Below are 63,337 nucleotides of genomic sequence, written 5' to 3'. Positions count from 1 at the left end.
CCTCTGACTCTTACCTACTCCTGTTCTCCCCTAAAGAAGTCTCTACCCTCTTCCCAGTTCAATCTAGACTACACACCAGCTCCCATCACAAGGGGTTGGGGCTACCCTCTAATCCTGCTGACCCCCCACCCCATGCTATACTCATGCACTGTACTTGTTTTTAAGACCAGTCGACTTTCGTGGAAGCTGGCTAAAGCTGGCTACAAATAAGTGTGGTTTAATCAGGGTGTTATTCAGCATGTTGCTGAGGACCAAGATTAGTAATTGAGATGCAGGGATTCCATGGGGAAAGCGTTAATGAACCTCCACAAGCAAGGGACTGCCTAGATTCTCTCTTTGTTCTGAGGCCAATCACTTTACCTGTACACCAAGGAGAAAAACGAGGGCAATTCTGCTTTATTTCCTAAAATCTGGATGTAAAACCAACTGCTATTTTGTTCCCTGGGAACAATGATATTGCAAAAAATGACGAGGACCTTTAATTCAGTGGCTAGGATCCTTGCTGTGTCCGTCTTCATTCTGTGTACCACTACAGGGCAGAGAACAGTAAACACCTTTACAGGCAAGTAGCAAAACACTTTACTGATACCTGCGTAGTTTCACATTTAAAATTTTAATTTGGACGCAGCACTGAACATTGCTCTTCAAAAATCTACTTTTACCTCGGGGACCATTTATTTTCAGGACAACTCTTGCGATCTCTCCTAGCTCATTGGTGATTATGGATTTAAAATTCTTAGGAGTGCTTGGTGTCTTTTGGATATAGGATTCTGGGTGGCAAGTGAAGCAGCTTTTTATCATGAAGCACCTTAAAAAAGATGCGAACCAGGGTCATTATGCTATGTAAACTATAGACCAGAGAAACTGCCTCTGCAGAATTATCTGAGAATTTGTGGATGTGGAGGTTTTTCAGTTCCGTTTCTAGCTCTGGAATCCTGTGATCCCGTTCTCGATTGGGGCAGTGGTGAGGTTAGCTTAGTAAGCAAGACTGGCTAGATCAGTTGCGGAGAGGCTTTCAACAAGAGATGTGAGGAATGGGAGTGAAGGATGTGCCTGCAACTGTGTGTGCTGACCTTTGTTTTTAAAACAGTTGGTTGATGGGTCAGAACCATGAAAGGACCCAGAATACGGTCCTCATGGGATCACCATGCTGTTCAGCCTAATCATGGGTAGAAACAATAAGACTGTAGCTCTTCTGTTACCACTGTATGTTTAATGCTGTACTGTTTTAATATTCGGTTGGAAGCCGCCCAGAGTGGCTGGGGAAACCCAGCCAGATGGGCGGGGTATAAATAATAAATTATATTATTATTATTATTATTATTATTATTATTATTATTATTATTATGTATTCAGATCAATATTTAAACATTGGTTTAATTTCTTAATGACCCTTATCCTCTAGGCTGGGCTATGATATCTGAATAATTAGAAATATTTGCTGTTCTAAAAGTGTATCCTTAAAAGTTGAAAGCTTTTGCAGACAGCTGCATTCTGAATGAATTAAAACCAGTAAAATAAAAAAATAATTGTCCAGTAGCACCTTAGAGACCAACTACGTTTGTTCTGGGTAGAAGCTTTCGTGTGCATGCACACTTCTTCAGATAGCTTAAAAACTTAGTTAGTCTCTAAGGTGCTATTGGACAATTTTTAATTTATGTATTTATTTGTTTCGACTGCGTCAGACCGACACAGCTACCTACCTGAATTTAAAACCAGTTGTTTCATTACAGTGGTAACCACTATGAATCTTATAAGATTGTAGCCTGTGGGGTGGTGGTGGTTGTGTAATCAGTATCATTGGCTCAGAATGTCAAGATATTGAGAAAGAAAACAGAAGCTACACACTTCTCCCTCTCCCACCCATGCTGCTGTTCTATAAGGCTATTGAATGAGACTGTGCCCTGAGCTGCTATTCGCTGCAGGAGGCCTGGCTTATCTCATTATTCTTAACTTGTCCCAACATTAAAAAGTGACGGGGACTTTGAATCCTTAGCTAGTGTGCATAACTTTATTCCCAGACATTTTGCAGTAGCCTTCCAAATATTGAATTTTGCAGAAACATATTCAACACCGGAATGACAAAGGAGAAAAAGAAAAACAGGCGGGTAGGAAAAAAGAAGGGTAAAAATGTGTTGGCATCACCCCAAAGGGGTGCACTTCTTTCGCATGCCACATTTCCACTGGTTACCTGCCACAGTATATATATATCATGTGCTATTTAACCAATTATGTATACCATGTGTAATTTACTTTACCTGCTGTGTTCACACATTGTTAGCAGTTTTAGTCTACTGAATGCAGGTATATTTTTTTTTTACCCAAGAACAATATTGCAAGACTGTAAGACATTTGATTCACATAACCTTTGTCACAGTCTCCAATGGATGTAGTAAATCAATATTTCCAAGAATCATGATATATTCCTATTATAAATAATCTGTGTTACAAAGTTGCAGGTTTTTTGGTATTGCTAGTTGACAGGATGGCAGTTTAATTTTCAGAAATATGTTGGACTGAAGAAGTACTGCCAAGGTGATAATCAGTCCATAATAATAAACCTAGTATTCACCTTCTTACGGTCATACTGGAAATTTCAGCTTGTAGCTGGTTAAAAGAATCCATCCAACAAAACACATTTTAATTAGTTTAATGGCAGTCTAATCCTTGTGTTTGGAAGCTAGGGAGCAGTAAATGCTAATTTGTAAACATTTTCTAAATTGTCCCTAGCAACCCTACACAGGGGAATTGTCCTTCTCTGAGTACTGAACTCTATGCTCTGAACTCTAGGCTGTAGGACGGGTGGGATAGATTTTGAATAAATACAACAACAACAACAACAACAACAACAACAGCACTACAACATAGCAATACATAATAATATAGGATTTTAGCAAATGTATAGGATTGCTCATCAGACTTGGATTTCCTCCCAATCTTCCTGATTGATGCACTGGCGGAGGAAGAGGAGTGCGGGGGGAGTGCACCGCCCCGGCAGCGTGATCCTGGTGGGGTGCCATCGCAGTTGCCCCCCGCCTGTGCTGGGCGCCATGCCCCCACAGGCGGCGTGCCACACCCCCAGGACGCACGCCATGCCCCTGCAGTTAGTGCACCACGCCCCCGGGGCATGCACCAGCCCCGCCCCGCTTGCTCTCTGCCCCCCGGTGCCACAGCATGAAGCTCCGCCACTGGATTGATGTACACATAGTTGCAAAGAGATCCCGTTTTGCTATAGACTTGGCAATACAACAACAACAACAACAACAACAACAACAACAACAACAACAACAACAACAACATATTTATACCCCACCCATCTGGCTGGGTTTCCCCAGCTACTCTGGGCAGCTCCCAACAGAATATTAATAATAGTAATAAAAAAGCGACAAAACATCAAACATTAAAAACTTCCCTAAGTTTCCCTGCTTAGCATTAGACCCAGCATACCACTTCATTCAAGGAAAGCAAGTTGAAAGAAAATTTACTCTTCCTTCAAAAATGTGAAATAGAACTAAATAAAGCTTTTAAAATGTTCAAAGTTACTTCTGTCTTTACATTAATTCTGGCACTTGTTGTTTATCAGCCTGGCTGTCTTTCTTCTGGATCCCCTGATTACTAAAATCTTTTGAATTTTTTATTAGAGGGTATGGAAAAATAGATTAGACCTAGACATACTCATTCTTACAGTAAATCAACTGAAATTCATTGGCTCTACTTTAAGCATGATGGGAAATCTGGATCCAACTTAATCTGTTTGAACACACACACACACAAACAAAAACCAAAAATGTGGCTGGTCACCTGCAGTTGTTCCCAAGTACATTGATAGGTGAGTGCTTTTGAAAAATCACCTACTGTGTTACTAATTCCTATATCACTCTGTCTTTCTCTCTCTCTAGAGAAAGGTCTCTCCTTGCTCAGCTACCATTTATGCAATTATACTATAGACAAAAATGTGAACAAAATGGTTGCCTATCGAAAGTCGTATGAAAAGGAAACACTATGCGGAGGGTGGATTCCGTGGAGGACTTGCTCCAAAACCTATTACAACGAAGAATATCACCCTGTCACAGTCCCAGAGAGTATGAATCTGACAGATTGTTGCAATGGGTATGAGCAAGTTGGTCTCTACTGTGCCTTATGTAAGTATTCAATGAAAAATGAAAAATTAGAAGAACTGCAAAAGTACAACACTAGAATACCTGCAGATGCAGCTTTGAGCCAAGTCACTCCAACCTGGGTATGTGGGCTTTCAACACAGTGGGACATGAGACAAGTTAGCTTTGTACACACCTAACCTATACCAGAGGGACGCGGGTGGTGCTGTGGGTTAAACCACTGAGCCTACCGGTAGGGCTTGCCGAACAGAAGGTCGGCGGTTCGAATCCCTGTGACGGGGTGACGAGGTCCCTGCTCCTGCCAACCTAGCAGTTCGAAAGCACTTCAAAGTGCAAGTAGATAAATAACGTAGGGAAGGTAAATGGCGTTTCCGTGTGCTGCTCTGGTTCGACAGAAGAGGCTTAGTCATGCTGGCCACATGGCCCGGAAGCTGTACGCCGGCTCCCTCGGCCAGTAAAGCGAGATGAGCGCCGCAACCACAGAGTTGTCTGCGACTGGACCTAATGGTCAGGGGTCCCTTTACCTTTACCTTTAACCGATACCAGAACTGTGACTCTTGCATATAGGCTCTCTTTATGCCACAGTGTGTCAGACACAGTAATCATTACAGTTTATATGTGTTATGAGGGAGGGTGTTGGGACCCAACGCTTGCTCTTGGGTGAACTATCAGTGCATAGGTAATCTTCATGCTCAGGCTGTGTATGAACAAGTCTCAACAAAACCTGTGGGTTTCAGCTATTTTAAGGGGGAAGTGTTCACAGGTCAGATCAATTATTAAATTATCACTGCTCTGGTAGCAGAGGTTCAAATAGATTTGTATAAAACAGCACGCCATTTGTATCTAAACTCTGTTTTGAGTTGAAAAGGCTTAGTAAAGATAACCTGCTTTCAGATTAGGCTGCGGACATTTTGTTGTTACCTGCATGATGATCATATCCAAAATATGTGTTGCATTTTATATGTCTCGCATAATATTCACTCACTTATGTTATTACTGAGTTCATATTAACTCGAAGGTCTTTTTGAAAAGTATCATCATCATTAATGGTTTTTATTTAGTTTTAAATGGGGTGGCTTTTTTTTTTGGTACTTAACAAAAATGCACATCTAAGCAGCAACACAAAGCAGAACATATTCTGTAGGAACAAAATTTCCATTAGCCTGAACAAGGAAGTGCTATCTCTGCCCTTCCATCAAAATAATCTATCAAGGAAAAGGATGTAGAATATTTCACATGAAAGATTAGCACATCCCTGCCTTAGCATCTATGAAGGCAAAATAAATTAAGAGAATTATTCTGAGACCTGCCTCTAAAATAGTACAGTAATGAGTAAATGCCCAAGCAGGGCCGGCCCTACAGCAAGGCTGGGTGGCGCAGGGCCGCCAGACAGCCACGCTGGGAAACAGGGCGGGGGGCGCTGGAGGGATCTTCGCACCACGGTGCCAGGGCGCCAGATATGCTTAAGACGGCCCTGTGCCCAAGCTCAGTTTAGAACAGCGTTTCTCAACCGCTGTTCCGCTGCACACTAGTGTGCCGCGAGACTCTGGCTGGTGTGCCGCGACGTGCGGTGACGAGAAGGGCGATTTGCATTGTCACGTGCCTTACCAACACTGACCCGCCAGAAAGCAATATTTCTCCTCCTCTTTCCCAAAGCTCAGTGCAAACGAGCCTGGCGGCCGCCAATACACACCACTGACCCGCCAGAAAGCAATATTTGGCAAGTGTTTCTTACAGTCATAATTATAATATAGGGCGGCACAGAGTTAAATTTTTTAACTTTTTTAATGGTGGTGTGCCTCGTGATTTTTTTCACGGAACAAGTGTGCCGTGGCCCAAAAAAGGTTGAGAAACACTGGTTTAGAATGGTCTTGGTGATTCCTAGTTTTCTTGAAAAATGATCTGGGGGGAAAAAAGATGGAGGAAGGAGAGAAGCGTTCTGGGAAAAATTCCTTTATTTTGCAGGAGTCTCATCTCCATTTGTAACACTGGTACAGGCACTCTTGTGGTTCTGCAAACATATATGTGTATTGTGATATTGCTCCCTGGGAACGGAAGTTTCCAGCACTTGTGATGGTGGACAGCTGCTTGAAAATTGAACTGCTTCCCCCTCAAACAATTGCTTGGGAACATGAAAATGTTGTGGACAATAAAGCAGTGTCTTGTTTGGTAGAAACAAATTGATCCAAATAAAGAAAATGTTTATCAAATAAATGGAAGCTTAGTTAGGTGGTCTGGTCACATAGTTTACAGCAGTTGGCCAGTGAGATTAGGGGCTTGACAATAGAAAAGGTGTTTTGTGAATCTGCCTACTGTTATTGTTAATGTCATTTCATAGTAAGCAAAAGAGCTGCAGTCATATGCAGCAATAACTATTGCACAGCAGCTGGGCTTTTGTGGTCCATTGAATGCTGACTGTACGTGTGTAAAATCTTTTCTAGCTGGAGAAGAGCATCTGAGAGAAATGCTGGGTGAGTTATAAAATAGCTCAGCATTACAAGCTTAACAAAATTATATTCTGAGTCACAGAATTGTAGGGTTGGAAAGGACCCCAAGGGTCATCTAGTCCAACCCCCAAATCAGAGAATTAAGAACTTCAGTGACATGAGCTTCTACTCTAAATGTGGGCAGGCACCTAGACAGAAGTTGCCCTAGGGTCCTGGTGGAGCAGAGGCTCTTCTTGTAGTTAGGTTAAAGCAGCTTTCTAAATTCTGAATTTCATACTCATTAGGGCTGTCCCATTAAGCTTCAGCAGCGCGTGTTTCATTGTCTCCTTCAGACCTTTCTTTCTAGACCTCAGAGCCTCAGTCACAGCTTCTGTGAATGGTAATGCACTGTCTAGACATGGTCTTAAATAAATGATGAAAAGAGGAAGTTGAGATGAATTAACAGCATGTCACTAAACTACGGTTAATGTTTTCTCTTATGTTAGAACCCAGACAAAGCTAGTTTGACTAAGTGATTGGAGCTCAGAGTTCTGTGGGGCTCTCCGGTGAGAAATTTCCCTTGATACATTTTCTCTAATCCCACTGGAAACCATAATTTACTTCTGCTTGGATGGCAGACTAAGGACCAAGTCACACTTTATGTAGCAGATAAATGTCCTGTTTGTCCACTCTGAGCTTCCACACACACACTCAGAATAGGGAACATATGCTTTGCTTAAACTGTAAGCTTGTAGGCAAGGCTGTGTTATCTTTTATCTGTGTACAGTGTCTCATTCTCATGGGCTATTGGTACATAAATACAGTACTATACTACTGCTACAAATCCTGCTAAATTAATTAACACATAGGGAGAGTGAACGCTCACAAGGAAGCTGTGGATTTCTGGTGCATATCCACGGCATAGACATGGTTCTCCTCGACATGGATCACCTATAACAATATTATAGGTGATTTTCAGGAGACCAGCAGTGGACACACAACAAATACATCAGCCTCAAAAAAATATGGACCAGCAAGTGGCGACTCTCTCTCTCTCTTTGGGTGGTTTATATAGGAAATCTGATCTGATCAGATATTTATGAATATTCACTATCTTTCTTCATCAAAAAAAAAACATTAAACCTGATGGTCTAAAGTTTTCAAGGCAGTTTACAGATTTAAAATAGTTCTAAAAATAAATAATAAAGCACAATAAATATTACAAGCGCTTTGTCATTCCATTCTCCTTGTATTAGTTATGACGGAGCTTTCATGCATGTATACCGTACACATTTTTGCCACCCTTGTGAGTAAATCAGAAAGGCTTCTACTCACCGGAGGAACATGTCAACTGATTTCCACCTTTTAAGCAGTTGCTTGACAGATGGCTCGCTCTGGGAGTTGCTCGTATAACAATTATAGCTTAATAGACTCTGACAGAGACATGTTGGATGGGTGTCTTTGTGTTTGGCTGATGTAAAAATGAAGACCTTGACATTTCAGATTAATGCTTTCTATGGCTCTGAGCCAGAATTGGTACACAACCCGGTTACTTGCACCAATTTTTCAGGGTACTTTTGTGGCTGTGACTTGTTAAATGTTTGTGCCATCATTTGCAGATTACATAGGCCGGATCTACAGGCATCTTTATTTAGCTCTGACAACTGCTGTTTCCTCTCAGCCATACCATACATTTACAGCACATGACATCGCTCAGAGGTGGTTTTAGGGTGGTGTGACTGGTGTGTTCGCACTGGGCACCCCACTGCAGGGGGCATCAAAACAATGCTTTAGAGCGGTGTGAGGAAGCGGGGGTGCCGAATTTTAGCGTTTCACAGGGTGCTGCTGAAATTTGAGAGCCCAAAGTCCACCACTGCTTCCCCCAAAGAATCATGGGAAGTGTAGTTAAGGGTACCAATAATTGTACACCCCTAAGCGGTAAACTGGGACGCGGGTGGAGCTGTGGGTTAAACTACAGAGCCTAGGGCTTGCCGGTCAGAAGGTCAGTGGTTTGAATCCCCATGACAGGGTGAGCTCCCGTTGCTCGGTCCCTGCTCCTGCCAACCTAGCAGTTCGAAAGCATGTCAAGTGCAAGGAAGGTAAGGTAAACGACGGGAAGGTAAACGGCATTTCTGTGCGCTGCTCTGGTTCGCCAGAAGCAGCTTTGTCATGCTGGCCACATTACCAGGAAGCTGTACACCGGCTCCCTCGGCCAGTAAAGTGAGATGAGTGCTGCAACCCCAGAGTCGTCCGCGACTGGACCTAATGGTCAGGGGTCCCTTTACCTTTAAGGGGTAAACTACATTTCCTAGGATTCTTTGGGAGAAAGCTATGTGTGTTAAATGTGCTGTAAATGTATGATGTTGTTCTCAAAGGAGCAGCTGTCTAAGCTGTATCCAGTGTTGTTATGAGAAAGATGTGTGCTGAATAGAATAGTTTTAATGAAAACAAATGCTGGCTAAGATCCAAAGCACTCAGTGAGTTTCTTGTTTATTAGTCCTCCTCCCCAGTCTCCAAAGAAAGACATTCAATAGCATCTTGAGGTATGGCATGTTGGGGTAAGCAGTGCATGTGTACGTGTGGTGGGAAGAGAGGGATGAAAAAATCCTGCTAAGCCATACTCAAGCTCTTGGACATGCCAGTAGATGCAATTTTTGTTGTTAAATGTCTTGTTCTGTAGCCCTAAACAGTTCCGGTGAATTTGCCTCAAGACCTGGTGCCTGTCCAACAAAGGAAGCGGAAGCGTTAAATATTTCATGCACATTGGATTTGGATTGTCCAGAACATAAAAAATGCTGCAAGACATCAAAAGGCACTGGCTGTTTTGATCCTGTATCAGAAGGTACAGTACTGACCAACATTTGCCGCCTTCTGACAGGTCTGTGATCAGAAATGTTGTGGTGAGGGCCTTAGAGTGCAGACAGTGGAGGATGCTACTAACTAGAGCATCAGTGCAGGGCAGTCAGAGCCCAGATGTAGGTAGACTAATATCCTTAACATTATTCAATTGTATTTGATATTAATAATAGGCATTGTAATTTTATGCAAGGCTAGTGCTTGTCTGTCATCCCAGTGCCTTTGCATACATTGGTCAGAACACTGGAAAGGGAAAACAGGCGTTCTTCTTAGGAAACAGTTAGGCAGGTTGTTAACCTTTATACTTGCACAATGAAATTTCTAGAAGGGACCTGAAATATTCATGTGTCTGTGGCCTTTCCCTCCAGCAAAAACAGCCCTTTATCTACTGAAGGTTGCAGTTTTATGTAAACACTTACCTGGGTCTTCTGAGTACTCATGCATGGGATAGTTTTGTATGGTGGTGGAAGGAAAAGACCAGATCATTTTGTCTGTCCTAATTAATTTAACAGGGAAACGAATTTGCCTTAACTGGGTGAGTAAAAGATTATGCTTCTCAGATAGCCTTCCTTCTAGCTTTTTATCTTTTAGAAGAGTGTCACTGAACCAAACACTTGAAAGGCTGAAAAGCCGATAGAACAATTGTATGCATATCTACTTAGAAATCCCATTCATTCCGCGACTTTGAAGTCCCATTCAAGTCAATGGGACATTTCCATAGGGCATAGAATTCCAGCCTGAATGTATGTTTAGGTGGAACTTTGAAAAGCCCATAAAAAAATTTAAAACAGGTTTATAGAATCTAAAACAAATACAGTATATGATTGCTCAGGAGATATACTTTTGATAATCATTTCATAGTTGAGACTAAGAAATCAGAAGGATGACTGGTTTTGATGTTACAGGTAGGTAGCCGTGTTGGTCTGAGTCGAAGCAAAATAAAAAAATTCCTTCAGTAGCACCTTAAAGACCAACTAAGTTTATATTTTGGTATGAGCTTTCGTGTGCATGCACACGAAAGCTCATACCAAAATATAAACTTAGTTGGTCTTTAAGGTGCTACTGAAGGAATTTTTTTGGTTTTGATGTATCACTGATTTGCTGAGCAGATTAAATAGGGCTGTTGTAAATGAAAAGTCCACTGTGATAACTGAAAACCTTTCCATTAATATAATGTTAATGCTCCATATAAATGGTTTCCTCTCTTCAATTCCAGAGCGAACAGTGCCAAGATACTGGTATGACGTGTCAGTCCTGGTGAAAATGGATTTCGATGAGTTAAGAAGAGTGGATCCAAAACTTCTGAATCATTCACGGCTTCTGCACTCTATGGTATGAATAAATACAGTAGTCTTCATTCTACTACATACACTTCTGTTGTATTACAACAGAACCTAAATAGGTTCTATGACTACCACCTACTGGAGAAGGCACAAATCATCAGAAAAGACACCTGTACTTCCTCCTTAACACACATGCACTCCTCACATTAAAAGGCATAGGCTCCTATAAGTACATGCATGCAATCTTCTTTTCATTCTACTCAAGATACACCTGAAGAGGCACATAAGGCTTCCCCTTAAATATGTAAGCTTGCAAATACCCATATTCTCTCTCTCCGACCTCTCGCTCTCAACGCACAGAGCCAGACTTTTAATCTGCATGAATCTTGATCAAAAGCAGGGTTTGCTTGTGAGTATTTTCACAACCAACTATGTGGGACGCGGGTGGCACTGTGGGTTAAACCACAGAGCCTAGGGCTTGCCGATCAGAAGGTCGGCGGTTCGAATCCCCAGGACGGGGTGAGCTCCCATTGCTCGGTCCCTGCTCCTGCCAACATAGCAGTTCGAAAGCACGTCAAAGTGCAAGTAGATAAATAGGCGGGAAGGTAAACGGCGTTTCTGTGTGCTGCTCTGGTTCAACAGAAGCGGCTTTGTCATGCTGGCCACATGACCTGGAAGCTGTACGCCGGCTCCCTCAGCCAATAACGTGAGATGAGTGCCGCAACCCCAGAGTCGGTCACGACTGGACCTAATGGTCAGGGGTCCCTTTACCTTTATGCAGCAAAGGCTTGGTGTGCAGAATGTAATTAGCAAAAACTTGGCATGCCAAAGGCAGAACTATTACGTGTTATGTTATAAATCTGGCTTCTAAGATCCCAGAGTTTCAGTAGCAGGTTCCAATTAACCCCTTACATGTTGAAAGCATAAATAAGAAAGTTGCAGGACCATGCCAGCTAGCTGCCAGAGCACTTGACAGCCATGCTACCACTGGCCACATTCATTGAAAAAAGTGGCTCTAGGCGCACACTGTGATGCCCATGCAAGGGTGATTTGGAGGTCAAGCTCATGGCCTTTATTTATTGACTAATTTTGATTGTACTATTTCCTCCATGCGTGTTTAACCCGAAAGGATTAATTGCATGACTTAAGTTTCACACAATTATGTAATATATAAAAAGAGTTTCTTCCTTTTACAGATTACTGGCGCGCTATGGCCCTTGGATGTCTCAGTGTATCATATTCATACCACACAGGCAGAACCTTATACAGAGACATTGGTTTCTCGGGTTCTGATTGGACTGCAAGAGCTGGTTCCATTGGCAAACGTTTCTTCTTTGTTGAAGGACATTGTGATGCGAGTGTATGAAGTTATCGACATAGTTGTCCAAGGTTGTAACCTTCTAAATATACCTGCCATTTGCATAGTTTTGATGAAAGAGTTACATAAAGCTTTATGAACTTAACTTACAAAGGAGAAATAGGACCCAGTGTAAGGTACTTTGTAAACATGAGAAACTGGGGTCCTTAGGCTGAAGAGGAAATTGTGTGGATCCCATGTATAATTTGCAATGTGTGACTGACATTGACAAACCTCTCTTTCGCATTGTGAGACTTTCCAGAAGCCCTTTTTGTTTTGGCTTCCAGCTGCACAAAATACTCTCGAGATTCAGCTCAAGGATTTATATCAACTGCTAAGTAGTCTCAAAGTTAGCTCAGATTTATATAGCAATTTTGGGATTTGGCCTAGCATGTTATTTTATCTGTGGGGTTGTTGTTGTTGTGTGTGTCAAAACCAATAAGTTTGTAAAGCCTCTCTTTTAAATTTAATTCCAGCAAAAGGAAATAAATGTTCTTAAGCAGAATTCAATGTCTGCTGCAGACAAGAAATTCGTATTAACCCAGGAGTTCTCATAAGCATACTTCTGCGAATGAATACAAATGGATACACATTTTAAGCAATCTATCAAAGTATAAAGTGGTAGGAAATTTTGGTCAAATAAAATGTGCTTTGTTTTTCAATTTGCATTCTTCCCTTCTGGCTAGAGCAAGTCCTTGAGAAGTTTTACAATAAAATCTATTTAAAACCAATTAAAAGCCACATAGACTATAAAATGATAACGAGTGGCATAGAATAAAAAGAACATTAAACAAGCAGACCATTTTATTGCACCAAAAACCTGAGGCAGGGTGGGGGAATCCTTTAAAAAAAAAAGTTGTGAAAGAAGAGCTTCACTTAGAACCACAGAAGATGGTACTGAGGCTGGCTAACCCTGATATAACTGACCACACTTTCCCAGCTATCAATCATCTGAAATTAGGAGCAGGCTAGGTGACACATTTCCCTTTGTTCACAATGGTTTGAATTTAAGCTATGTAGAGACAAAGGAACAGGGGTTTGCAGGCACCACTGATCAGTTTGCCTCTGTAAACCCCTCTTCCTTTGCTCAGGCACTTAGAAATCAAATTGTGTGGCAAGCACATGGGTTTGTAGCTATGACTTCACCAACCCAACACAAAATATCACACATAAGGGGGTGGGGAAAGCAGCCTTGTAGGCCTCGTGGATATAAGCCATACAACATCTGAAATGAAGGCATATAGAAGAAGGCAGGGGCTGATTCCATTATTATTAAAAATGCAAGATACTGTGTCTTCTAAAAACAAAAACTGCTGCTACAGTCTTCTTTGTCCTTCCACTTCTCACAATATACAGGTGGTGGTGGTGGGTGATTTTTTTAAATAAAAAAATCTAAAGTCTGCATCAGCTTTAAAAAACAAATATAACAAGGCAGAGCTACCACTGAAAAGGTCCTGCTCTTCATATTCATAGCTGCCAAGTTTTCACTTTTCTCGCGAGGAAGCCTATTCAGCATAAGGGAAAATCCCTGTAAAAAAGGGATAACTTGGCAGCTATGTTCATATTCATCAGCCTTGCTTTCAAAGATTGGGGCATTTAATCAGGACTGTCCTGAGTACATGAGCTTACGGAAGGGTACATAAAGACAAGATTAAACCAAGTCAAGCTACATACATATGTTACATAGCTGCCCCCTGCACCTGAACATTCTTTGAAGTAAAATGAACAGCATTATAACTTCCCATCTATAGACTAAATGTTTAACTGAAAATAGCTAAATGTTAAACAAAGGCAGGTGTAAATGGACAAATGCAAAAGCACACATTATTTCCAGCAGAGACATTGATCAGGGATAATGGGTGCCTTAGTTCAACACCACCACATTGGCTATTCCTGATACATGCAGATACTGATTTGAGTCTTCCCTTGCTCATACTTACATAGCCGAAACTACCAACAACACACAGGAGAGGGCCTGGATGAAAAGAAAAACACCACAATTTTTGTTGCAGGTTCCATTTGTTCAATGAATAGTTAAAGTGAGCACTTCTGAAGAGGGGAGTTCTGGGAATTGCTTTGTAAGTCTGTCTGCTTTATTATTATTTTAGATGCCACAGACAGTGGTCCAGATTCACTCAATGTTCTATTTAAAACAAGAAATTATTCTGTTTCGGCTACAAATTCAACAACTGCATCACAAGAACTCAGCAGACCAGTGGATTCGAAATGCTGTAAGTTACATTTCCTTTTTAAAACTATTAAATTTTGCATCCACTTTGTCTAAGGGAAATAGTGCAAGGCCACCCTTTGGCTCATTTTTTCTCAGAGGCAGTATGGAGTGGAGCACCACACAAACAAAAATAAGTCCTAAATGAACATAGAAGGCTATTTTATTTCTCTCCTGAAGACTGCCTGAGTTCTGATATCTACAGCGACATCTGGTGGCTTGTATGAAGAAATCGGCCATCCATTCCATTACAGATTTCTTTTTTCACAGACTTGTTTAATTCCTTTTTCACTGTGAAGAAAACTAATTTAATGTGCATGTGCATTACACGTTTTCTCATCACATGGCTGCTCAATACAGCTGAATGTGCAAACTGTAGAATGTGTTTTAATAGGTAGGAGAGGTGATATTTAATGCAATTTATCCCACCCACTCATGTGGGCTGAACAGAGTTTAAAGTCCCATACTTAACAGCAGAATGGAAGTATACAGAAATAGGCTGTGAACAGGGCCAGATTTAGATGAAGAGAGGCCCTAGGCTACTCCATTTGTGAGGCCCCTCCCCATCGCCCACCCTCACAACTAGAAGAAAATGGAAGAGTGAAGTACTAAAGATTTTGTCTTTTCTACATAGTTGGTTTTTGCCTGGAGAATTTCAATGGCTTGCATAATTGCTTATTCTGCTGTAGATTTAGCCACTTCTTTAAGCTAATTGAATCAAGAAACTTACATTTGCATGAATGAATAAACATGACGCTGTTGAATATTTAACTCCTGTCAAGACATGGCATGTGGTTTCCACAGTCCTGCATACCACTACTATTTATGTAACAGAACTCCTGTGAATTTGCCTTTTAATACAGCGCTGAATCATGTTTCAATTGCAGAATTCAGAATGCATTTATTAAAGAAGTCCCTCTCAAAATAATATAATATAAATATTCAACATTTTATATTGCTTTAACTTCTTAAGAAATGTAGATGTATTCATCTTGTGACAATCCATGTTGGCCCAAGACATTTTGGTGCCTGAAGTGGCTCACAGATTTTGCCTCCCCCACACTAGGGTTGACACTTTAGAAAAGTCTTGTTGCTCCAAATATACACCAATTTGTCTGAAGCAAATCATTTCACCCTGCTGCATGGCAGGACTGTCATTGGTAGCCAAATACTTTGGATGTGAGAAATAGCATGGTGTTCAGCTTAATGACTTTTTTTTTACTACACAGGAATGCTGCCACACTTGCCACAGTCAATCTTGTATTAATTTTTGTAAAAATAAAATAAAAATGACATGCAGTTTCTCGATCTCATTATAGTGATTTCTTTTACAGATGTTGTAATGCATTTCTTCACATTCTCTTATTCCCTGAGTAGTCCAGAGATTAAGATCAGCTTTATAAGATCTCATACCTTTGGAGGAAAGGGCCCTGGACACCTCTTGTGGTTTGCAGCATCTGTCTATTTAAAAATACATATAAGTTGGGCAGATAACAAGCTCCTAGTATATTTTAGTCAGAAACCAAAATCATGAATTGTGAGCCCCCTATTTCCCTTTTCATCACTGTGCCCCTAACAATCTGGAGGGTCAGCTATTCCTCTGACCATTCAACCCTTGGGGCCAAAAGTAAACAGTCCCCAAAGTCCTTCATATACATGGAAGCAATCCTGGATCATTAGGGGCATGGGGTACACTTTATATTGACTACCGGTATGTACTTTGCTGACTTCAGCTGAGTTTGAACATTTCTATTGAAGTGGATGAAGCATTTTTTATCTCAAAGAAATGCACGTAAGGTTCTATACTGAGGCAATAAGGTATGAATTCATGTATAGCAGTGATAATGGTATAGCTCAGAGTTTTGCTGGTAACTGTATTTTCCACACTTAAAGAACTATAGACAAGTGGACAATGAAGGAAGAAAAAAAGAGAAAATAATAGATGTATGGCAGATGTTTTCTGTTTGTTTAATTCTGTAGTGCAGAGGCTTTCAACCTTTTTGGGTCCACGGCTCATTTGACCAACTGCATTCTTTTTGTGGCACCTCTGTGGGGCTCAGGAGCCCAGTTTTGTCACCCCTTGCCTGCAGAGCTGGCAGCCCCATATCTTTTCTCGAACACCCTCCCTTCTGGAGTGTGTCCTCAGTCTCCCTTCCTCTCTCCTTGGGAGTCCTCTGGGCAGTTGCAGCTGCTGCCCTGGTCTCTGAGCTGCTCCCCCCCTGCCCCAAAGAGAGGTGCTTCCTCACACTGCCCCACAGGGGCCTGGGACTTGTCTGTCCATTCCCAACAGCAAGGGCTGGTGGACTGGCTGGCTGGGCTCCCTCCCTTGCTTACTCCAAGGCCACCAGCTCCTGGCAACCAGCACCCACTGGCCAGCCCCAGAGGCACCATTCGTCTGGGGATCTTGTAGCCAGGGCTGCTGCAACAAACAGCTGTGCAAGCCTTTGGGAGGCAAAGATGCGAGAGGGCAGCAGAGGGAAGGAAAGAGGGACAGAGGCCAGTATTGCCTACGGCACCCATGAACATCATTCAAGGCACCCCAGGGTGCCAAGACACACTGGTTGAAAACCACTACTGTGGTGCGTAGCATTTTAGTTTTTATTTTGTGTGCTTATTTTACAGTAAGCTAATCAGTCTTTGAGATTGTGCATGCCGCAAATGCAACTGAATGAATTAACAAATGATTAAAGTAGGATTAGGATTATAAATGGTCAATCTACCATTTTAATTTAATGTCAGGAGGCAATTTTATATAAATGCACAGTGAATATGTATTCCTATTATTACTCAAGGGCTGCAATTGTATGCATATTTGCCTTTGAATAAAGCTCATGGACTATAACAGGGGTTTCTTCTTTGAATAAGATTACATAGTAAACATGCAACTGTGGTAACTCTCTCATAATTGCTATTGCAGATGCTCTAGCTATTAGAAACCACAAGATCTTCAGTGTTACTAGCAGCAGTTTTGAAGTGGCTTGGAGTGTGAATTCGACACGGAACCATTCGTTCAATATAGAAATATACAAAGGCAAAGAACTTGTGCAACAAATGGAAACCCATGATACCAAACTAGATGTGTTCAATCTGGAAGCAGGCATAATGTACACAGTGAACATCAGTGCTGAAGATTGTGGCAAAAAGATTGTCTCAAGCAGAAAAGTAAAGACAGGTAACAACCATTTCAGAATTTGGTTTTCCTAGTATAAATCTGGACTGTCCAAGATATGTATTGTGTTCATATTTCAGGTCAGACCTTCAGCTGCATTTCATCATCTCTACTCAGCCCACTTGAATGAGTCAATGCAGATTTATAGCTAATCTTCATTGCCTAGATTAATTACTGTCACATCATAATTAGTAGTTCAGTCATACAGTTTTGAAATGTGTTTTGATTGATCTGTCTGTTCTGTCTGTTCTCAAATGAATATCACACCCCACCACCCATATTACTCACTTAATATTTTGTCTTTCAGATGCCTTAGTATTTGGTTTAACAATAAGGATCTTGAATTATAACTTCACGGATCAGCTCTTCAACACTAGCAGTATCGAATATCAGGCATTTTCTAGCATTTTGATGATTGAGGTAATATTAAAAAATATATACTCCTTAAAAAATCCAAAAAACCGGGATATTTTATTCACAATAAGTACTATATTTTATAGCAGATGGTCCTAGCAAAAGATATAGGATAATAACTGCACCAAGAACAACTTCCATTTTAAGTGTTAAGCTGATAATGCTACCATATCCTTTCACCAATGCAACAAATCCCCTTTCATAACATGCATAAATTCCAACATGGTTTCTCAAGGGGTTAGCTGTTTCCCCACCAACACCATTCTTGTAAAGTAGTGACAAATAATCATTAGGGAAGAGGCACATTATGAGTTGGATCACTTTGGATACGATAGGTATAGGGCATTAATTTATATGCTATCCCAACTAAACTGCTACATCTTTTTTACCATTGTGGAGCAAGTGAATGACAACTGTGTAGAACCATCTGAGTTAATGGAAGTTTCAGGTAGCCTACTAAATCACCACTTTTTTGTGGGTGCACCATGGAACAAAGGTTTTTCTACAAATTTTGAATACAGACTGTGATAAAGATAGTGTTGTGGAAAACAAAATTCAGTGTATACACTTTTACATTAAACTAGCAACAGTTCTCTTATTTCTTTTCAGATCAGAAAGTCACTTCCTTCAAATATTTCTGCATTATACCAGATGGGAAAGCTGAAAGTGCAAATAGTCTCTCTTAAAGCTGGTAGCATTGTTGTGAGACTTAAAATCAAGGTAGAAGACCCATTGTTTCCAAAAGACTTGTCTGCATTTGAGCCAATGATTTCATCACTGTTCAACAGTTCTGCATTCCTTGTTGACCAAAATAGCTCTCGACTAGAAGGTAGGCTATCCAATTTAATGTCAAACTTGCATAGCTGCTCAGTTATAGTACAGAGGAAACTAGTATTAGGTCTGTAGATCTCCCAGGCCTTGGATAAATTACTGTATTATTTCTCATTCTAGTCCCATTTAACCTAACCAAAGTTGCTTTGCTTATTGAATTTTGGTTTTTGAATTACAGACTGGAATGAATGTGCATCCCGGGCAGAGAATGATTGTTGCACGTATGCAGAATGTATCAATACATTGGGCTCATATATGTGCAGATGCAAGACAACCACAGATGCCAATCCATCCCGACCTGGGAGAAACTGTGAGGGTAAGATTCAGACTTATCCTTCTGTGGAGGCTTTTTCCCCTTCCAATGGATTGAAAAGGATTCTACTTTGTCCCCCTTCGTGCATTCGTTTACACGAAGGGGTTTGGACCAATTAAAGGAATGGCATGGCCATGCAGGTGGATCCACCCCCAGCATTTCAACTGCTCACCCAGATCTACCTTCACACATGGAGGGAAGGCCTGCAGGAGGAGCCACTCATACTTGTTTAGGCTACTCCATGCAAGGAGGTGCCTCGTGTGAATGGGGAAGGGCTGTAGTTCAATGGTCGGGCAACTGCTTTGCATGCAGAGGGTCTCAGGTTCAATCCTTGGAGAGAGAACCTTGTCTAGACTCTGGGGAGCCACTGCCAGTCACTGTAGCAAGTACTGAGCCATATGGATTGCTGTTCTGACTCAGTGTTAGTCAGCAGCTGCCTTTGTTCCTCTGTACTGTCAGGATGCCAGGAGATGGGCAAGTGCAATGTCAGAGGTGAGTCCAGTAAAATGGAGGCCCTTCTCATGGAATAAGATATAAGGGAGACAAGTGTTTCATATTTATTATTAATTGATTTATACTAGTTCGGCAGTGGAATTTGCTAACAAGGAGTGTGGTGGAGTCTCCTTCTTTGGAGATCTTTAAGCAGAGGCTTGACAGGCATATGTCAAGAATGTTTTGATGGTGTTTCCTGCTTGGCAGGGGGTTGGACTGGATGGCCCTTGTGGTCTCTTCCAACTCTATGATTCTGTGATTCTAAGCCGTTTCATGTATAGTTGTTTACCAAGGAAATGCCACTCATATTGTACACTTCAGTTTGTGTCAAATGCGTAAATGTTGCATTCCAGGTGATATTGTGGATCCGGTTACAGAAATGGTGCCTGCATTTGAAGCAAATGTTACAGAAGGACTGTCTGGGACAGGTTCCACTCCTCTGGCATTGTCTGAAGTAACTGCAGTGACTTCATTCACATCTAATTCCACTGAGACAATAATATTGCCCTCAAATGGGACCCAAGAGTCAAGCACTCTTCCATCAGACAAAACCCTGTTAGCATCTCAGAGAACGACCACTTCAGGGTATGTGAGGAACAATTACAGCCAGAGTACTTCAGAAACTCCTGCTCCAGTAACAAAAAAGTGGGACAATGTAACTACCACAGTGTATGTCAGGAATAATAATACCCTGAGTACTTCAGAAACTCCTACTCCAGTAACAAAAAAGTGGGACAATGTAACTTCACCAAATGAAAACTTAGTTGAAGAGAGATCAACAGCACAAGAAAGGCATAACTCTTCAATGTCCATGTTTCCTGGTGTTTCAAATATTACAGTTTATCCTTTTGTGAGAAATGGCTCTGAAGTAGAGACAAGCACACCTGGCCTTATAACTGAGAGAAGTTCTCAGCAAAATGCAACCTCAGCTCTGAATGTAACACAACACCCCACATTTTATGTTCCAAATCATACCCTTGATAAAGAGATGGGGAAAGACAACAGATCTTGGTCTGAGAAAAATCAATCCACAACTTTACCATCTTTGTCTGGGGGCTACACAGTTGCCACCCCTGCCTCAGATTGTGGTGGTGAGTCTGCCTTTACACTAAAATTTTCCTTAAAATCAACTTGTTAGTATGTAGAAAAAGACATTGAGGGTTAGTGTGTGTAGAAAATGCAAGAGAATGGCTACAGACCAAACACTTAAATTCATTTGAGATTTAAGCACACACCTTTCTCTTAAAGGTAAAGGTAAAGGGACCCCTGACCGACTCTGGGGTTGCGGCACTCAATTACATCTCCTGTTTGCAGAGTGATGTCCAAAGTACATAAGAACTGTCTAAATTTGGTGCTGAACACAAGCTGCACTGTTAGTAATGGGTCCAATTGGGAGCTCTGATTAGGAGTTCCCAACTGGATCCGACACCAGCCTAAAGCAGTGGAACTTACATTTAGAGTCAAATTTAAATGGTGCTGAATACAAGCTGTGCTTGCCAAGGGACAGTTCAGAGAGCACTTGAGATTACCCAATCAGAGCTCCCAAATTGATCCGATCCTGGCGGTTTAAATTTTGTGCTGCATGCCAGTAGGTGGCCCCACTGGTCATATGAGTCCTGCAAAGGGCTACAATGTGACCTGCACTTTCTACCCCTGGTGTAAAAGAACCTTTGCCTCAGAGGATGCATGCTTTCTCCAAACCCAATTTCCACCTCTCCCTAGTAGGATTCTTCTGGTGAGCATTGAGGCCAATTGCTCACTGACAGAGGGTATTTCCCCTCTTTCAAAGAGGTATCGTATAAACATAACAGAAGGGTAAGAGAAGCCTTGTCAAATTCTATTTTGACTGGTAACATGTATATTCCAGTATTATTCTAAGAGAGTGCACTTTCATTATCATTTAATATTTGTAAAAGCACCTAAAATACAGTATGTGTTTAATATCCATAAAAGTCAACCAGCTAATAGTCTTGGTTTTTTGAAATTTAAAGTTTCATGTAGCCTTCTCTTACTGAAATTATATACAGTGGTACCTCGACTTACAAATGACTCGACTTACGAATGTTTTGACTTATGAACAGAGCTCCGTCTGCCATCTTGGATGCAGTTTAGACAGGATTTTTTTGACTTACGAATTTTTAAATAGGGTTGCTTCGACTTACATTTTTTTTCTCCCAATGCATTCCTATGGGATTCGGCTTACGAATTTTTTTGACTTACAAATGTGCGTTTGGAATGCATTAAATTAGTAAGTCGAGGTACCACTGTATATTAATTTTCCCTTAGGTGCCAAATATCCAAACACTGTTTGTTTGTTTTTTAGTCAAACATAGTACATACCTCAACTTTTCTGCCACTTTAATTGCCACTAGTATATAGTTTATTTGGAGATCAACTTTGTTCCAAAATGTGGCAAATATGGGAAGATTCTTTCTACTGTAAAACTTTTAATTAAACTTTATATTTAAAATGTGGCAAATGGAATAGATGTTTCTTAGATAATTCTCTCCCCCCCTTCCTTCAAAGTTTTAATTGCCATCTCTTTTCTTCTTAGTGTGCTTTCCAGCTTCAAATATTATTTTTTCCAATGTAACCAGTACCAGCTTTCAAGTAACTTGGACCACAAATGTTACACTAAATACTTCTTTCCAGTTTCTGTTGCTTAATGGAAAGGAGATTATACAAGAGCTTAAGACCCAGAGCCACAACCTGACTATTTCCAGACTAGAACCTGGGATTTTGTACACGGTTGAAATTGTGACAGAAGTTTGTGGAAATAAAAGCAAACCAGTGCAGCATAAAGTAAAGACAGGTAATGGACACTCGCCCCTTCCTCCCGATGGGTGGTTGTTGTGGATCCTTGTGCTCGGTCGCCATCCCTGGACAGCCAGAACGCATGTGGCCAGGTGGCTGTTGGGGAATTCCCCTGGCCACCTGGGTAGTTGGCTGGAGTTTCTGGCAGCTCCTGCATTTTAGGTTGGCCAATGAGAGACCTGCTCTTGCGGGGGAGGTGCTTTGCAGGCTGAAAGGGCATTGGATGCCACCTGCCTGGGCAGCCAATGAGGCATAAAAAGCTGGCGGTGCCTCCCTCCCTCAGCGCAGCCAGTGGAAGAGCAAAATGTATAAAGCATAAAGTGTACAACATAAAATAAAGGCAGGTAAAACATACTTAGAAGTTATTTTTTTATATAATCTGGTGACCACAAGTCTGTAAAAGAAATGTCAGCCCTTTATACTCGTAAAGGTAAAGGGACCCCTGACCATTAGGTCCAGTCACGGACGACTCTGGGGCTGCGGCGCTCATCTCGCTTTACTGGCTGAGGGAGCCGGCGTACAGCTTCCAGGTCATGTGGCCAGCATGATTAAGCCGCTTCTGGCAAACCAGAGCAGCACACGGAAATGCCATTTACCTTCCCGCTGGAGCGGTACCTATTTATCTACTTGCACTTTGACGTGCTTTTGAACTGCTAGGTTGGCAGGAGCAGGGACCGAGCAATAGGAGCTCACCCTGTTGTGGGGATTCGAACCTCCAACCTTCTGATCGGCAAGCCCTAGGAAGAAGAAGAAGAAAAGTACTATTCACAAAAATTTGGCCATTTAGCTTATCAATGAGTTGGGTCAGATCCACACCATACATTTAAAGCATTCTTATACTGCTTCAACCGTCATGGCTTTCCCCAAAGAATCATGAGAACTGTGGTTTGTTAAGCGTCCTGGGAATTGTAGCTATGTGAGGGGATCGACCAAGAACTTTCAGCACTCTCAACAAACTAAAGTTTCTTGGCTTCGTTGGGGGTAAACCAAGTGATTTAAGAGCACTTTAAATGGTGTGGATGTGACCTTTCACATTTCCTGTTCATAAGAGGGAATCAAAATTTTTGAAGCCAGTCATGTCTTATGAATACTTGCTTCTCCATTCAGAAATCCAGAACAGCCCAATAGTGAAGAAAAACTCTCTGCATCTAAAAGTAACATTCATTATTTTCCTCCGGTTCTTTTAAAGTTCTTTTTATTCAGCTTTGCTATTTGAGTTTAGAAAAAGAGCTAGCATGAGTTATCTGAAATTTCCTAGCGGCCTAGAAATTGTATTCTGAATACCACACCTATAACCTTGTATGTTTACATTTTTTCCTCCAATATCACAGCTGCCCAGATACTTAGTGGAACCGTCAGGATATCAAATCTCAACTATAGCTCAGAGTTCAGCAACACAAGTAGTGAAGAGTATCAAAATTTTACACAGTTGTTTCTCACTGAGGTAAGTAAATATGATACGAGTGGGAAAACTCAATATGGTATAAAATGGGTATAATTATGTATTTAATGGGTTGTACTGTTGTCCTTCAGTGGAGCTTCTCACTTCTCTCCTTTCTTCTGAAGCCCCCACCACCCTCAAAACCTGCTCCAGAGTGTTGGAAGACCCTTGCGAGCAGATTTTTTTGGGGGGGGGGGCATGAAGAGCACAGGGAGAGCAATGAGATACACAACCATTGTCTCTCATGTGATCTTGAATCTTGGGCTTCAATTAGGGCTGGTAGTCCTGTGGCAAGAACCTGACGTGTGTTCATCACTTGAAGATTGCAACATCATGTTGTCTCGCAAGTATGAAGCAGTGATCAGAGCCATGTTCTCACCTTCACATCCACACTGCCACTACCCAACCTGAACCTCCATGTATCCCTTGGCTCCCACATGTTCAGCCAAAGTCGAGGGCAGGCTCTATGCATGTGCAGCAGGATGCATTCATTGAATGCATGCGCTTAGGTCTATGGTTTTTGCCACCTCACATCCCTGCCCCTCCCCCGCATAAATTTCATACATTCAACTAAGAGTTATCAAATGATGAAAAATTGAGTTGTCTTGTGGTGGTGGTTGTTAACTTTATTTATATAACACCGCACAGTAACATTGTTATCTAGGCAGCTTACAAACATAAAATGATAAGATCACAACTAAAACAAGACAACCCTAAAATAACAATTTGCAAAACAAGAGAAAAGCTAGGTACCGGTACCTACTTATGGGAAACAGTCTTCTGTTCATACCTGTCTATAATGTGGGTTTCTCATTTATAATAAAAAGGGTAAAACCATGCTGGTCCAACCAGTTCAAAGGGTAGTAAGAAAGAATTGTGCATTATTGATTCAGTTCCCTGATGTAGGCCCACCCCATCTTCTGAATATTCTCTAATCTTGGGTCCAAACGTGAAGCAGTTCCCAGTGCCTGATAGGTTGAGTTGTCTGTAAAACTTCCTGCACACAAAATCCAAGTCATTCTCAGTGCACATTTTTATCCAGGACATTCATTCTGTTTTGACAATAGGTCCGTACGTCTCTGCCCCTTAATATTCTTCCGAAAATGGATGCTGGCTTGATTAAAATGTTGATAACGAGTGTGACTAATGGAAGTGTAGTGGTGAGCTTCAACCTCCTGATTCCAGCAGACATGGATGCAAGCAACGTTTCCAGTTCTTTCCTTGAGGCCTTTCTCCACAGCCGCCATTTCATGATTGATAACAGCAGTCTCTCCTTACATGGTAAGCAATGGTTTATTGTTGTAATTTCTCAAACCCTGAAAAATGGTAAGTGCTGGACTTCAGACTTCAATTCTAAAAGTAGGTCACAAATGAAAGTGGCAAATGAAAAGCTGTTATGGGACCTTTAGTGTTTGTACTGACTATCTCACAAAATAAAATGTACAATATGATTCATCATTTCTAAGCTAAAACAACTTATGTTCGGTCACAAATGTAGAACCATTCTTGACATTGCATTTTATTTGTTTATTTTACTTAATTTATATGCCACTGTTCCTTCGAGGGGCTCAAGGTACATGTTGCAGCCACCTCCACATTATCCTCAAACAACCCTGTGAAGTAGGTGAAGCTGAGAGAGTGTGACTCTATAAAGAGTCACCCAGTGGGCATTGTGGCCAAGGGAGGGTTTGAAACTATATATTTGCTTCCTAGTCTAATCACCTCCTTTAGTAACAGTAGAAAAGCAGCATCTCCAAAATGGCATCCAACACACACACAGACACACACACACACACACACACACACACACACACACACACACTTCATGCGGCATAATCCTATGCAGGTTTATTCATTAGTAAATCTTAAAGGATTGCAGCCTTGGAATGATTGCTATGAAATGGCACCTCCCATTTCAGTCGAAATGACATCTCCTCTAGAAAACCTACATGCATTGCCTCTTCAGAAGTATGGAGCTGGTGGCATTCTTTTGGAGAAAGCTGGAGTTCATGGTGTGGGGAAGAATCAAAGTCCTTCCAGCTGGGGTTGGTACTTAAAGGTGGGGGAAAAAACTTCTCGATAGCCTGTGAGAATGCTGGCTTATAACACTGCCAGTACTATAACTGCAAGTGCAGCTAAATAAAAAAAAATCACTCATGAATTGTCAACTCTCTTTATTATTATTATTATAATATAAAAAACAGATTATGATGAGTGTGAGAAGGAAGAAACAGATTGTTCTTCTGATGCATCTTGCTCTAATACTTATGGATCTTATGAATGCAGCTGCAAAGAAGGATTTGTCAACGCGAATGCTGAGAGACCCGGGAGAAACTGTGAAGGCAATGTTTCAATATTTACTTTCATTTCCTCTTATGAATATAAGATCAGAGCCCATTTAGCAAATTCACCATAGGTGGGATTACAATACAGTCTATAAACATATTATAGCAGGTGTTCACACAAAATAAGCCTGAAATAAGGTGCTGGTGGATCAACTGGTGTATGTATAAATTCATTTGAGAAGGGCAGTAGAGGGGCAATTACATTATTTTGCTCACTGGAGTCCAAGGGGGCTCATTTCTGTGAACATTTTTTAGCAGAACTGAAAAGCTCTCCCCACCCCTTCACCCCTTTTGGTGATTGTTTGGGAAAGGCTTGAAAATGTTCACCTATTCAGGAAGCATTTCACTTGCTGAATTAATTTTGTCCTCAGTGGCATCAGCACATAGTCAGTTCCAATGGCCTACATAGCATTGTGACATCAGCTCAATAAATGGCAATCATTTAAACGAATTCTATGCAATTTTACACACATTTCATTTACCAAGCAAAATTAAATTATATTAATTTAACCAAAACATCTTTTGAATTCCCAAGTCATGTTACAACCCTTTAGCACCTTTCATTTTTTGGAACTGAAAACTGAAAAATTCAACAAGACCTATTGTTACAATTTAAGCTTTTTAAAAGGGAATATTTCAGCCCTCCTGAAACCACTCCTTTCGATGAGAAAATTAAAATGGAACAACATTCCCACTTTAAACCTATTTTAATAATGTGCTCTGGTTGACTCCCTGTAAGAAAATTAATTGAATGATGCGAGTTGCCATATCTTTCCCTTCCACTCTATAGCACTTTTTTCCAACCCTGATGCAGGAGCTACCCAGACAAAAGACCTGAGCAGCACAGTTTTACCTTTGACAGATCCGTATACTTCAAACCATGTGCCATCACCTGCTGGAGAGGATTCTTCTGTCCCCAAAACCAGAAGTTTGGAAAATGCAACCACCAGCACTATATTTAGCAATGCATCTACAGAACTAATACTGAATGTTCAAGTCTCATCCTCACCACCCAGTAAGCCTTCCCAGGGGGTTTTAATTAAGAAAGCAGTCAGAGTGCTTTGCGAGATTGAAAAAATTGTCATCACCATTCAGAAGGACTTTTTGAAGCAAGAATCTATCCCAGAATCTTCCCTGTACCTGGGAAGGCCCCACTGCAATGTAAGCTCCAGCAATTCCAGTCATGTCATACTTCGGACTGGGTGGAACGAATGTGGAACTGAAGTACAAACCGTAAGTCACTTCAATCTCGGAAGAGAACATTAAGTGATATTTACTGACATATATTAATAATGAGATCACTGAGATAACAAAGTAAGCATCAAAGGTCCCTGAAACTATAGCGTTCAGACTTGCACCCTCCAAAACTACTGGGGAACTTGCTTAAGAACAGAGAAGGTTGGAAAATTATTACCCACAATCCCTAAAGGAAACTGCTTACATATGAAAATAGGATAGCGAATGAGAGATAGGCTTTTGGTTTGGTGAGCAGTTTGGATATAAACCATTGCTCTAATTCATAATCATAATTAATAATGATGTGATATTCTTACCTTCCATTTCCTTTCCTTGCTCTTGTGCAGAAAATTTCATCACTGAGGCCTAACCTGCTAATTGTTCTTAGTGAGGATGAATAGAAGAAACACATGCCTCTATTCAATCTGTAGAGTATAGCTGGAGTTGCTTTATGGTCCTTTATAGAGATTTGGGAGGCTGAAGTTTTAAAGTTTTTGGCAGTAGTTCTGCCTTATTAATGCTGCAGGTGTATTTGTACAAAATAATCAATATGTCTGTTCTGTGGCCTCATACAGGAAGAACTACATTTTTATTTTGTCACTTGCATTAATATGTCTAAAGTTTATTCCTGTGCATAATGGTGGCTACATGCAATTGGTTAGCATGTAGACATAATGGTGTGACATTTCCTGGGAGCCATCATGAACTGAGGGTTGTGTGAATTAGTAGACATGTGCCAGCTCTATAATCACCCCAACCACTCCTGATTGTATTGTATTAATTATTTTATAAATATTTATATAATACCCTTTAACCAAATGCCCATATTTTCACTCTCATATCATATTTTCACTATGCTTTTCTAAGATGACTAACTTAATTGTTTTAATGGTGTTTCCTGCTTGGCAGGGGGTTGGACTGGATTGCCCTTGTGGTCTCTTACAACTCTATGATTCTATGATTCTAATCCTTCCTCATATGGAAAAGGTTCCATGCCCAATTGTTCTGTTTTATTTGCTGAAGCCAGTGTGTCCTCTTAAGTTATCCTTAAAATATAACAAACAAACCCCAATTTTTTCCCTTCTGTTGCATTTGTTTTTTTCAGAACACAACACACACCATAGTAAAATCAGTTCTTCGGAATGATCTGTTTTCTTCAAGGGTCATCCGCCACCTGAAGGTTGTCAGTCCAATCCTTTGTGTGTTTCAAAATGATCTCTTGACTTCATCTGGATATACTCCAGAAGGGTAAGTGGAAATGTTAAAACCCCAAATCCAAACGGTCTGGTGTACCTTCATTTTATTATAGACTAAGGCAGAGGTTTTCAACCTTTTTGAGTCCACAGCTCCCTTAACCAACTACATTCTTTCTGCAGCAGCCCTGTGGGGCTCAGGAGCCCAGTTATGTCACCCCTTGCCTGCAGAGCTGGCAGCCCCTCACCCCTTTTCGAACACCCTCCCTTCTGGAGTGTGTCCTCAGTCTCCTCTCCTCTCTCCTTGGGAGTCCTCTGGGCAGTCACAGCTGCCTCCCCTGGTCTCTGAGCTGCCACCCCAACACAAAGAGAGGTGCATTGTCACACTGCCCCACAGGGACCTGGGAAGCACCCCCTGACCAGCCCCAGAGGCACCATTTGCCTGCGGAGCTTGTAGCCAGGGCTGCTGCAACAAAACAGCTATGCAAGCCTTTGGGAGGCAGAGACATGAGAGGGCATTAGAGGAAGGGAGGGAAGGAAAGAGGGACAGAAGCCAGTGTTGTCCGTGGCACCCCTGGCCACCATTCGAGGCACCCCAGGGTGCCATGGCACACTGGATGAAAACCACTGCACTAAGGAATTGCAGTAAAGATCCCCCCTCCAAGAGACTCAGAGGGACACTAACACTCAGATAACAGCCTACTAAAAATGGACACACTCTCTACAACCTCCATAAAAGAGGAGAGGGAGAGAATGGGCTATAGTTTTGTGACAGTTCCGCACATTGTCATTTTTAAATTAGTTAATATTGTAGTTTGTTTCTGTTCTGCTGAGTGTTAGTTGTTATTAGGGGAGTCACTTACCATCAGCCCATCCCTATTCTGGTCCTAGCTGTAGTTGCACCTGCTTTTTAGGATAGAAAATAGCACTGTCTAGCTCTGTGTTTTTTGTTGTATATTTGTTGTGTCTGACTCTGTTTTATGTGTGTGCGTGCACACACAGAGTACTGTACACAGAATATAGAAAGAATGCTGGTATTATGCGCATATGGGACAGAGGAACAGAGGCCATAAAAAAAACAACACTCCATGAATTTTAACAACTGATTGTCTTGCAGGGTTTATACCATTTTTGAGGATTTACATGGATCAGGACACTTCTTAACAGAAATGCAGCTATTCATTGGAAATGCTCCAATTCCCAGAAATTTCACCATCTCTGCTAGTGACGACCTAATGATTGAAGTGGGAATACAGAGACATGATAGCAACCTCAAGGTGGTTGTCAGCGAATGTTGGGCAACTCCAACTAATAACTCAAAGGACCCTCTGTCATTTCCTTTTATAGATGACAGGTATGGTACATGCAATATATTCAGAGTGTCATACAAAAACCATGTACCAGGTATTGCTATCTGAAAAATTAAAATACAGCATTTAAGAGCATCATTTCGAGTTGGCAAGTCTGTGATTACTTAATATTTAGTTTAATTATTCTTTAGATTTCATCTTATTACTTGGGGTTACAAAAGCCATTATTTCTCAGTTTCTGCCCCCTGTTGGGATGATTTTATTGAACTACTGTCAATGGTAGTTGTAAAGATTACTAAATTAATGAATATGAAGTGGCTTGAATCCTCCCAAACAGTATACAGTATATAAATGCTGAATACCCAAGTTGACTGCAGCTACAATGGGCTTTCACAAGAACAGAAAAACAAAACTTACCTTTGATCATGGATTGATTATAAAAAGGAACGTGGTATTTCTTCCTGGATTAAATTAATTATGTTGTGGGGCGGGGCTAAGCAAAAAGGCAGTATTGAAAACTTGGTCTTTTTTTATCAAGTACAAGATAATGTACACCCATATATGCCTTGTTTAAATTATTATAATGTATGAATACTCTTAGGAAACAAAATGAAAATTGATAGGTATTGCAACTGCAGTTAATTGTTATAAGCTATTCCATAGCTGCCAAGGGAAGTGTGTCTGCTTCACTTTCTCTCTCTGGACGGCTACCATCAATTTTTGAAGGAAGCTCAAAAATAGAAATACAAGTTAGCATGGACAGTGTTGAATTATATTCTGTTCTCTTTTCAGTTGTCCAGTTCCAAATGCACACACCACTATGATTTCGAATGGGATATCCAACAAAGCCCAATTTAAACTGAAAATATTTTCCTTTGTCAATGACTCAGTGGTTTATCTACATTGCAAAATCCATGTTTGTCTGGAAATTCCGAGGAGTACTTGCAAGACGGTAAATAATAATAATAATAATAATAATAATAATATTTTTATTTATACCCCTCCCTCCCTGGCCAGGGCCAGGCTCAGGGCAGCTAACACCAAATATATATTACAATAAAACGTAATAGAAAACAACAACAACAAACAATTAAAATACGGCTTAAAATGCAGCTTAAAATGCAGCCTTATTGATAGTAGTCTATAAATCAAGACCATAAAGGGAGGAAACATCAGATATTCACCCAAGCCAGCTATCCATGCTGGTCCTACATGGGCCAGCAAAAAAGCCAAGGGAAAATTTATACAGTGGTACCCAGGTGGCGCTGTGGTTAAACCACTCAGCCTAGGGCTTGCTGATCAAAAGGTCGGCGGTTCGAATCCCTGTGACGGGGTGAGCTCCCGTTGCTTGGTCCCAGCTCCTGCCAACCTAGCAGTTCGAAAGCATGTCAAAATGCAAGTAGATAAATAGGAACCGCTACAGCGGGAAGGTAAACGGCGTTTCCATGTGCTGCTCTGGTTTGCCAGAAGCGGCTTTGTCATGCTGGCCACATGACCTGGAAGCTGTCTGCGGACAAACGCCGGCTCCCTCGGCCAATAATGCGAGATGAGCGCGCAACCCCAGAGTCGGTCACGACTGGACCTAATGGTCAGGGGTCCCTTTACCTTTACCTTACCTCTGCTTACGAATAACTCTACTTACGAATGTTTCTACTTTCGAACGGAGCTCCGTCCGTCATCTTGGATGCGGTTTAGATAGGATTTTTTCTACTTACAAATTTTTAGATAGGGTTGCTTCAACTTACGAATTTTTTCTCCCAATGCATTCCTATGCGATTCGACTTACAAATTTTTTCGACTTACGAATGTGCGTTCGGAATGCATTAAATTTGTAAGCAGAGGTACCACTGCATACCAAATCCTATATAAGGGGTCAGAGTGAGTCTAAGCCGAAGGCCAGGTGGAACAGCTCCGTCTTGCAGGCCCTGCGGAAAGATGTCAAATCTTGCAGGGCCCTGGTCTCTTGTGACAGAACGTTCCACCAAGTCGGGGCCAGTGCTGAAAAGGGGGCATACCAGGAGAGGCGGTCCCGTAGGTACGAGGGTCCTAGGCCACATAAGGATTTAAAGGTCAAAACCAGCACCTTAAACCTGACCCTGTACTCCACCTGGAACCAGTGCAGCTGGTAAAGCACTGGATGAATGTGATCCCGCGGCAAGGACCCCTTGAGTTTCTGGGTCAGCTTCAAGGGCAGCCCCGCATAGAGCGAGTTACAATAATCAAGCCTGGAGGTGACCGTCAAATGGATCACTGTGGCCAGATCAGGGCGAGAAAGGTAAGGGACCAGCTGCTTAATATGGCGGAGATGGGGAAATGCCACCTTTGCTCTGGCTGCAACCTGCGCCTCTATAGAAAGGGAGGCGTCAAAGGTTACACCCAGACTTTTTACAGAAGGTGCTGGCACTAATTGAGCCCCTGCAAGAGATGGGAGTTGGTCCCCCCCCCAACCCCATGTCGTCCTGACCCAGCCAGAGGACCTCTGTTTTCGAAGGATTTAACTTCAACCGGCTCCCATCCAGCCATCCAGCCACAGCTTCCAAGCATCTGGTCAGTGTGTTTGGGGCCGAGTCAGGGCAGCTGTCCATCAACAGATAAAGCTGGGTGTCATCAGACAACCCAGCCCAAAACTCTGGACAATCTGGAACAGGGGGCGCATAAAGATATTGAAAAGCATCGGGGAAAGGATTGCGCCCTGCGGCACTCCACACACCAAGGAGTGCCGCGATGACAACTACTTCCCTAGTGCCACCCTCTGTCCCCGACCTGAGATAAAGGAGCGCAGCCATTGTCGGACTGTGCCCTATAGGCAAAATGTGTATAGTCAGATAAGTTTGCTGATAAATTTTCATGGCGACTCTTCTAAAAAAATTATGGAAAAGTTAGAAAATGAGAGAAAGCAAAATTCTCCCATCCCTAGTTGCTGACCCTTCTTAGATGACATTTTGAAATCTATTAGTAAATGACTACTTTGAGTGTTATTGATTGAAGTCAATACTTAGCATTAGCTTGGAAGGTCCAGGAAAAGGCTTGGGAAAAATCTCTTATTAGAAGTATAAACTGTACAATGGAAAACTAGTTCCTACTGTAGTCTTAGATAAGTAAATGAACATGGTGATAATGAAATTAGTATTGGCAATGATGTTAATGGAGGATTCTTAGACTTGCTAGTATTTCTGAACTGTAAAAAGAAACATTCCCTTGAGTTTAGAGAATATGTGATACATATTTTCTCCTATGCAAGTGGTTCTGTTTTGAATTTTACTTATTTAAGTATTTCTCTACCGCCATATCATTAAACGTCTAGGTGTACAAATAGTTCTCAAACTAGCAGCTTTCAAAATCTGTTAAGATGGTCTGCAGAATGGTAGGCACCTAAACATTTCACGCTGGAAAAAGAGAAGGCCGCCAATGAATGTTTCTTCATTTTTATTCTTCCAGAACTGCAATGGTTTCCGTTTGATGAGGACTGGGGAAACTATTGCAATGCCCAAAGCATCTTGGGGGCCTCTGCGCAAATCCGGTGGTAAGCAATCAGTCACCAGGCTGGCAAAAATTAATACCGAGAGACTGCTGGAAGTAAAAAATGATAAGAATGGTCATAAATGGGTTGGGGCTGCTGTGAACTAAGCAACAGAACACTCCCTGTCAAAACCAACCAGAGCGGTCACTTGGCTCCAGGAGCAGGCCTTGGGCTGGCCCACCTGGCCCACCTCAGAGTACCACCCAGCCATACTGGGTTCTCACACTCACTCAGTGGCAGATTGTAGGCTCTCGAATTTCAGAGGCAGCCTGTGAGACACTAAAATATGCCTCCCCCACACCTCTCGCACTTCATTCTGGCCATACTACCCTAAAACTGCCTGACTCTCCTGTCTCCCTCCTTATAGCTATGTAGCATAATGAGGGCCACACATCAAGCACTGAAGTGCTTCAAGATGTTAACAGAGCAGACTGATTATTGTTTGTTAATGCTGTGCTAGCACTATTCTAATCTCATGACTATTGCACTTTATCCAGTCCCCAGACGTTGATAAAAATAAGTTTTATTAGTGGTTGTCTGAAAGTTCTCCACCGGCTGTATGTGGAGGAAGAGGACAGCATGGCCACTGCTGATCTGCTTAGGTCACAAGATCCTGTCATCTCTCTCTGTCTGGCTCCATCCCTTTCCTCCCTGAGCAGCAGCAGCAGTTTGTTGAATTGTGATAGTGAGAAGGTGGGATTATCTATGCAGACATTAAGGCTACAGACGTAGGAATCACCCACTCTTCCACTTGCCTGTGCCTAGAAAGTACAGGTCCAATCAGGGTTGTCTTTTCTTGTGCCATGCTTTCTAGACATGGGTCTGAATAGTTTTCCATTTGCCCTGCCACTTAATCTGGGAAAACACGCTTTCCACCACTGAATTGTAGCAAATTCCAAACTGCGGAAAACCCAGTTGACATTTGCTCCGATTCAGCAGTAAAGAGTGGATTTTCCTGGGAGAAAGTGGTGGGGTAAACAGAATTGTGGATGAGCCTTATCTTGAAGGCAAGCCCTACTGAATACAACAGGAGTTACTTCCAAGAAAACATGAACAGGTCTGCACTTTTGAAATCTGGTAACGTTTTACCTCATTTGCCTTTATGTTTTATAAGCATATTTAAAGTACCCAGTCACTCAAGGAATTCTGGGAAATGTAGTTTGTTAAGGGTGATGGGAATTGTAGCTCTGTATTGGGCAATCTACAGTTCCCAGGCTTCTGTTTTGGAAAAGGATATACTTTAAATGCATTGTGTGTATGCAAGCCAATATATCATCACATCTAATATTTTTATTTCCTTTATTTCAGCTGAAGAAAAGCGTGGCTTAGGAGCAGGTTATACAGTCCTCATTGTCATTGGTGTATTTGCTTTTATACTAGCTATAACAGGTCTTTCAGTTTTCCTACACCAACGCAAGACTGGGGCGTACAATTTCAAAATCAAGTCTGACAATTTTAACTACCAAGTGTTCTATGACTGAACATTTCAGTTTTCCAAATGTAAGTTCTAACTCTCACTAAACTATTGTTCAAAGGGCTAGCTTGTGTGGTCCCTAGGAAATCTTTTAAAATGAGTTTTCCCTAGTGAAATATATGGACTGGAGAGTAATTGGAGTTTTGCTGCTTCTTTCTGCAGTGTGTGTGTGTGTGTGTGTGTGTGTCAAAGGCCATCTACATGTAAAACCTAGTTTTTCCTTCAAAATTTGTCCTTTATACACCCAGTATCCACAATCAATCGGTATAGTGTGGTGAAAAAACCACTAGGAAGCAAGCTAGGAAGATGGGAAGTCAAACTCCTACTCAGTACTAAAGCTTATTGGGCAGCTTTAGCCATCTCACTTTGGGCTTGTTTGTCAACATTTAAGCATTCATCCACTTTCCTCCCACCCAGATTAGACCACACCTGCATGTATTTGAATTTGTATATAAGAAGCAACTATTTTTTTCCATGTACATACCAGTAGGGATTCCCTTTAGTGTTTGTCCCTGCCTTCTAATTTGTTGAGTTGTTTATGCTGATTATGTCGTGACAGGGCACATGTGTCGATAGCGGAATGAACACCTTAAAAAGAAAACCGCCCAGGAAGTGTGCAAAAGCACATAGTCAGACAACTGTAAATTCTTAGCACACATTTTTCTGATTGCTGTGCAGAATCTTGTGTAGATATTTGTAATGTGGTCTGTTTGCACAGCTTTCCAGTTTTGTGCAAAACTTGAGGGATCAAATGGGGAAAAACAAGGCTATGATTCTCTGTTTGGAGCACACTGGAAATAGCACAAGCACAGTCGGAAGAGAAATGAAAACATTAAGGGCATGTGGACAGGAAAAAGAAGATGATTGAGCTACCCGCTCCAAGACACAAAAACAAATAATCTGCAATCCTGAGTAGAGTACAGTGGTACCTTGGTTTGCAACCGTTTTGGATTACAACTGTTTTAGGTTACAACCACGCCAAACATGGAAGTGTGTGTCCCTTTTAAAAATTACAACCCATTTTATTTTGGAGGCCCCATTGGCGAAAGCGCGTCTTGGGTTACAACCTGTTTTGGTTTACAACCGGACCTCCAGAACGGATTATGGTTGTAAACCAAGGTACCACTGTAGTTTGAAGACTGATTATTCTCAGTTTATCTGATTATCTTGGTAGTGAATGAGCTTGAAGTTACAGGGGGAAAGCATCAAGACTGGTGTTGTTTGAGGGTAACAGTTTGTGGACTACACAAATTAAGTGTACAGTATCTGAAGAAGTGTGCATGCACACGAAAGCTCATACCAAAATAAAAAACTTAGTTGGTCTTTAAGGTGCTGCTGGGAGGAATTTTTTTATTTTGTTTCGACAAATTAAATGGGATTGGGAAAAGCTGCAAACCCACAGTAAACACCATTGTGGACAAGCTTTCCCTGTTTGCCCAATTGGCTTGTGAAGATAAAATAGAATCACCCCAATGAATGAAACAAAGCTTCATGGAAGAAGAGTGAAATAGAAATGTGATGAATAGGAAGACAGCCAGTGTCATGCCACTAATCAAGTCTTCCCCCCACCTTGGTATTCTAGCTGGAAACATTCTATGAATATAATGCTGATCCATATGATGTTGACCCTGATGCACCCCACTAAACTTAACCACAAACAGCCAATGCTCAGATGTATCTCCTGGTCTTGACACCAGTCCTCTAAGAACTTACCAGTTTCTGTTGCTATTTTGAAGCACTTTACAGATCTTGCATCCTTTCAGGAGGAAAAAATAATAATCACTTTAAAAAACCCTCTCTCACTCCCCTCATAGTACTATCATTGTTGATACCACTCATTCAAGAAAGGCAGACCATTTACTCAGTTACAGAGCATTTTATTTTCCTTTCAGGCACTAAATTAAAGGATTGTAGTATTGCCACCTTGATGCAAAAGCCTGACTCCTAGAATGCATTATGAGATCTGCATTATCATGAAGAAAAGCATGTTTGAAGCTGTTGTTTAAAACCAATCCAACACTGTTATATACAAACTTTGTAAAACCAATTTAACGTGTTTAAAAGCAACAAAGAGAAGGAACCACTTCTGCAACTGGTCTGGTCATTTCCCACCCCCCACCCCCCAAGAATATTCGCCAGTCAAGAATATTAATCATTGAAGCACTTCCCTAATATTGTAGCTTTTGCAGTGCAAGAACCACTAGGTGAATTTAAACATCTCCATGAACTTGCTTAAATTCCAAACTGATAGGAATGACAGTGGCAATAACATGAGACATGCTAGAGAAAAGGGTGATACTCAGACACAACCTTACTTACCAGAGCAAACTGTGCTTTAGTTGACTGGCAACTCAGCATCTAGAGTAATAGAGGAGTGAGAGATGGGTTATTCCAATGTACAAAGCAGCAATCATGTCCCAGCTGGGTCCATTCTATGTTGCCTCTATTTATTGTTTACTTCAGTGACAATGCATTGCAATTATTCAACGTTTCTCACTATGCCATTGTATGCATAGGCTAGGCTTGTCAACAAATATCCAGTGCCTATAATAGCTGAATTTCCACTTGACATTAAGCTGTTGTACATCTACTTGTGGGGAAAGCCTTAGTTGCTGAGTTTCAAATGTTGAAAGCACAGGATCCCTCAAAAGGGGTGGGGGAAAGAGCTGACAAATTTAGCACTGACCCATGGGCATGTAATCATATGTGGATTGTACTTACCGACGTTAAATATTCCCACAGCCATACAAAGGTACGGTAATTAAAAGATTCTAAAGGGTTAGGCACTTCTTTCTTTTAATCCTTATTTTATATCGCAGTGCTAGTTAAATCTTAACATGAAGGTAATGATTTGGTAAAATGTCTGCTGTACAAATAAAATTGTTGAGATAGCCTGAGAGACGTGCAAAACTTTTTTTTAGGAGTCTATATTTTTGGTACATTTATTGTACATTTCCACAATTTAATTGGCTTTTGTGCATAAATGAAAAGAGAAACTATTTTTATAGGTTGCGATTTATGTGTTTCTATGCTGTAATAATATTGATAGTTTTGACATGGTCACCCATCGGCTACCTAAGCATAGTTAGTATGGCTGAAGGCCCCTTCAAATGTTACATCCCCTGCAGGGAAACCTCCCAAAACTACTTCCACATAGTGGCGTTCGGTGCTGGAGGTGTAAAAGTGGCCCTAACTGGGTTATCTTAAGTAACCCAGCTAGCTTATGAAAGGGGCTAGCTAAAATCCTGGAAGCTTTCAGAATAGTCGAAAACAAAATGGAGCAAATTCCAATTGATTTATGCTGAATAAAACCCTAGTGCTGAATTAGATACAAAGTAACATTATTAGCTTATTATTGGCTGCTTCAATAAATGCATTTTTAAGCTTATTTGTGGTTTTTGATTTTGTTTTAACACCCTCTGAAGTCCAAAGGCTTATATGATTGTAGCTTGAAAAGTTGTTAATTGTTTGCTAAATTCAAGGCATGCTTACCTATGAATAAGCCCCACTTGCTCAGGAAGTCACGTTGGGAAATGGTTGCACTAGGCTTACAATAGATTCATTTCATGATATGAGATTGTAGGTCTTAGTGTACAAACAGATATACATAAAGCACAATAATAGAAAACAAGTACTACCTTTTCACCTCCGTCTCAACCGATACTTGGCTTCCTGCATGCTCAGTATGAAATGCTTCACTTGAAGAGCACTTTTGACCCATGAATACATCCGTCATGCTAAGGTTTCTCAAGTTTCTTGAGGAAGTTTTGTTTTCTTAAAAAACAGCAACAACCAAGTACCTTTTATTATGAACCAGGTTTTTCAGAGAAGAAACCCAAAATGAAACTTTCAGTGTTACTTTGGGGGAAAGTGGTTTCATCCATAATACCATTATTGCAAAGTTTTGGAACCACTATTACTTGAAACTCTGTTCTTAGTAGTTTACTGAAGTTTCCAGAATATAAGGTTGCCATATTTAAAAAAGTAAAAACCAGGACGCAATTTTCTGATTGACTTGCCTAAGATCCAGGACAAAGTGCCACATTTAAAAAATCCCCCCTGGACGTCAATTCCGTCTTTGAAAATCCAGACATATGGCAGCCCTACTGGAATATAATTGCAGACACATGCATTGCTTGAGACAGTGGTTGGTGTCATTTACATCTGTTATGGAAATTCACCCATGAATAATGTGTAGGGATTGTACCCATTCACCCATGAATAGTGGGTAGGCATTCAATATCATGTGGAATCCCATAAATACATTGGTGGCAGCCTTGCTGGATCAGACCAAGATTCTGGGCCAAGTCATGCTGAAATCCAGTCTAGCAGTGTGCACTGAGAATAATGAGAGAGGTCTGTGTGGCTACTGATGCCGGGCTTTCTTTCTTGCCATTGCAGCACCTTATCTGATTTCCAAGAATGTGTCTGCAATAGTCCGCACACCTTAATATGATATAAAATCTGAGCAATAAAATCTGAGCACTACACTTGGGCAAAAAAAATGAAAGGCACAAATACAGGATGGGTGACACCTGGCTTGAGAGCAGTACATGTGAAAAGGATCTAGGAGTCTTGGTAGACCACAGACTTGACATGAGTCAGCAGTGTGATGCAGCAGCTAAAAAAAGCCAATGCAATTCTGGGCTGCATCAATAGGAGTATAGCATCTAGATCTAGGGAAGTAATAGTACCACTGTATTCTGCTCTGGTCAGACCTCACCTGGAGTACTGTGTCCAGTTCTGGGCACCACAGTTCAAGAAGGATACTGACAAGCTGGAACGTGTCCAGAAGAGGGCAACCAAAATGGTCAAAGGCCTGGAAACGATGCCTTATGAGGAACGGCTTAGGAAGCTGGGTATGTTTAGCCTGGAGAAGAGAAGGTTAAGGGGTGATATGATAGCCATGTTCAAATATATAAAAGGATGTCATATGGAGGAGGGAGAAAGATTGTTTTCTGCTGCACCAGAGAAGCGGACACGGAGCAATGGATTCAAACTTCAAGAAAGAAGATTCCACCTAAACATTAGGAAGAACTTCCTGACAGTAAGAGCTGTTCGGCAGTGGAATTTGCTACCAAGGAGTGTGGTGGACTCTCCTTCTCTGGAGGTCTTTAAGCAGAGGCTTGACAGGCATATTTCAAGAATGCTTTGATGGTGTTTCCTGCTTGGCAGGGGGTTGGACTGGATGGCCCTTGTGGTCTCTTCCAACTCTATGATTCTATGATTCAATATATGGGCAGTAAGTTATAGGTTAAAAAGCCATGCATTCTAGCTTGAAACTGATCAATATCTGGAAAGAGACATCAGTTGGCTTCAGTATTTGTTTCCATATGAGTTGTCTAATAATACTAAAATTATCCAAATAATATACACATTTAAATAGACAAATGTGAAACATACAATATAGCAACTAAGTAAAAGCATAAATCAATGAAAACAACCCAGCAACAATAAAACTACGCAAACAAAAGACAGTAATAGAATCCAACATAGACAAACACATCTCAAAACTTCAGCAAGAAGTCCAGCAGAACTCAGACCAGCTACAAAAGCTAAAAAGAGCAAGCAGTTGCAGGTTACAAGTTAATATTGTGCACACACCTTGTAATTCACTGTTAAAAGAATGATACAACTCCATGGATTTATAATTCTGTGGAAAGTTTCAAATTAATAAATAACTGGTCAATGTGATCAGTCAACAAAGCAAGAGCCAAATGGTTGTCATTTCTTCCAGGAAGGTGAATAGCCGTTGAAGTATTGTAGAGATTAAGTTGAGGGATTAAGCCGTTAATGTGGCTCCTGGCACTCGTAACACTGGTAGCTCTTTTGTCTTACTGCTGGCAATAATAATACTGTACATCAAGGAAGAAACTGGACTGTTTTATCTAACTATATAGCCCATCTCTGACCCTGGATAGATGACACTATCACCCTGACCAGTTCTGACAACCTCTGGAGATCATGTAAATAATGGCAGGAAGAGTGATTCCAAGGAGTCAGCCACTGGTGGCGCTCTGGACTGGTTTGCTGAGATAGTCACTACACTGGTGAAATTGCCTAATCAGGCCAGCCAGCAGGAGCCAGCTTCTCTCTCAGTGTGGAAATGGGAGCGAATGTATAGTATGCCTGCATGTTTGTGGGATGAGCTCAGCAGATATTCAGGAAAGAAGGGTACCCTACAGCAGGGGTAGCCAATGTGATGCCTACTCCATGTGTTGTTGGACTACATCTCCTATCATACCATTAAGCAGCAGAGCAGGGTCTAGCAGGGCTGGCGCAGGGGATCCAGTCCAAAAGAGAAACTGTAGTTCAAATATTCTTTTGAGAACTTATGCATTAAGGCATAGACCCCCCCCCCCATCCACCCAAGCATCATTTTCATTTGATCACTACAGTGCTAAAACAGCTATGCATCTGGCTGGTCCCTTGACATGACCTCTTTTGCTTAACCTGATGACTACCATTTCCTGGTGCAATTATGTCAGTCAGCAAAGCAGGAAATCCTCAGTTTGAAGATCTGATAGTCAGTCTACATAGAATCATAGACAGAATCATAGAATTGGAAGGGACCACGTACATGTCCAGACAGTTACCACTTCAGATACCGGTAGCAGTTGACAAATTACCGTACATGTCATGATGCAATTCCATGCCCTGATTTAATTTTTTTAATGTGGTTTTCATTGTATGGTCTTATGTACAATGGTTGTAAACCACTCTATTTCTTATGAAATGTTATATATACATACTTTAATTAATAAATAAGACAAAACTGACTTAACATGCTAGTTTTCTCCCCCCCGATATGCTAGATTTCTAGGTTCGGGGACCTTTTTCCATGGCAAGGATTCAAGCATACCATATCCTACCTGCAGTCTGAAGTGGGTACCCCCATAGTCACCTTTGACTGGACTTAACCGTCCAGGGGTCCTTTACCTTTACAGTCTAGGTAAGGCTGCACCACATACTATCTCTTGCCTAGAAAAAAAAAGGTGAACACAAGCCTCAACTAAAACAACAGTTTTAAATGCAGCTGTGCAAATGCAGGTATGGAAGACAACTTCCCCATCTGTATTTGTAAAATCAGTTCTTGTAGGGTGTGCTTTTGTTCTTCTGTGACACAGAACAGTTTGTGTTGTGTGCAAATGACTCAGGTTGATCTTGTATACTGGAAATACTTTTCTTCTCTGTAAACTCTCGTTGTGCAAACAACAGGCTGTGTACACAGCAGCAGGTAAAGTAAACTTTCACTTTCCCCTGAGAATTATTAAATCCAGGTAATAAGAGATGCCTACTTTTTGATGGCTATTTCTTAGTGGCTTGTCCATTTCTCAGAACACTGGTTTTGCAAATCCTGTTTTAATTGGAGTAACTAACCCCTCATTATAGAATGCATAGGCTGTAATCATATATGCAGGCTTATTCGGAAGTCATGTCCCACTGAGTTTCATAGAATTTATTCCCAGGAAGACACACTCACTTAGCCGTAGCGCGTAATCCTATACATGTTGCTGCAAGTAAGTCCAGTTGAAGTCAATGGCTGATGCTGTTGTCTTTATATAAGATTTAGAAATTACTAAACATGCGCGTAATCCTATACATGCGCGTAATCCTATACATGCGCGTAATCCTATACATGTTGCTGCAAGTAAGTCCAGTTGAAGTCAATGGCTGGCATTCAACAGCATCAGCACACAAGTAAAACTGACTTGTTCTCCCACAAAACAACTTCCCCTTCCTCTCTGCAACCCCCCCCCCCAAAACCCCGCCCCTCCAAGTCTGGTCCAGGGTGAGGTTGGTACAGAGCACTGCAGGGGGAAGAGAGGAAAGTGATGTCCTTCCACAGTGGAAACTTGTGCTTCATTGGCTATCTCCCAATGGGATTTACTTCTGAGTTTTGCTATTAAGGTCTCTCTGAGAAATCATCCATAGTGGTTGGATCACATCATGTCCCACACACAACTGGGACGTAGTCTAGTGAAGCAATTTGACAGTGTGTGATGTAGTGAGATTCAGGGAAATTCTGTTTTCATTCCCAAAAGGGGAAACCACCAAGCAGTTCCCCAGGAGAACACACATTTGCACTATAAAACAAACAATAGCATTTTATGTTATTCATAGTAAACAGAAACTGAAGGTGCTAATCTTTTATTTGATTTCATATAAGTATCCAGCATTAGGCTTTGGTTGTGCTACTGTTGCTAGGTTGGCTAACTGTAGTACTCAGTCATACGTTAAAGCACTGATGTCATTAAAAACACAATAAAAAAAATCCTTCCAGTAGCAACTTAGAGACCAACTAAATTTGTCATTGGTGTGAGCTTTTGTGTGCATGCACACGAAAGCTCATACCAATGACTAACTTAGTTGGTCTCTAAGGTGCTACTGGAAGAAATTTTTAAATTTTGTTTCGACTACGGCAGACCAACACAGCTACCTACCTGTAAATAAAAAACACAATTGTTGATGTAGGCTTATTTGATTGAGTTAGCCATAATAATACTAATACTAATACTACTAATAATTTATTATTATACCCCGCCTATCTGGCTGGGTTCCCCCAGCCACTCTGGGCGGCTTCCAACAAAATATTAAAATACAGAAATTCATCAAACATTAAAAGCTTCCCTAAACAGGGCTGCCTTAAGATGCCTTCTAATTTTTTTTTTTGAATAGATATTTATTGATTTTCACAATAGAAAAGGGATTTACAAAGGTTTAGAAGGGATGGGGGATATACAAAAAAGCAAAAATACAAAAGTCAGGAAAAACAGAAAAAACCAAAAAAGAAAAAAGAAAAAATAGAAAACTATATAACTTATCTTTATCACAATGTATATTGGGACCTCCTCGGGTTCCCGTCCCTGTGTTTCTCAAACACACTTCCAATTTAGCAAATTCTACCTCTAAATATTCACTTTTAATACTAAATTCTTATTTTCTATTCTAAAATAACCTCTTTTACCTAATCCACAGATTTATTTACCGCTTAATTTCTATTCTTAAAATATTACTTTAGCGTATTTTTTTAAATACAATTTAAAATCTTTCCACTCTTCTTCAATTGCTTGTTCTCCCTGGTTGCGGATTCGTCCGGTCATCTCTGCCAATTCCATAAATTCCATCATCTTCATCTGCCATTCATCAATCGTTGGTAACGTTTGCTGCTTCCAGTATTTAGCGATCAACAGTCTCGCAGCTGCAGTGGCATACATGAAAAAGGATACCTTTCTCTTGGGAATCTCCTTCCCTACAATGCCCACTAGGAATGCCTCTGGTCTCTTCACCAATGTGCCTTTTAGCACTTTCTTAAGTTCATTATAAATCTTATTCCAGAAGTCATTCACCAGTGGACATGTCCACCACATGTGGTAAAATGAACCTATTTCTTTCTTACATTTCCAACATTTATTGTCATTGTTGTGGTAAATCTTTGCTAGCTTTTCTGGTGTAAGGTACCATCTGTACATCATTTTCATTATATTCTCCTTTAATAAACTACACGCAGTAAATCTAATATTTTCCTTCCACAACTTTTCCCAATCCTCTATCATAATATTATGTCCCACATCCTTTGCCCACAAAATCATAGCATTTTTAGTTTGTTCATCTTTTGTATGCCATTCTAGCAGCAATTTATACATTCTCGAGAGTATTTTCGTCTTAGGTTCTAACAATTCTGTTTCCACCTTTGACCTCTCAATTTGAAAGCCAATTACTCTATCCATTTTAAACGCTTCATTTATCTGATGGTATTGGAGCCAATCATCCAATTTACCTTTCAACTCCTCATATGTTTTTAATTTAAATTGGTCTCCATCTTGAATCAACAAATCTCTATATTTCAACCAACCGGTCTCCATATTTAATCTTTTGCGAACCTTGGCCTCCAAAGGCGAGAGCCAATTTGGCGTTTTTCTTTCTAATAAATCTTTATATCTGGACCAAACCTTGAACAGTGAATTTCTAACAATGTGCCTTTTAAAACTTCCATGGGCCTTAACCTTATCGTACCACACATATGCATGCCAACCATGAACATTATCATAACCTTCTAAGTCCAAAATATCAGCGTTTTCCAATGTAAACCACTCTTTCAACCAGCAAAAGGCAGCTGCTTCATAGTAAATTTTAAAATCAGGTAGAGAGAAGCCTCCTCTTTGTTTATCATCAGTCAATATCTTATATTTGATTCTTGGCTTCTTCCCTTGCCATATAAATTTTGATAGCACCTTTTGCCATTCTTTAAAACAACTCAGCTTTTCAATTATTGGTAATGATTGAAATAAAAACAACATCTTTGGCAATACATTCATCTTAATCGTTGCTATACGGCCCAATAAAGACAATTTCAGGTTGGTCCACGTTTCTAAATCCTTCTTAACTTCATTCCATAATTTCACATAATTATCTTTAAACAAATTTAAATTTTTTGCAGTCATATACACTCCAAGGTATTTCACTTTTTTAACAAAAGATAAACCAGTTGTTTCTTGCAATTTCTCTCTCTCTTCCTTATTCAAATTTTTATCTAGTACTTTAGTTTTGGATTTATTCAATTTGAAACCTGCTACCCTTCCAAACTCTTGAATAACTTCCAGAGCCCTCTGAACACTGGACTCTGGATCTTGTAAAGTTAACACCAAATCATCCGCAAAGGCTTTAAGTTTATATTGTCTCTTTCCTACAGTTACACCTTTTATTTCATCATCTTTTCTAATCCTGTCAAGCAGGACTTCCAGGACCGATATAAAAAGCAAAGGAGAGAGAGGGCACCCTTGTCTTGTACCTTTCTCAATTCTAATCTCATCTGACACCATATTATTCACGATTATCTTAGCTTTTTGCTCTGAATAGATTGCTTTTACTCCATTCAGAAAACCATTGCCCATTCCCATTTTTTCTAAATTTCTTTTTAGAAATAGCCAAGAAATATTGTCAAACGCCTTTTCCGCATCTATAAACATAAGAATGGCTTTTTTGTTTATCTTCTGCTCCAGCATTTCCAAAATGTCAACTATATTCCTAATATTATCTTTCAAATGCCTCCCCGGAAGGAAGCCAGCTTGATCTTGATGTATAAAGTCTTTCAAAACCTTTTTCAATCTGGAGGCTAAAATGTTAGCAAATATTTTATAATCCACATTAAGTAGGGATATTGGGCGATAATTCTTAACTTGCGTTCTATCTGTGTCCGGTTTTGGTATCAGAGTGATGTAAGCCTCTTTCCAAGATTCAGGGGCCTCTCCTCCATTCAAAATTTCATTGCATAAATCCTTCAAAGGTTGAACTAACCAATCTTTCATTGTCTTATAATATGCATCTGTCAAACCATCCGGTCCTGGGGTCTTGCCCGACTGCATTTGTTGTATAGCATATTCCACTTCTTGCGTTGATATCTGTTGAGACAGTAGGGATTTGTTCTCTTCTGGGATTTTATGCAGCCCAAATTTGTCCAAGAATTGCTCCACTTCCTCTTTATTTTGATTTTCCTGTTTATACAATTGTTTAAAATACTTCTGAAAAGCTTTTTGTATCTCTGTCGGGTGCTCCAGATGCTTTCCATCTTGCACTAGACTTACAATAGTGTTCAATTTCTGCCTCTTCTTCAATTGCCATGCCAGTAACTTTCCACATTTATTTGCTGACTCAAAGGATTTCTGTTTCATCCATTTAATTTTAGATTCAATTTCTTGATTCATCAATTTAGAAAATTGAACTTGCAATGCCTTAATTTCTTTCTGCACCTGTTGATTTTTAGGATTTTCCCTCAGTTTCTTTTCTTTTTCTTTCATTTGATTTAGAATCTTTTCTTTATTTGCATTGGCTTCTTTTTTCTTTATAGCATTTTGTTGAATTAGAAATCCTCTCATCACAGCTTTGCTGGCATCCCATACAATTTTTTTCTCCGTTGTAGTCCTTAAATTTATCTCAAAATAATCTTTCAATACTTTTTGGGCTTTCTCCACTACTTTCTCATTTCTTGTTAACGCATCATTCATTCTCCATCTGAAAGTTCCCTGGAGAGATACCCTTAGATCTAATAGTACAGCATTATGGTCGGAGCAAGTTCTTGGGCAGATCTCAACATTGTTTATTTTTGGTCCTAACTCTCTTGTAATCCATATGTAATCGAGACGACTCCACGATTGTTGAGAATTTGAGAAAAAAGTCTGGTCTTTTTCCAATGGATTTTTCAATCTCCAAGTATCAATCAGATCAAAATTTTCAATCAAATCAAAGAAAGACTTTGGTAGTCTTCCTTCTTTGGTGCAAGACTGTCTTTGTGATCTGTCCATTAATGTAGAGACCACTCCATTCATGTCTCCCATTAAGCATAATTTGTAATCCAAATAGTCCAAGAGTTTGTTATGTAATTTCTTAAAAAACTCCGATTTTCCATCATTTGGTGCATAAACTCCCAGAATCAACAATTTTTCGCCTTGCGATGAGATTTCCACTGCTACGTATCTCCCTTCTTCATCTTTAAATATTAACTTTGGCTTTAATTTTTCTTTCACGTAAATCACCACACCTCTCTTTTTGACATCATCCGAAGAGATAAATTCTTCTCCAAATTTATTATTCTTTAAAAGTCTTTGATGTGCTCTTGTAATATGAGTTTCCTGAAGGCATATTATGTCCAATCTTTGTTTTGCTAAGGTATGGTAAACTTCATTCCTTTTCCGTTTTAAATTCAAGCCATTCGAATTCCACGACAAAATCCTCAGTGACATCTCTAAATTGCTGCCGCAGCTCCTGCTCCCAAGAAGGAATCTGAATCCAACTCAATCGGGTGTCCTGGTTGGCCCGGGGTGGAGGTTGCTAACCCAACTCTTGACAACTCTCTCTCGTGTTAAGATGCCTTCTAAAGGTCTGGTAATTGTTGTTCTCTTCGACCTCTGGACATATTTTGTCCCACACATCTTGTTCTATTATTATCTCAATATCTTATTTCCAGATTAAACAATATGGATACTACTACCCTTTTCCTTTTCTGTTATTGATTTATAACAGTTGCAAAAAAGTAGACCAAGTGAAAAATAACAAGGACAGAGCAGAAATCATTAGTTCATTTAAACACAAAGTAAATTGTAAGTTCTATTACAATATCCAAATTTCACAATACACCATGGGCTAAGTCATTGATTCTGGAGATTAAGAACTTAAGTCCCACCAGGTGGGATAGAATTGTTCTAGATTTTCTTTACCTTTAGAAACACGTGTATCACAAGCTGTTTGAAAGTCTAAGGATACACTGGATCATCCTTATCCAAGTGCTTATTGACACTCCTTGTTTGGTTTTAGTTTATTGTACCTCAATCAACCTATTGCTGAGCTCAAACACATTTAAGGAACTTATTGCTGAACCAATATTTAGAATTGGGTGTAGTCAGCCTCGCTTCGAGGGACAATATTGTAAACATTATATAAATATATTCCAAGGTAGAGGAGACAAGATGAAGACTGTAGTACCCTACATGCTACATCCCTTAGAACAGAGGAAAAGTTGTCCAATGCTGTCTTCAGATTTTGCCCCCAAATGGAACCACTATCATGCAGTGCCCCAGCTACAAACCATTCTAAGCAGTTCAAATGTTTTTGATTAGTTTGTTGACACAAAAGGCATGGAGAGATCCAGAATAATGAGCAGAGCAGTCTTCTCCAAGATCCTGATTGTCCATCTGAGCCCTTAAAGCAGTTCATGTCCTGAACTTTGACTTGCATCTGATTAAAATGGGTCTAGAAAACAGTCTAGATTATTGGTTTCATCCAAGAATCCTTGGATCTGGACCACCATAGCTCACTAGACCACCATACTAAGAAATGACAGGTTTGAAATCAGTGTTCAGGTGTTAAGTTTGCTGGGTCCAGTTTCTTTTTTTGACCCTAACTCTGTCTCCACTCCCATACAGAGTACAGTCATACCTCGGTTTAAGTACGCTTCGGTTTGAGTACTTTCAGTTTAAGTACTCCACTGACCCATCTGGAACGGATTAATCCACTTTCCATTACTTTCCATGGGAAAGTTCGCTTCAGGTTAAGTATGCTGCAGGTTAAGTACGGACTTCCAGAACCAATTACACTCATACTTCGGCTTAAGTACGCTTCAGGTTGAGTACTCCGCAGACCCGTCTGGAATGGATTAATCCACTTTCCATTACTTTCAATGGGAAAGTTCACTTCAGGTTAAGTATGCTTCAGGTTGAGTACTCCGCGGACCGTCTGGAATGGATTAATCCACTTTCCATTACTTTCAATGGGAAAGTTCGCTTCAGGTTAAGTACGCTTCAGGTTAAGTACAGACTTCCGGAACCAATTGTGTACATAAACCGAGGTACCACTGTATAAAAAAATGTTTCTTCTGAAGGAAGAAATTCCTCCCTCTCCAATTCCTCTTTATCAAATCCAAGATGGGGAACTTGGGCCCTTCAAATGCTGCTGAACTACAACTCTCATAATCTCTGATACCTAATAGACCATGCTGGCTGGGGCAGATGGGAGTTGGAGTCCAATGACAGCATTAATGCTTTCAATTAGACAGAGAGCTCTTGCCTGTTAGAATTAGTTGGTCATGATGGAAAGGCACTGAGAAGGCATTCAGAGGGAATAAGAGCACTAAGAGTTTTCAGGCAACATTGGCTGAAGGTTATGCATAGAAATCTGCCAAACAGACACTATGGATACCTTCACTTCAACTCAATAAACTATAGGCTGAAGTGGCTGTGAGCAATTTTATCCACAAAGTTTATTGCAAACTGGACGTAGTGGTCAGTCTTTATGTGACAACATTTTCACATAAGAATCAAAGGTTTACAAGTATTTTCTTCCAACGCATGGAAGAGCCAGTGTTAACTATGTGTTGTCAAGCAACAGGTCCGTACAAACTGATTTTAAAACTTAAATAAACATGCCAGAACAAATTCTGACTGAGTCACAGTTTAAGCTCTTCACAAGCTGTACTATTTTCATCAGAACCTTCTCAACGCACTTTGACGTAAAGACGTCAAAAATAGAGGAACACATCAAGCAAATAACTAAAAGCATTCAAGGGTCTGCTAGCTTAAAAAAAAAAGCAGTTAACAATTCAGCAGTCAAAAGCATACATTGCAATGTCATTAACCTGGAATTTATTTTAAGCTTCTTGTTGAATTTAGGAGAAAAATATTTTGTAGAGGAAAAGGGATGAAAGATAAAGTCCCTACCAGAGAAGAATGGCAGATCAAGTTGATGGATTATGCCAAAATGGCTAAAATGACCGGAAGAATCAGAAATCAGGAAGACAATAAGGAATGGGGTGAATTTATAACTTTATCTTAAACACCATTGTAAACAGTTAAAATTGTTAGTAGGATTGGAATATCACTTGTAGTTTAATGGCGAATTTTGGACACAATGGAGAGGTAAAAGATTTGGATTATCATAAAAGGTGCAGGAGGAAATAATTAACAATAGGGACCACAAAGGGGAGGAGGGAAGTCCAAGAGATTCCTTGGAATCTTGTTTATATGTTGTATGTTGGATATGTGAGTGTATAATTTTAATCTGAAAAATCAGATAAATAAATTTATAAAAAGAAAGAAATAAAGTTTGGGGAGCAGTCACGCTTGTATGGGGATCAACAGCTGGTTTCCATTGCTTACCATGTAGCCCAGGCTTTGACCTTGTGTGCCACTACAATGCATGATTACCTCAAGAGAACTTTGGTATACTTTGTACAGTGTTGCTTCTAGGGGGTAGATAACTGCCTTTTCTCCCACTACAGAAGCAAGAATAAATATAATTTTCAAATCTAGCCCTTTCAAAGACACTGTTCCATGAAGAGCACATTTAAACTGTGAGAGCCTAAATTCAACATAGTGTTAGGTAAGCTTAAGCCCATTTAAACTGATGAGCTGAACCACTAGGCTCGATTGTTTGGGACACTTCTCTCCTAAATGTACTGTTGCATGCCACCCCCAATCCTCCACAGCAGTGCGAGATTTTAGAGAGTTCCAGGTATACTTTACCCACCAGGATCTGTGTATTCTTTGGAAAATGAGGCACAGTGGAGACTGTGGTGTTTTTATGATATATGGTTTATTTACACATATACACAGCCTGAGTCTACGTTGGAGGAGCCCCAGCATTACACTCCAAGAAGGTCTTGCCTCTTCAATAAGCGCAGCATTGGATTCAAACAGAGACTAGCCATTTTCTCTGCCTCCCGCTCTCTCCTTGTCACAAACATCTAGTTTGCCCAAACACTGACTTCTAATCCAAATTGATCTATTGTTGTGCTAACAGCTCATTACCTCTAGTTTACCACCTCCAAGGAAATTAGACTAACTCACCACTGTGTATACTTAAAAACTTATCAGGATTATTGTAACACGTATAATGTAATAATAGTTAGGGGGGTGGGTCAAGTAACAAAATGACCTAGAAAAATGTAATTAGATGCAAAGAAATATGGGGAAATTTGGAAATCTGGGGGGTGGGGGTGGAGGGGAAGTCCGAGGGATCTAAGTAATCCCAGGAGTGCAAAATCTGAAAATGATGTGAATGTTTAAAAGTTTTGTTTTGTTTTTTAAATGAAAATAAAATATACTTAAAAAAAGGAAATTAGACTAACTCAATTACCTTTTTTTAAACTCATGTTAGTTCCCTAGTATTAGCAAGTGCCTAATAAACAACTTAGGAAGTTCACCTAGCATAATTAGCTTTTACATATGCTAATTCCAGTGGATTAAAGTGTCTAACACACATTTTAAGATACATGAGTTTGGCACCCCATTTTAACACACTGTCATTTAGCACCCACAAACCCATAACAATACAATAGTGTTTCCTTTACATTCCACCATGAGCACTGAGACCCTCAGATGCTCCCCTAAGCCCCTGGGGTTTGGTTGGCCTCCACTAAGGACTGTGACCTTCAGCTCTCAGTCCATATCTCACTAGTTCTGCTCTGTGCCTCCCTTGAGTTCATTTGCCTGGATGCAATGCATCCCTGAACTGTGCCTCTTACTTGCCTGGGTAGAGGCAACAGTGTTTGTGTTGGGGTGCACAAAACTGACTTTTGCAAAACTGCAATGAAGGTGACTGCACAAAGGTGATAAGAGCCAGTGTGGTGTAGTGGTTAGAGTGTCAGGCTAGGATCTGGGAGACCAGGGTTCAAATCCCCACTCATCCATGAAGCACACTGGGTGATCTTCAGCCAGTCACTGCCTCTCAGACTTACCTACATCATAGAGTTGCTGTGAGGATAAAATGGAGAGGGGAAGAACCAGCTTTCTACCTGGGATTGCAATGTAATAAACAAACTCACAAATAAATTCATTACACTGCCCATTTTTGCTTCTAGCAGTGACTTCCACTAGCAGGTGGCCCCTGAAAAGTTTTCCACAAGGGCATGTGGCCCTTGGGTTTTAGAAGATTCCCGATCCTTGTGCTGCAGGTTGCAAAGGCTCTCTATCTTCCAGAGGCATCATCTCTACACCTCCTCTATTTATTCCCCACTCCCCAAACATGAAACCATCAATGGGTCAGGGTGACTTTTGTCAAAACTGAGGTCATAATAAAATGAGTTTTTAAGTAGTAAAAACACTTGTGGCTTTTTATAGCTTCTGTTATCTGTGCTGCCAATTTAATTGACGATATGAGTCAATGGCAAGCAAATATCCTGATGTTAATTCCAAAGAGGGCGTGATTTTCTTTTATTTGGTGCATGTGTTAAAATATAACATATTCAAATTGTTAGCTTTCACACGCTCAAGCTTTTGTATACATGGGCATGGCCAGTGCAATGTTCCCTCTTTCCACGAATAATAGAGACTTCCATCATATCTCAAACAGCTATTCAAAGTTCGAACTCCGTTGAATTTCCAAAGCAGTTGGCTGTGTAATATAAGGGGAAGGGGCAAATGGACATCTGAAGCCCTACTGAATCTCCCTCCCTCTCTCTCTCTCTCTCTCTCTCTCACACACACACACACACACACACACACACACACACAGAGAGAGAGAGACGCCCATATAGTTCTCTGCGTAGTAGTCTGTGACTGTGTACACACCATGAATTTAAAACACATTTAAGCTACATGACTTCCCCCAATTAATCCTGGGAATTGCCACAAGGGGTAAGTTACATTTCCCAGGATTCCTTGGGGGAAGCTATGTGCATTCAATGTGCTTTTAATGGGTGGTGTGTCTTCAGTTGCCTGTAAAGCTGGTTCTGGTCTATTACTGATTTAACTTATCCAATTCCTCATTTACTTGCTTTGTATATAACATGGTTTTGCAAGGCTTTACCTTTTTATGCTCAAGTGTTTGCAGTGCAAACCCACCTCAAAGACTGTAAAAAGCATGCATAAACAGACAAGCTGAATAAGTCAGGTTTGAAGTACATTGATGAGATGTGCCAAAAGAAAATTGCTGGGAACATTGCTTAAAAGTCAATTAGAGGGCAGGTTTTTAAAAGCCCTGTATGACTCTATGTTGCTTGATCTAAACTTGATAGGATACTAGTCCTATCCTCTGTTGGTCACCCTACCACCCAAGCACACCAAACATATATATCCAGTAGCTCTGTCTTAAAGGATAACAGAATCCTTATGGTTTGTAGTAGGGCTGTGTGCCCCAGGATCCTTCAGAAGCTCCTAAAATCTGAAGCAATCTGGGGTGATTTGGACATTTTAAAACCCATGCAAACAGACATGTGAGTCTTTTGCAGCAAAAACAGCAAAGAATCTTGAGGCACCTTAAAGTCTAACACACAATGCTGATTTTATAGATGTCTTTCTTTCCAGTCCAATCCACTCTTCAAGTTAGAAATACTACTGTGACAGACTGTTTATGGATAGCCCTTAAAATTCAAACACATTTTGCCGATTGATGAGGACCAAACAACAAAACCTATGGGGGGGTCTATATTAAAAGGGGCTACAACAGGGGGTCTGATTCTGAACACATACCTAGAATTTCACATCCTTATGCTATAGCTCTGGGGTGGGCCTGAAGGCTGCATTGCATGGTGGGGAACCAACCAGGGTTTGCATGACAGAGATGGACTGGACCAGAGGCTAAAGTGGGCAGAATTAAGGGTGGGATTCTCAGATTTATACAGTAGGCTGCTCTCTATTGACACATACAGCTAAGGGGTTTCTGCACATATTAGAACAATCCTCTATCCTCCAACCAGGCAAGCAAATGCTGTTCTTACAATTCAGCAACACATTCTAGCCAGCAAAGTCCCTTGATGAAAGAGTGCAGCAGGTCTGATGAGGCGGATAGCCTGTCATGGGCCAAGAGTCAGCTTCACCTGCTGAACAGCAGCCTAATGGGAGAGAAGGCAGAGTGACTCCACCTGCAGCTAGCTGATCAGCCTTCAAGCACTTGGAGAAGGCACTGATGAGAATCAACTAACTTCAGCCTTCTTAAGCAGAGCTTCCAGCAGCAGTAGCAGTCAGATGCTGCTAACAACGCTTGTAATTCCTGGTCCTACCTTGCTGCTTCCTGCTCATCTTGACCCTTGACCTCTGATCCAATGATCATCAGATTCCCTGACCCTGGACTGTCTGGCCATGCGGATTGCTGTTTGTGTGACCCTAGGGCTGGCCCTGACTTTGAATGCTAACCCTGCCTCAGTCAAGTTCACCTCAGAGCCTCTTCTGGTCGGCTGGCCTCCCATGTCACTTATTTCTGCATGTTGTTGCTCATGGTTAAAGTGGCATTCCCTAGGGGAGCCCCAAGGGCCAGATAGTGAGGCATGGAGGGCCATATTTGGTGTCCTGGGTTCCCTACCCTTCCTTTAGCTTGATAACATGCTCATTTACTCAGAAGCAAGCTCCACTTTGATCAGTGGGACTTGTTCCAGGTAAGCATTGAGAGGATTGTAGCTCTTGACTAAAATTACTCAGGAAGCCATGCATGAGTGTCTAGCCATTTATTGTGTGTCTGACTCATTCACATGCACAATAAAGTAGTAAAGTAGAATTTAAATTCCCATTTCTGTTTAGCTGATTATTAACTCTGTAAAACCTTGTACAAAGCTACGATGGAAAGATGTCAAAAAGAATGCTATGATGATTCTTTTAAATGTTCAGTCTCATCCACTTGAATGACTTTACAAAGGGAAGCAGGTGAGTAAGGTAAACTGAAATGATTCTGTGTGATAACATTGAGTTTAACCACAGAACTCTTGCTAGAAGGAAGAATATCCTTCATTTATTTCCATCTTTTCTTAGCAAATTGAAATTCTTTTTGTGTTGCAGTTTTGTATGAGTTAGTTCAGCGTTTCTCAACTGCTGTTCCGCGGCACACTAGTGTGCCGTAAGACGCTGGCTGGTGTGCCACGACGTGCAGCGACGAGAAGGGCGATTTGCATTGTCACGTGCCTGGCGGCCGCCAATAAACAGCACTAACACACCGGAAAGGAAGCCGGCCAGGTCACAACGCGGGGCGAGCGCAGCTCTCAAAAGCCACCACCATGGGAGGGTGGTTTTAGACAAACTTAAAGAAGCTGGCTGGATGAGCTCAACCTGAAACTTGCTGAGCAAAGGATTGTGCTGGCAGAGAAATCAGCGGCTTGTGAAGCCTTATTACAGGAGATTGCAACCAACACAGCAATTGGCAAGTGTTTCTTACAGTCATAATTATATAGTCAATATAGGGCGGCACAGAGTTAATTTTTTAAACTTTTTTAATGGTGGTGTGCCTCGTGATTTTTTTCATGGAACAAGTGTGCCTTGGCCCAAAAAAGGTTGAGAAACACTGAGTTAGTTTGTATATGTGGCTCAAAGAGAGACACTGGTCAGGATGATTACAACAACAACAACAACAACAAGAATGCTGCAATGGTGGCTGGTGCCTATTGGGACTAGTAGGGTAGAAAGGTGAGAGGCCAAGAGAAAGCATAGCCAGAACAAAGGACAGCAGGAGAAAACTAATTTTAGTTTTGTTCCATTCTCCCTGCTGCTGAGTTCTCCAGGGTCAAAACTGGGACTAAGAAGGAGGAAGATAACAGCCAGGATCACCCCCCTGAATTGGGTGTAAGTTAGGTGAGGACTGGTTGAGGGCAGACTGAGGTTGGTAGGATAGTGCCCCAATCACCCTAATTGACCAGCTGTTATAATAATTAAGTTGAATGGAAAAATGTTTCCAGGTAACTACTTATTGCAGGATGGGTGCAACTCATGCACGCAAGTTTTTTGCAGGCTCCACAGACGTTGGCATCAAAATGTCAGTCTGGAGATTTCCCCCTCCCATCCCCACAATTTTAAATCAAGATTTACCCTTTCCATGAGAAATCTGGAAAGTTTTTTTTTAAGTTGCCAATGGCCTATATTTTTATTTATTTATTAAATTTATTTACCAGCCTTCATCCAAGGATCACAGGGTGGTTTACAATATAAAAACACACACACACACACAAAAATACATGCCATAGTAACACCCACTCCAGTTTAAAAGGCCATAGATTGTTTAATTGGCTAAAGGCCTGGGAGAAGAGGAATGTTTTTGCTTGCCACGTAAAGATATGTGCACCAGGCAAGCCTCCTTGGGGAGAGCATTCCACCAACAGGGAGACACTGCAGAAAAGGCCCGCACATAGCTTGGATTTGGCTTCATTTGGTTTCGTTGAAAGGAAATCACTGGAGACTGTAGTGTATTTGTGATAGGTAGTTTTATTTACACAAATATACAGGCAGAGCAGAATTTAGAATCACAACAGTAAGACAGGGTTGGGGAAACTTTTTGGCTCTATGGCCCATATCCTCAACAGGACTGGCCAATTTTGATAGGTATGTGGGGCCATCCATCTGTTTATCATATGATGTCATTAATACATCACCTGATTGGTGGGTGGGCTGCCCCTCCCACATGTCAAGAGCACTTGTGCAGGCTTCCCAAGCACCCAGCAACCAGCTGGCTGGCAGGTGCTTGGGAACAGCAGCACAAGCCCCATGCTTTGAGAAGTGGCAGCCTTATTGCTTCTTAGAACTATATTAGAACTATATTTTTTTACATTTGTCTTCGCCTTCTGCTGAACTGCAACATGATACTGAGTCATTTCACTTAACAACAGATCAGTTTACCAGGAACAATCTGGTATTTGTTTTATATTATTCTATATTTTATTTATCTTGCCCTTCTTCCAAAAGGAGCCCATGACAGCAAACAATCAAACAGTAAAACAATGCGATTAGAATATTATAAAAACTTAGCATTCTTTTAATGTAAAAACATTCTTAAAAACAGTCACATACCCTCTCAGCTAATCACATCAAGGTTGCAAGGAACAGGTGAACAGGAATATTTTAAACTTTCCCTTGAATGCTGCAAGACTTTGGTTTTTTCTGCAAAAGACCAACCCCTGTAGAAATACAACAAATGAGGGAAACAGACACACCTCACCAGGGTGGGTGGGTGTGCATTCCACAAATGAGGAACCACCACTGAAAAGACCCTGTCATGGGTAACTGCCAACTGGGCAACACTACCAATGGGGCCTCCGATGTCGATTGTAGGGCCTGAGGTAGTTAATATTGGGGAAGGTGCTATTTTAGGCACCTGAGTCCCAAGCCTTTTAGTACTTTATACAGTAGTTCCAGCACATTGAATTGAGCCCAGTAGCTCACTGGCAGCCAGTGCAGTGTTTTCAGAACTGGTGACAAATTGGACCACCCCACTCGCCCACCTGGCAGGCGTGGAACTTCTGTTATTTGAATCTCAGTTACCCAAAATTCCAAATTCTAGTAAATATAGTATCTATTAAACTTCCATTTATGGATGTCCCTATATGATTCACTGTTACATAAAAGAATAATCTCAATAGTTTAGGTGTGGGGCTGGCCCAAGACATTTTGCTGCCTGAGGGAAAGGACAAGATGGTGACTCCTCCTGTCCCATGTATGAAAGCTGACCAGACAGGCAATTGCATTTTAATTTGACACTGGCAATGGAATAGCTTCCTTCACTGCACCTTAGGGCACATAGCTGCCAAGTTTTCCCTTTTCTCGCGAGGAAGCCTATTCAGCATAAGGGAAAATCCCTTAAAAAAAGGGATAACTTGGCAGCTATGTTAGGGCAGCAGGCTAGTTTAGGAGGCACCGGACAGAACCTGTGGTTTGTCTTCTTCCATAGCTTCTTCCATTCCCTGCACCTCAGCACTTGCTACCTGAGACAGCTGCCTCACTCTGCCTTGTGGAGGGCCAGACCTATTTCAGGTGCTTGTAGCAGCAACAGTATTTATGGGATATGTTCGACTGCAAGTTAGAAGGGGCTGCTTAGGTTGCGGGCGGCAATGGTGACTTTTACCTGTGTAGCAGGGCTTCTCTGCCAGCAATATCTTGATGCTGCTCACAATGTCAGCAAGTTGTGATGCTGTGTGGCACAGCATTAATAGTACATAAACACTGGATTGCAAGGCGATTCACGGGGAAAGGGGATTTTGCTACTCTGCTTCAGATGAAGTCACAGCTTGGCAATAAAAAACCACCACCAAGAACACCCCCTAGTGTGTCATTTTTAAATTTACAGCCATTCTGTGCAAGTATGTGTGAAGTATGTGTGTGTGTTGGAACAGTAAAGTAACTTTTGTTCCTGATGGCATGAGGAATTGCTTCAGGTGGAAACGTGACAATACAGCCTCACCCTTCTTATAACACAGACAGCGTCGGTGCAAAGTGGCAGTCTCACAAATGGAACGGGTACTGAAAGGAACCCCGAAGGAACCATGGGGCCTTGGAGATATGTATGCAATTTCATTCTTTACATTTTGCTTGGTAAGTTGAGACCTTCTTGAGTGACAAAACCTTTTCGTGTTTTTTTTCTTATGCAGTTGTTCACAAAGTGTCCCAAACAAGTGATTTGAAAGAGCTAGAAGCAGCCTTGTCGATGTATATCATTTCAGGTGTCCTCCCCTCCATACTACTTAATCTGTAAAGTCCATTCTGTGTTTTATTGTACGTAAAGACTGTTGACAAGCAGATTTCTTTTTTTTAAAAAAAAGATGCACAGGTATAGCAAGCTTTCAAGGTAATAGCAAAATACTTTGGTTCTGGCTCGAAATGTGCCAAGGGTTTGTGTTTCGTTTTGGCTCCTTTAAACCTTGAGGCTTTTTCTGCCAGCTTTCTGGAGCAATAGGATTAGGAAACAATTCTACTGAGCCTATTTCTATTCCCTCTGAAAGAAAACTTCTTTTTCAAGTGGAATTAAATACTACTTATTCACTTTTTCCTGTTGTTGCTGATGCTATCCGTGTACAAATAAGGCACCCACTTGCATAGCAGCAAGAAAGCTTTTGGAAATGCATACATCTGTTTATCTAGGCCCCAGCTGGAGAGAATATTCCTAATGAATTCATACTACGTATCTCCCTGGCAAGGTTTGTTAGGAGAGGAAATACTTGAATTTGAGGTTTATGTACTACTATATGGGTATTCAGCTGCAGGTGATGGAAGATGTTTTCAGACAATTGCCAACTCACAAAGCATGTCATATGAATTAAGAGAGACAGAGAGAGAGAGACTCAAACTAAAAAGACAAGACACATTATGGAAAGGGAGTGGAAGGAAAGGTAGAGGTGGGAAATAAGTCCTTCTGAGCCACTGCGAAGTGGTTGGCTACAAGCATATACATCTGTTTTCCCCTAGGCTGATCTTCCTTTGCTTGAATAGCAATGAGTGGCTCTTGTTCTTTTGACCTAAGGATGGGGCCAGAGTGTCCTCTCCCCTTGTTTCCGAAGTCCCAGCGTACAAGTGGTTGGGACAGAGTGTTCTTTCTGGGAGGTAAAGGGGAAGCAGGCTGTGTGGAGCTGTTCCTTCTTTGGACAGCGGATGGAGCCAGTTAGATCCCCCTTGCTGTGATGTTCTTCCAGGGGGTGGAGCCTCCCCTTTGGGCCTAAGACCCTTGGCTAATGGCAGAAGCCAAAGGATGCTTCCCTTCAGCGTTGCAGCCCTTTGAAGAAGTGCTGGCAGAGAGAGATTTAGGGAAATGTGACTGGTTCAGTTGCACTGGGCGCAGAGCCTTGGAGGCTCTGCTGGGGTCCCCTATCTGTTCCAGAAGCCTCCCTCATTTTACCTGGTATTAATTTTAACATTTAATGTATGTTGTGTGATGTTACGTAGGGCATGATACGCTTCTTCACAATAATGGCATTCACTTCAAGATGTACATTTTTAAAGGCTGATCTATACATGTGATACAGGAACTTCCCTTTCCCCTCCTTCCCACCAGTCTCCCCCACAGTCTTGTACCCCACAATCTGTTGTGGAAGATCCCTCAACCCTCTGGAACAATTTTAGGGGTGCTGCTGTACTAAATGACTATTTGGGTCCAGAATTAATATCCCATCCATGATTTTGTGTTGTAGGCTGCACCTCTTAATTTCCCCACTATAAGAACACGACAGTGTGTGTGTGTGTGTGGCAACTATGAAAATACAAACTCCATGTTATTTGTATAATTAGGAAAGGCCATGACAATGAAAGTGCCAATACCATAACACTGTTATGCAAATCTATGGTGTGGCCGCATTTGGAATACTGTCTTCAGTTTTGTCTGCTGCATTTCCAAAAAGATATTGTAGCACCAAAAGATTCAGAAAAAGGGGAGCTGATCATGGAGCTGGAGCAACTTCTGTTTCAGGAAAGGTATATCATGATTCGACCTTTTTAGTTTAGAATAAAGGGTAGTGGGGAGGGGGAATGCGTATAAAACCCTGCATAGTGTGGGGAAAGAGAGGGGAAAAATCCTCCCTCTTTCATAATACTAGGACCTGGGACCATCCAACAAAGCTGAAAGTTCAGCAGTAAAAATCAGGATTTCATGGGGAAAGTGCTGGGCAGGGGGAGTGCTCAGACACAGACCTGGAAAGCCTGGACCTCTGCTGAGAAATGTGAACAGAGGTAAGGGAAAAGCAAAACCTATACTCAGCATGGCTTTTGTTTGCCATGTGTATAAACAGTACGTTTCTTTATTCTTTCAGCCAGCAGTCCTAACTAGATTACTTTTTTCTGCACACTGCTGCAATATATTTACCAAACTCCAATACAGTACTTATGTCATTATGTTCAGTCTCAATTTAAGGTGGGAGGAAAATCTTCCGCAGCGTTTCTGTGATGGTCATAACACATAAGGAATCAAATAATGGAACCAAGGAAGGGTCTTAGAGGGAAGTCAATTTGTTTTGTTTTGTTTTTGTGATGTTTTTATTTTTGTTATTTTTGGGAAATTAATAAAATGTTCTCAAACAACAGCAACACATAGGGAGGTTCAGTGATCTCTGTCTTAAAAAAACCTTTAAAGAAAGGCAATGTGCTGCACATAGCACAGCAGTTATGTGTTAGGTCTGCTTAAAGTGTTATTTTTTTAAAATAATATTTTTATTAGTTTTCCATTTCATAGAATTTAATTTAATCCTTATTATTCACATTAATTCTGAAGCAGCAGTGGCAACAGATATCCCCACTCCCACTTCTTCTTCCACGACAGCGTCTGTCATATCATCTGGAACCTCCGGCACCATGGCATCCTCCAGCTCAGAAACGGAGCCTCAGCTGACCACCACAGAGCACGTTACTTCAGAAACATCTCCAGGGGTCTCAGGGACAAATGTCTTCTCCACAACCCACATTGCTGACAACCGCTCCGAAGCAACAGTGGAAACAGAGAGCCCCCCTTCCACTCGGTCTGCAGGCCCAGCATCCAGTGCCTCCGTCATGGCTTCATCCAGCCCGTCTTCAGAAAGCGGGCAGACCTCTCCTAGCCGAGTGCAGGACACCTCCGTGGAATCCACTTCAGGCGCCAAACCTCACGTCACCTCTCCCGTAACACCAACGGGGACACCTGCTGCATCTTTGAGGACCACCACTACGAATGCAGGCAGCCCGACTGAAGAGACCTCATCCTCGGCCGCTGCAAGCACCCTTGGCGGCCAGAGCCGTGCAACACCAGCCACAAGCATGGCTGGGGCCACCGGTTCCCCTGCCGCATCCTTCTCCAGACGCTCAAGTTCTCCACAGGTGGAGGACTCTGCAACCTCTTCCCACCTGACGGCTAATTATTTCGGGACAGAAAGCTCAGCGGAACCCAGCACCTCAGCCACAACATCGGTCGGCTTTTCAAGTACGGGAACAGGAAAGCTGGAATTAACTTCTTCTACCACGACAGCATCTGTCATATCATCTGGACCCTCCGGCACCATGGCATCCTCCAGCTCAGAAACGGAACCTCAGCTGACCAACACAGAGCACGTTACTTCAGAAACATTTCCAGGGGTCTCAGGGACAAATGTCTTCTCCACAACCCACATTGCTGACAACCGCTCCGAAGCAACAGTGGAAACAGAGAGCCCCCCTTCCACTCGGTCTGCAGGCCCAGCATCCAGTGCCTCCGTCATGGCTTCATCCAGCCCGTCTTCAGAAAGCGGGCAGACCTCTCCTAGCCGAGTGCAGGACACCTCCGTGGAATCCAGTTCAGGCGCCACACCTCACGTCACCTCTCCCTTCACACCAACGGGGACACCTGCTGCATCGTTGAGGACCACCACTACGAATGCAGCCAGCCCGACTGAAGAGACTGCATCCTCGGCCGCTGCAAGCACCCTTGGCGGCCAGAGACGAGCAACACCAGCCACAAGCATGGCTGGGGCCACCGGTTCCCCTGCCGCATCCTTCTCCAGAAGCTCAAGTTCTCCACAAGTGGAGGACTCTGCAACCTCTTCCCACCTGACGGCTAATTATTCCGGGACAGAAAGCTCAGCGGGACCCAGCACCTCAGCCACAACACCAGTTGGCTTTTCAAGTACGGGAACAGGAAAGCTGGAATTAACTTCTTCTTCCACGACAGCGTCCGTCATATCATCTGGAACCTCCGGCACCATGGCATCCTCCAGCTCTGAAGCGGTGCCTCAGCTGACCACCACAGAGCACGTTACTTCAGAAACATCTCCAGGGGTCTCAGGGACAAATGTCTTCTCCACAACCCACATTGCTGAAAACAGCTCCGAAGCAACAGTGGCAACAGAGAGCCCCCCTTCCACTCGGTCTGCAGGCCCAGCATCCAGTGTCTCCGTCATGGATTCATCCAGCCCGTCTTCAGAAAGCGGGCAGACCTCTCCTAGCCGAGTGCAGGACACCTCCGTGGAATCCAGTTCAGGCGCCACACCTCACGTCACCTCTCCCGTAACACCAAGGGGGACACCTGCTGCATCGTTGAGGCCCACCACTACGAATGCAGCCAGCCCGACTGAAGAGACCGCGTCCTCGGCCGCTGCAGGCACCCTTGGCGACCAGAGCCGTGCAACACCAGCCACAAGCATGGCTGGGGCCACCGGTTCCCCTGCCGCATCCTTCTACAGAAGCTCAAGTTCTCCACAGGTGGTGGACTCTGCAACCTCTTCCCACCTGACGGCTAATTATTCCGGGACAGAAAGCTCAGCGGGACCCAGCACCTCAGCCACAACACCGGTCGGCTTTTCAAGTACGGGAACAGGAAAGCTGGAATTAACTTCTTATTCCACTACAGTGT

At 41.5% G+C, this 63,337-nt stretch overlaps 1 protein-coding gene across 1 annotated transcript; it reads left to right on the top strand.

The window, feature by feature from the left end:
- The first annotated feature begins 3,964 nt into the window (after window positions 1–3,964).
- Window positions 3,965–34,839, top strand: UMODL1 (uromodulin like 1). The gene is made up of 19 exons (XM_060273667.1): window positions 3,965–4,142; window positions 9,225–9,386; window positions 10,617–10,732; window positions 11,880–12,072; window positions 17,185–17,439; window positions 17,744–17,856; window positions 18,460–18,679; window positions 18,860–18,997; window positions 19,454–19,486; window positions 22,053–22,298; window positions 23,632–23,744; window positions 24,809–25,022; window positions 25,946–26,083; window positions 26,901–27,319; window positions 28,428–28,570; window positions 29,633–29,869; window positions 30,618–30,777; window positions 33,264–33,354; window positions 34,651–34,839. Exons 1-19 carry the CDS (start codon window positions 3,965–3,967, stop codon window positions 34,824–34,826), a joined length of 3,345 nt encoding a protein of 1,114 aa, XP_060129650.1. The 3' UTR covers window positions 34,827–34,839.
- Window positions 34,840–63,337: the final 28,498 nt, after the last annotated feature.

This window comes from Zootoca vivipara, chromosome 4, assembly GCF_963506605.1.
Source record: "Zootoca vivipara chromosome 4, rZooViv1.1, whole genome shotgun sequence".
Lineage (NCBI taxonomy): Eukaryota > Metazoa > Chordata > Lepidosauria > Squamata > Lacertidae > Zootoca > Zootoca vivipara.
This window is presented reverse-complemented; position numbering and strand designations above follow the sequence as displayed.

What these genes read in the sequence shown, in the direction of transcription:
- UMODL1 (XM_060273667.1), top strand. Translation starts at nt 3,965, where the DNA reads ATGGTTGCCTATCGAAAGTCGTATGAAAAGGAAACACTATGCGGAGGG. An exon ending in TGGTCTCTACTGTGCCTTAT is followed by an intron (nt 4,143 to 9,224) that starts GTAAGTATTCAA and finishes CTTGTTCTGTAG; the next exon opens with CCCTAAACAGTTCCGGTGAA. An exon ending in AAATAGCTCTCGACTAGAAG is followed by an intron (nt 18,680 to 18,859) that starts GTAGGCTATCCA and finishes TTTGAATTACAG; the next exon opens with ACTGGAATGAATGTGCATCC.